The sequence below is a fragment of the Nannobrachium achirus genome (genome assembly GCF_963921795.1).
Source record: "Nannobrachium achirus genome assembly, chromosome: 14".
Classification (NCBI taxonomy): Eukaryota; Metazoa; Chordata; class Actinopteri; order Myctophiformes; family Myctophidae; genus Nannobrachium; species Nannobrachium achirus.
In genome coordinates, this window is record NC_137821.1 from 894,330 (window position 1) to 966,418 (window position 72,089).

General features: G+C 39.0%; 1 protein-coding gene across 5 annotated transcripts; it reads right to left on the reverse strand.

Moving 5' to 3' along the window:
• Positions 1-9,426: 9,426 nt before the first annotated feature.
• eno3 (enolase 3, (beta, muscle)) lies at positions 9,427-37,862 on the reverse strand. Of its 5 annotated transcripts, XM_080741251.1 has the most exons (15): positions 37,819-37,862; positions 30,891-30,980; positions 30,169-30,264; positions 25,392-25,450; positions 25,189-25,258; positions 23,480-23,613; positions 22,844-22,960; positions 21,958-22,063; positions 18,925-19,122; positions 18,352-18,428; positions 16,851-16,975; positions 15,941-16,049; positions 15,397-15,455; positions 12,380-12,474; positions 9,427-9,564 (listed from the first exon to the last, which is right to left on the reverse strand). In XM_080741251.1, the coding sequence occupies exons 2-14, from the start codon at positions 30,973-30,975 to the stop codon at positions 12,402-12,404; spliced, it is 1,308 nt and encodes a 435-aa protein (XP_080597377.1). In that variant the 5' UTR covers positions 30,976-30,980; positions 37,819-37,862; the 3' UTR covers positions 9,427-9,564; positions 12,380-12,401. The 5 variants fall into 5 exon arrangements, with proteins under 5 accessions (XP_080597377.1, XP_080597378.1, XP_080597379.1 ...); XM_080741252.1 differs by lacking the exon at positions 12,380-12,474; XM_080741253.1 differs by lacking the exons at positions 30,169-30,264; positions 30,891-30,980; positions 37,819-37,862 and adding an exon at positions 29,865-29,886.
• Positions 37,863-72,089: the final 34,227 nt, after the last annotated feature.

Genomic DNA, 72,089 nt, shown 5'->3' on the forward strand with positions numbered 1-72,089 from the left:
TGGTTTTTACACATTTCCAATACAGTCCTATAGGATTCTATCGGAATCCGATTGGATTTTGCAAAGTTCCAATAGGATCAATTAAAGACACATATCAGTTATTAATGTATTATCAATTAAAGACACATATCAGTTATTAATGTATTATCAATTTAAGACACATATGTCTCATATCAACCTGTAAGAGTATGTACAACGACTAAGCTCACCCTCCCTTGACATTCTGCCTCTTAGTCTTACCAGGGTTTTAGGTTAGCTGGCCATTTACCCACTTTCTACAAAGGTCTGGAGGAAGAGGAGAAGTTACTTCTTGATGAGCTGTGAGTCATTTTCATTTCATTCATATTTATGTAAACATTCAGTCATTTAACTACAGCAGGTGATTCATGTATGAATGTGGTTCCATCTCCTGTATGGTTACTGTTGCTGCCTGGCCGCCACAGAAAAACTCAAAGTCAAATGTTCTGAAGCCATTTTTTTACCCAATATTGAAGTCCTACACAGTTTAATTTAAGAATATAAGTATAACTGATTCCCACCCTTCAGTGCATTTTCTAATATCATCGCCAATATTCTCAATGTCAATAATATTCCTACACAGAATGTGTTCATTAACAGTAGCGTTGTTGTTTTTCTCTCAGGAAGGAAGAGACACTGTGATGGAGCAGCAGTTCTTCTAGCAGTGGTATTGATCCTCAACATTCATGCTGAATGGAGGATCCATTGAAGGAACTCCACCCATAAGACCTCAGAGATAGATTCTCTACCAATATGATTAGATTCATAAGACTACAGAGGCTGATTGATCCTCTACAATATGACTAGATTCATAAGACCTCAGAGGCTGATCCTCTACCAATATGATTAGATTCATAAGACCTCAGAGGCTGATACCTCTACCAATGTGATTAGATTCACAAGACCTCAGAGATAGATTCTCTACCAATATGATTAGATTCATAAGACCTCATAGGCTGATACCTCTACCAATATGACTAGTGGTCATTATCACCTCAAGACAACATCCACCTCAGACACCACATTATCACATGAAGAAGAATGTTTGAACTGAAGTTTACATTCTTGCTTTTTTATGGACGTTATAATAAGTATTTGGGGAGAGGCTCATTGTGGATATCATTCTATCCCTGTTACAATGCATCAGACCTCTGGGAGATGGATTGTTGAGGTGTAGCGCCACACCTACCATCATCTCCCACTACATTTATTACTGAATGACTTGCTGCACCCACGCCGAGTCGGCGGTGCCTGGGATTGAACCCATGACCTTGTGGTCCAAAGGCCAGAGCTCTAGCAACTGAGCTACCCAGCTATATAAGCTATATTCTATAGACTGAGCTACCCAGCTATATAAGCTATATTCTATAGACTGAGCTACCCAGCTATATAAGCTATATTCTATAGACTGAGCTACCAGCTATATAAGCTATATTCTATAGACTGTATATATGGTAATATGACAGGAAACGCACAACGCCTGTACTTTTCGTATCCTGTTGTGTTTTCTGACATCACGTGTGGAGACGGTAACTTAATGACAAGCAGAAGTAAACATGCCTCATACTGTACTTTTTATGTACATTATATCTTTGATGTTGATATTTCTGCTCAATAGACTGAGGAACAGTCATGTGACCAGTTGTATGTTTGATCATGTAAATATCACAGTGATGTCATACATTCATGTATTGATCATGTAAATATCACAGTGATGTCATACATTCATGTATTGATCATGTAAATATCACAGTGATGTCATACATTCATGTATTGATCATGTAAATATCACAGTGTCTCTGATGTCCATTGTCCATACATTCATGTATTGATCATGTAAATATCACAGTGATGTCATACATTCATGTATTGATCATGTAAATATCACAGTGTCTCTGATGTCCATACATTCATGTATTGATCATGTAAATATCACAGTGATGTCATACATTCATGTATTGATCATTTACATATTGACGGAGACCTTTGCCTATGGCTGCCGTTGTGAGCTGTACAAGCCTGTTGCAGCTCGGCCGAAATTGACATGAATGTGTTTTTGGATAATAAAAAAGACACACAGACCAGTTTTTTGAAGACTAAACAACATGAAAACGATGTAAAAAAGTGATTTACCACGGAATTCTCCTTTAAAATGATGATTTGAGGGTTCCTTTGTTTGATGTAAACATTTATTAATTAATTATGAAGCGTTTAAGACGGCACATCTCTGTTTCTAGAGCCTGGAGTAGAAGACAGGCTCAGCTTAAGTCAGGTTTAAATATAGGCTTAAGTCAGGTTTAAGTCAGGTGTCCTGTTAAAATGTGAGCTGACAGGACCAATGTTTTATTTGAAGTTGTTTTTATGAAATCTGCCGTGTACAGAATAAAGCTTATTCATTTGATCATTGTTCATTGTCTGTCACCTTGTCCATATATGGGCTGAGCTTCCTTCCCACATGACACTTTAATAAAGACAAATCAATATTTATTCTATGTTTATTCACAGATGTTTAAAACAGACCATTAAAACACTGAATTATTGTGCCGATTGGGCTGCCTTGCTAAATGTCTTCCTACAGGTGAGCAGGGTGGGGCCTCATTGGCTTGTTGGTCTGATGGCTCATTGGAGAGCAGCTGGAGGCTATAAAAGACCTCCATGACATTCTGAAGAGGCAGACCTGTCTCCACCAGCCCTGTTGTTATGTTTAGTTATGTTTAGTTAGGTTTAGGCTGGTATCTCCCTTAGGGATAGGGTGAGAAGTTCAGTCACCAGAGAGAGACTTGGAGTAGAACCGCTGCTCCTACACTTGGAAAGGAGTCAGCTTAGGTGGTTGGGGCATCTTAGTACGGATGCCCCCCGAGCGCCTTCCTAGGAAGGTCCTCGATGCACGTCCCACTGGGAGGAGACCCCGTGGCAGACCTAAGACCAGATGGAAGGATTATATCTCCAAACTGGCTTGGGAACGCCTCGGTATACTCCCTGAGGGAGTGGAGGAAGTTGCTCAGGATAAGGAAATCTGGAGGTCTCAGTTGGAACTGTTACCCCCGCTACGCGATTCCGGATAATCGCTTGAAGATGGATGGATGGATGGATGAATAGTTAGGTTTAGTTAGGGTTAGTTTTACTTTCCATCCAACACAACACCATGTTCCACTCATCCACGTTTACACCACAGATTACTGACTCCACACCTCATAGGATCCTATTGGCTTGATGTTCTGTTGATTATGTTCATTTACACCACAGATTACTGACTCCACACCTCATAGGGTCCTTTTGGCTTGATGTTCTGTTGATTATGTTCATTTACACCACAGATTACTGACTCCACACCTCATAGGGTCCTTATGGCTTGATGTTCTGTTGATTATGTTCATTTACACCACAGATTACTGACTCCACACCTCATAGTCATAGGATCCTTTTGGCTTGATGTTCTGTTGATTATGTTCATTTACACCACAGATTACTGACTCCACACCTCATAGGATCCTTTTGGCTTGATGTTCTGTTGTTGACAACCTTCTTTAGTTTGTTCTCTTAAGCTTTATTTAATACATTACTATTTGTTACACTTTTACCACGTCTCCTCTCCCCAATCCTCTGCCATGACCTGAGCCAGTCGTGAGATAGGGTGTACAATGGGAGGGTGTCTCTGTAGGGTGTACAATGGGAGGGTGTCTCTATAGGATGTACAATGGGAGGGTGTCTCTGTAGGGTGTACAATGGGAGGGTGTCTCTATAGGATGTACAATGGGAGGGTGTCTCTATAGGATGTACAATGGGAGGGTGTCTCTGTAGGGTGTACAATGGGAGGGTGTCTCTGTATGGTGTACAATGGGAGGGTGTCTCTATAGGATGTACAATGGGAGGGTGTCTCTGTATGGTGTACAATGGGAGGGTGTCTCTATAGGGTGTACAATGGGAGGGTGTCTCCAAACCTGTTGTTTTGGGAAGCACTGCTTTCAGATCATTCAACCAAGGGGGGACAATGCTAAATGCCCTGTCTGCCCCACCAAACATGATGGCATGCAAACATCTAAAAATTAGTAGGTAGGTAGGTAGGATGGATAGATAAACTGATAAGATATTAGAGAGAGAGAGATTGATATGTGTAAGACCTGTTGTTTGTATTGTGTGTTGCCAAAATGCTTAGTTTTCTATGCATTTTGGGTGTTTTATGGGGTGTTTGTCCCCCCATTTTGTTTCCGCATACGCCGCTTCGTGGCATGGGCTGGAGGTGACTCTACTATCATTCCTTCCTGCCCCACCGAGTGCTAAAGGCTACATCCAGCTCTGCTCTGTTGGCTAGTGAGGTGCACCCTAGTCAGACATATTGTTACAAATGTCGAAGGAGCATGGTGTGGTTTTAAAACCAAATTGACCGACGCTCTAGACAACGTGGCCCCCTTGCAAACCACCAGGGTTAAAGCCCGCCAAGAGCCATGGTATAACTCAGATATTACCGAATCAGCTAAACTCAGAGACAAAAAGTACGATGAAAAACGTAAGTGCTGCAAAAAGCTTAGAAAAAAATTCAACCATGACCTCAAAATCCAAATCAAACATCTTACTGCTCAGTGTAAGAAGCTCAGAAACCAGACAATCGCCCTAATTAGATCCGCCAAAAAAGACTACATCGACGTCAAAATTGACGAATACAAAAACAAACCACGAGACCTATGGAAGTTGCTTAACAACCAATTAGGCTTAAAACCTAAAACCATATGCCACAGCATAAACATCAAAACGGACGCCGCTCTCATTTCTGACAAATGTGAAGTGGCTACCCATCTTAACAAAACCTTTACCACCATGGCCCATTCACTGGTTGAAAGACTGGTCGCCCCATCTGGGCGGTATGGTGTAAAATTTGTTAAGAAATTCTACAATAAACTGGGCGTCAGAAAAGACAGTTTTAAACTTGCCACAGTGACAACTGATGAAGTGTTTAAAAAACTGAGCGCCCTACCTCAACACAAGGCCACTGGCCTTGATAAAATTCCAGCTAGATTTCTCAGAGATTCAGCCGCCACCATTGCACCGATCATTACCCACATAATTAACCTTTCCATCGAACAGGGTCATGTCCCCCAGGACTTCAAACTAGCAAAAGTAACCCCCCTGCATAAAAAAGGTAGCAAACTAGACCCTGGAAACTACCGTCCCGTTTCCATTCTTAGCTCCATATCCAAAGTCATGGAGAAAATAGTCTACGAACAGATAGCAAGATATCTCGATGAGAATAATCTGATTTACGAGTTCCAATCTGGATTCAGAAAATCTCATTCCACTGACACATGCCTTCTGTATTTGACTGACCAAATCAAACGCGAGGCGGATGACGGCAAATATAGTGGCATGGTCATGATGGACCTCCAGAAGGCATTTGACACCGTAAATCATTCTATTCTGATTGAGAAACTAAAAGCCATCGGTCTTGACAGCGCAGCAGTGAGTTGGATGCAATCTTACCTGGTGGGGAGGGAACAGGTGGTGGAGATTAACGGTACCCTGTCCCCCCCCCTCCCAGTAAGCTGTGGTGTTCCTCAAGGTAGCATACTGGGACCTCTGTTGTTCCTAATATACGTGAACGACATGGCATCTGCTTGTGACTGCAACCTGTTCCTGTTCGCGGATGACTCGGCTCTCCTAGTCTCGGGCAAGGACCACTTGCAGGTTGAAAAGACACTTAACTCTGAACTAAGTAAGATCTGCACATGGCTTAATGACAACAAATTATCAATTCACCTGGGAAAAACTGAGTCCATCCTCTTTGGATCAAATCATAACCTCAAAAAAGTCGATAACTTCACAATCAAAGTGGGTGACAAGGTCATAACACGAAAAAACGAAATCTCTTACTTAGGATGTATCCTTGAAGCTAATCTTTCCAGTGAAAAGATGACTTCTAAAGTAATAAATAAAATCAACCAACAAACTCGTTTCCTACAGAGGATCGCCCCAATGGTCAATTTCAACACACTGAAGACCATAGCTGGTGCAATAATCCAGCCCCTCTTTGACTACGGAGTCCACGTATGGTATCGTGACGCCCCACAAGCCCTGAAAACTAAACTCCAAACAGCCCAAAATAAACTAATTAGGGTCCTACTTCACCTTCCCTATCAGACTCACCTCACCGCTACTCACCAGTTAAGAGTGGGGTGGCTCAGAGTAGATGACAGAGTACAGCAACTTGCAATGGGCCTGGTGTACAAGATACACTACACCACTATGATACCCAAGTACCTGTCAAAATACTTTATAAACATTAAGGATGTCCATAATTACAACACCAGAGGCAGCGCCACAGATCACTTTCAACCCAGAGTCAAAACCAACAAAGGGTCAAACTCTTTTTTCTGCTATACCACCAAAATGTGGAAAGCCTTACCGAAGGTCATAAAGGAGTGTGGATCACTAGCATCCTTTAAAATTGCCCTGAAGAATCACTTACAGGCAGCAGCCATTCGCAACTGGTAAAAAACTAACCTAGCCCAACCCTACCCTCCCCTGCCCCTTCTTTGTATATACTGTTTATTTAGACTTACTGTTTTTTTTTGTTTTTCTTTACATATCTACTGCATATTGTCATTCAATGTTATATGAGATACTTCAATGGTTTCCAGTGGAAATAAGCTTAGTCTTTTCATGGATCTCCTTTTTGTAGACCTTGTACCAGTGAACTGTACCGTCATGAAACTGTACCTTTTCCTATGCAAACTTCTAATAAAGTCTTCAATCAATCAATCAATCAATTGTTCATACTTCATTGCACAACGGTATTGCACGCAGAGAATAGCTGACATACAAGCTCACATCACGTCACGGATGCAACCGTTGTGAGCTTGTAGGGCTGCTATAATTGAATATGTTTTTCCCCCCTAAAACATGATGATCAGGTATTATGATTATCCTAGGAGGAAGATCAAAAAAGTGTACAGAAAGAGTTAAAATGATGTTTTTGTGTGGCCACACCCACAAGTTCATTAAGTATGCCTGGTTGTCACCGTGGGTGGTAGTCTGGGATCACTTCACTTTTCGAGGTTTGATCCGGTCGGGAGAGGAAATCACTTAACGTCATGTTGTAGTACTCAAAGGACTACAATTTGCCGGAACTATCAAACCGGATTCAGTTTTAACGCAATATAATTCCCCTGCGATCAAGGACATACTTTTAGGCCCTACCTAATAAACTCCTTGATGCGGAGTAGTTTTGCTTTTGGAAAATTTGTTTGGGGTGTGCATCTTTTATTCCAACTGGTAGCGACCGGCAAGACTACACTAGGCTACTCCAGCATTTAAATAGGGATTGGGGAAACAAACGGAGGGAAAGCGACGTCGCTTCTCCGGCTTGTGGTTTCCGCCTAGACCGGATCAAACCGCCCGTTGTTAACGATCACCAAAGCCTGGTAGGCGAGGTTAGGTGGGTGGTGACCCAGCTGAAGTTAGCCACACCCACAGTGTTGGGTGAATGGCAAAAGGGGAGGGGATGATTCTATGATGTCATTAAATCTAGGTTTTTCAGTTGGGCATTTTGACTCTTTTTTTTGACGCTTTCAGGAAGAAACCCAAAATACACAGGGAGGTAAATCGGCACATTACAACCACGAGTGAAAACTATGGCACCGCCTCTTTAAAGAGGTACTGCCATGATTTTTTCCCCCCTATAAAACATGATTATCAGGTATTATGATTATACTAGGAGGAAGATTTTTTCCAAAAAAGTATACCGAAAGAGTTAAAATTGGGTTTTTATGTGGCCACACCCCCAGTTCAGTAGTATGTATGGATGTCATGGTGGGTGGTGACCCAGCTAAAGTTAGCCACACCCCACAGTGTTGGGTGAATGGTAATTAGGGGAGGAGTTGATACTGTGACATACTTAGTATCTGTGTTTTTTAACTGACACTTTTGACCACAAGGTGGCAGCCTCCAAGAGAAAACAAACAAATACCAAGAGAATACATCATTTCTCATAAAAACCACACCAGGGGGTCTAATGAAGTACTTTCAACCTCCTAGACACATGAAAAACTGAAAAAGTACAAAACTATGGCACCACCTCTTTAATAAATATTGTAAACAGTGTGCAGACTTAAATTTTCTTTAAAAGGATATCTGGCTAATACGACAAATATGCCTTAATACATTATAATTGTCCTCTATAACTACAATGTAAAATTAAAAACACCTTGATTATTTTATTTCTTCTAGAAATAGCGAATCTTTCACTCAATAGGGGAAATGCCTGTCGCAAGTTGATGATGTCATAAATGTCATGTGTCATTTTTATGGCATGCATGTGCAAAAAAAATAAAAAATAAAACACAAACACGTTAGAAATATTGATTTGATGCTCATATTAACCATAGGAAGTATTAAGTTTGTTTTTATTTTCACATGCATGCCATAAATTCCATAGGGATAGATCACACATGACATTTATGACATCATCAACTTGCGACAGGCATTTCCCCTTTTGAGTGGAGTGAAAGATTAGCTATTTCTAGAAGAAATAAAATAATTAAGGTGTTTTTAATTTTACATTGTATTTATAGAGGACAAATTGACAATTATAATGTATTAAGGCATATTTGTCATATTAGGCAGGGATCCCTTTAAAGGTGTATTCAGTGATAATGAAAGTGGCCGGGGGTCATCTTGTCACAGCGTGGAAATGTCTAGTTTTTTATAGATTTCTTACACCATTATAATGTTCTCGTTTTGATCATTAGACCCAATCACTGAATATCGGTAGGCCTACGTCTCCAGCTTCAGGATATGTATGATACTGATTTACTACCAGACTGTGGCATTTTATGAGCTCAGTAGTTTACAATCTAGGCATTTAGCAGACGTTCTTAATTCAGAGCGACTGTGGTTCTCAAAACTTTTATTTTGACCATCATAACTAAACATAACATAACTACGGCCATACTCTACCCTGATTGGTCGAGGACTGGCTGGCCACCTCTGAAAACGGAATCTAGCTATGCTCGCAACACGGGCCATGGTGGAAGTCCTTATATGGTCAGCACACATTGTAGTGAGGAGAATTAATGGAAAATATACCAATTATATTTTTATTTGAATGAAATACAATCACTGAATATACCTTTAAAGAAGGCAGAAACCTACTAGTACTGTAACAGAATGTCTACTGTAATCCTTTTACCGTCTATCAATACAGGAAGAAAAACACTCAGACCGCACTTTTTATTTTAATGTTTTTTATTTATTTCACACTGACACAGGTGTGTGTGTGGGTGTGTGTGTGTGTGTGTATGTGTATGTGTGTGTGTGTGTGTGTGTGGGTGTGGTCTATTATAAAACAACAGTGAAGAAATGGAATCATGTCATTTGGCGGTTGTGACTCCGCCCAGAGAGGGGGGGGGGGCGGGGTTGCTGTCAGTGGGTGGGTCGTCGTGGTGATGGTGGGGGGAGGAGGGGGGAGGAGGAGGGGGAGGAGTCTAGTTGATGTTGGGACGACGGAAGTCCTTTCCAGCGAACTTGGACTTTTCTCCTAACTCCTCCTCGATCCTGGAGGAGAGAAGAACAGAGGTTAGACTAGTTAAATTTTAAATTTTAAGTTTTGTTAAGATTGACGATCAAATGTCCTCAACAGATCATACATTTCTTATTTTTTAACTTTATTTTAGGAACACAGATGTTTACTAAAGAAAATGACAACCTTTTTTAAATAAAACAAAACTCAGTTGAGAGGCATGTTTCTGCTGGCATGTGACTTTTTTTTGTAGGATATTATATTTTGTTTCATGTACACCAAATGTACATTCTCAATTTAACGCTGGAAAAAAAGTAACTCAAGTTACTCAAGTTACTTTTTCTATGTGACTTGAAACTTTATAAGTTACATTTCTCCATGGGTATAACTTTAACTTGATCAAGTTACTGCCATGGTGAGTTACTTGTAACTGTACAAGTTACACTTTCAAAGTAACTTCCCCAACACTGCCACACTTAGACCAGTGGTTCTCAACCTTTTTCAGACCACGACAACTTTAAACAATCTATATAGTACTGACGAGCACTAAGAGTTGAGGCATTACATTTTGTACATCACGGTTCTATTGTGAAAATAGCAGATCTACATGCTCAATTTCTGCCTCATAATTTGACAATTTGGCCAATGTTTAAAAGTCACTTTAGAAATGTGCAGATACCCTCTATACTTAAACTTTATGTTGCTTTGTTTACTGTTGAGTGAGAAAACAATGGTGCACATTAAGCTAATCTTCTGGGGACCCCGAAAAATAATGTGTGGACCCCCCTGGGGGTCCCAACCCACAGGTTGAGAACCACTGTATTAGACGTCTAATATAGAGGAGAGGAGAGGAGAGGAGAGGAGAGGAGAGGAGAGGAGATGAGATGATGAATAGATGTGTGTGTAATATCAACCATTCTAAACATCCTTACACAACAGGAGAATATATTTCTTTATGTACATACAGTTATGTAGACCTACCTTATGTCTAACCTGCCTGCTGCTTTTTAATGCTATGGGTATGTATGTACTAGCCTACATATGATGTAGATAATGTAGATTTAATGCTATGCATACTGTATGTACATATGATGTAGATATGGCCAAAGCGCAAAACCACCTCTCTGCAAATGTCATGATTTTTGTATTTCACTTGAAATGAGGACAACAGGCTGTGCTGCACCTGGTCAGCCTGTCTGCAACATCCTTCTGACCCATCATTTAGCCAAAAATGTCATGTGACTAGAAATAGTCACAGATAGGAGGTTTTGCGTTTTGGCCCTCGCGTAGATCTAATGCTATGCGTGCTGTATGTTCCTGTTGAGAATGGCACATTTCACCCTGTTTTTCTCATCTCACTCACTTCACTTTGTCTGCTGACCCCCACTCAGCAACAAAAATAAACACAAATTAAAATAAAACAATTCACAGGAGGCAAGCAGTGATCACCCCATGACGTGCACTGCAATGTAGTTTCAAATGCACTGCATTGAGGGTGCTTGTATGACATGTGTGATCTGGGCAGCTTGCCCCACATGAAATGCTCCGATCTCAACAGGAAACAACAGTAGATAATGTAGATGTTAATGTTCTCTCCTGCTGTGTTAGGATCTTAAGATGCATCACAATGTGGACGAGGATGATTCTGCCTGGATATAAAGTTACCTTACATAAACCATTATGGATACATTATGGATACATTATGGATACAGTTATGTTACATAAACCATTATAGCCTACTAACGTTAATTGGTGATTTTAAAACTTTCATCGCATTGAATTGTGCGCTGACAATACTAGGCTACATGCAACAGGATTTATTTAAAAACACCTTTATAGTTTACGACTGTCGAGGTGAAGGAATTTACCTCGCATTCAATAATAACAAATGCATTATCTTGTTTATCTTGATTTAATGCTATACACTATGATTAAGTGATGAAATACAACATACACCATATATGGTAAATAAACGCTAAGGCTAATATTAGGTTGTTACTTTTTAAATGGAGACACAGTTTAAAAAAAAAAATGTTTTAGTTCTATGGTTCAATCATATCAATCCAGAACACAATTAGAATTAGCATTTAGCTTTAGCCGATGGTGTGGATTATGTTAAATAGCATTAGCATTTAGCTTTAGCCTACAGCAGGGACTACGTTAAATAGTGTTAGCATATAGCTTTAGAATATAGCGTGGAGTAATAGTTTAGGCTACATCTTTTAAGGTTAGCTTGCGGTCGGTGGCGGTCGGCTCGTTAGGTATCGTGTTTAAGCCGCTAATGAAAAATAAATAAAAATACAAATAATAATCAGTGTTAATTTAACTTCAAATCTACAAGCTCACAATTGAAGACGGCAGATCTACAAGCACACATCAGATCTACAGGCACACGGCGGACCTGCGAGCTCACAACACATTGCGACGCGACGCGTTATGAGCTTGAAGATCTGCTGTTCCGTTCTGTTCAGTGAGCGACACCGTCGTTGGACGAGGCTTCGTTGAGTTAAATTAACACTGAGGTTTTTTTTCGCGGTGCCCTGCCTTACCGTCGACTCAATGTGAAACCTTACTTTGGTACCTTATTACAAGAACACTCGGAGAATCGTCCGTTACCGCTGAGCGTTAAAAAAGCACTTCGGATCGTTGGCAAGTGAATCGCAAGTGAACCGTGAACGCATCATGATGCATAGCAGAATGGAATCGTTAACAAGAGAATTGTTAACTAGTGAATTGTTAACTAGTGAATTGTTAACTAGTGAATTGTTAACTAGTGAATTATTAACTAGTGAATGCATGGCAAAATGGAGAGCAGGTGAACCATTCGTTTGTTAGTTTGTTGGTTCACACCTGTCAGCTCTTTAGTGGATCTTTAGTGGATCTTGGGGTGACGGAAGTCCCTTCCGGCGAATCTTGCCCTAGTGAATCCCAACTCCTCCTCAATCCTGGAGAGGCCAAAGGTCAACATCAAGGTCAGGAAAGGTCAGGACTTTGACGGCTCACCGTTTTCTTTTTTGTGCTGGTTTAGTTTTTGTTTATTTTAGAAGTTCGTCGTACGACGGTGTCGTGCGCTGACGGTAGCATCACGGTGCAGCATGAGTTGTGTATTAGATCTACAAGCTCACACGACCGGTGTATTAGATCTACAAGCTCACAACGCATGGCAGGGGTCTTCAGTCAGGCCAAGGACCCCTCAGAGAAGGTCTTCCCCTGGTCCTCTAAGGACCCCTCAGAGAAGGTCTTCCCCTGGTCCTCTAAGGACCCCTCAGAGAAGGTCTTCCCCTGGTCCTCTAAGGACCCCTCAGAGAAGGTCTTCCCCTGGTCCTCTAAGGACCCCTCAGAGAAGGTCTTCCCCTGGTCCTCTAAGGTCTAGAGCTTCTCAAAGCTATCTGGCTGATTAGGTAGTTAGGTAGGTAGGTAGGTGGGTGGGTGGGGAGGTAGGAAGGTAGGTAGGTAGGTAGGTAGGTAGGTAGGTAGGTAGGTAGGTAGGTAGGAAGGTAGGTAGGTAGGTAGGTAGGTAGGTAGGTAGGTAGGTAGGTAGGTAGGTAGGTAGGTAGATACTATGGGTTGCTAACAAGTGATGCTAGCACTTTTAGCACTTAGGTTTGTTTGTGTAAGTTAACTGTTTGTTTACACATTTGTTTGGAAACTCTGAGGACCCCCTGGGGGTCCCGGACCCCCTGCTGAAGACCCCTGTGGTAAAGAACCAGTTAGTAAAACCTAGGAACTGTTTTACAAGATGAGGGACCGTTCATATTTATAATGAGAGGATGAACTGGAGGATGTTACCATGCTCTGATGTACTGGAAAACAAGCCTTCCTTGAACCCCTCTGGTGAATACATTATAGTAATAGTAATAATATAGTGATTATAGTTATTATAGTTATAATAATATATGATTATTATGAATACATGTGATTGAACCCCTCTGGTGAATACATGTGATTCCTCACATGTATTCATGTGATTCCCTCTATTGATGCACCTTCTCTTTATTGGTACTGTACTGCTCTTGTGTGCATATACATGTGATTATATACCTATACCTATAACTATACATGTGATTCCCCACATGTATTCATGTGTATATATATATACATATACATGTGATTCCCCACATGTATTCATGTGTATATATATATACATATACATGTGATTCCCCACATGTATTCATGTGTATATATATATACATATACATGTGATTCCCCACATGTATTCATGTGTATATATATATACATATACATGTGATTCCCCACATGTATTCATGTGTATATATATATACATATACATGTGATTCCCCACATGTATTCATGTGTATATATATATACATATACATGTGATTCCCCACATGTATTCATGTGTATATATATATTCATATACCTGTGATTCCCCACCAAACAATACAAACTAAATGTTGCCTTTAATGCAGGCAGCTTTGGTAAAGATCAGACTTCCTAAAGACACCAGAAGAGCATGGAAATCCATAAACTATTATTATTGTATATATATATATTGTTGTAATGGTGGTTCAGATTAGGTTAAAATGTCATGTTCACTTTCTTGGGAAATGTATTTCACCTTGTATAGGCTACTGTAAAGAAAATGTATTTCACCTTGTATAGGCTACTGTAAAGAAAATGTATTTCACCTTGTATAGGCTACTGTAAAGAAAATGTATTTCACCTTGTATAGGCTACTGTAAAGAAAATGTATTTCACCTTGTATAGGCTACTGTAAAGAAAATGTATTTCACCTTGTATAGGCTACTGTAAAGAAAATGTATTTCACCTTGTATAGGCTACTGTAAAGGCTGTGTGTTTATACATTTGATTCATTATGTTTTATAGCCTATGAGCCTCACCTGGACTCAAATTAAAACATTATATATATAATTGTAAAAAGTTGACCCTCCATTGTTTTCCTCCCACAAATATTGAACGGTCCCTAACCGGTTTACAAGATGCTCGCAGAGAAAGGTTTACAGGTGAACTGAAATTGAAAAAAATTGTTTCACTTTTTGTCAAGCAAAAAACAAAAAACGGCATGCATTATTATAGCAGCGAATAGCGTTAACTTTCAACCAATAGTATCATGACATGCTTGTTGAGCGTCAACAAACATGGCCTCTGCCGCGACGTTACAAATGACGTTAGTTCCTTTTTAAACAGTATGTTAAATAAAATATGTTTCTGAAAGCGTTTGAGGCTTTCTCTCAGCTCTGACTGAGTTTGATATCATTTATGTTTTATCTAGCGTGACCTCCAGGCAGATGGTGGTACTCTGCATGCCCCAAAAGACATCGCTGTGATTCGTTGAGACGCATTTTGAGACCGCCCCCTCATCGCTGTGATTGGTTGAGACACACGCACGATTCCCGTTGCACTTGGAAATACGTCGGAAATGAAACACTAGTTGGTAAATGTAGTGTTCCAAGTTAGTGGAGAAGCGTTTACTAGATAAATAGTTAACTAGTTAGTACATTTAGTGCTCAAAGTTAGCAGAGAAGTGTTCACCAGTTAACCAGCTAGTGAACTAGTTAGTAAATGTATAGTGCTCCATGTTAGCGGGTACGTTTTTACTAAATAAATAGTTAGCCAGCTAGTGAACTAGTTAGTAAATGTAGTGTTCCATATTAGTGGAGAAGTGTTTACTAGTTAGTTAACTAGCTAGTGAAGTTAGTAAATGTAGTGCTCCATGTTAGCAGAGAGGTTAGTACACATAGTGCTTCATGCTAGTCTAGAAGTGTTTACAAAGATAAACAGTTAACTAGTTTATAACGTAGTCTCCATGGTGCTAGAGGTGTTTACGAGCTGATGTTCATCTTTCATGGAGGATGATGATGAAGATGATGATGAAGACCACTCACCTCATCAGCTGGTTGTACTTGGCCAGACGCTCTGACCTGCAGGGGGCGCCGGTCTTGATCTGAGGGACGGAAGGACAGACACTCAGTAAACCAGGACGCTACGTTCACGCTAGCAGCAGCAACCAGCATCATTTAACCCTTCATGAATGGTGGTGTACAGAGATATAGGCTACAGGTGGTTGGGGAATGTTTGATGTGTACTGGTGGTGTAGTGCTGATGTTAGTCTGGCGTAGTCAGACAACTATTCCACAATCTCTGAATAGATATAGTAGCCTATTGGAAGCTGGCATTTCCGTTCACAAAACGATGTTTTAAAGTATCATTTCTGCTAAGCAGCAAAGCTAAATATGCTTAGATGATTTTTATTCGTGGTAGGATAAAAGTGCGCGACTGTAGAAACTAAAGGGAAGTGTGGAGGAGGCTTCACTTCCGCTTTATCGCTTCTCATGTCGGATACTCATCATCAGTCTGTGTGTGTGGCATCATGGTGATCACCTGTCCACTACACAGCACCACCACCAGCCACTAGGTGGCAGTAATTACCTGTCCAGTACACAGTCCCACCACCAGGTCGGAGATGAAGGTATCTTCGGTCTCTCCGGAGCGGTGGCTCACCATCACTCCCCAGCCGTTGCTCTGAGCCAGCTTACACCTGAGAGAGAGAGAGGGAGAGGGAGAGAGAGAGAGAGAGAGGGAGAGAGAGAGAGAGAGAGAAAGAGAGAGAGAGGGAGAGAGAGAGAGAGAGAGAGAGAGGGAGAGAGGGAGAGGGAGGGAGAGAGAGAGAGAAAGAAAGACATCACACAATGCACCTGGAAAAAAAATAGCTATAGAGGGAATGCGCGTCTTGACAGCCCAAACATCCACACAGAAAAGTCCTATCTGATTGCATTAATCGACGTTAAACTCACTTTGCCACTCGATTTGCCACTCACTTTATGCATAAGCCTACCATCCATTAGGGATGCATTGGAACTGAGAGAAATGAATGAAAATCTGTCTGCAAAACTGCAGAAAATGCCTGGTCTACCAGCATGATTATAGATCTACTCTCTGTATCTGATCTAGCAACAGATCTCCAAGTCTACTCACACCTCGATAGACTCTGTATCTGATCTAATAACAGATCTCCAAGTGTACTCACGCCTTGATAGACTCTGTATCTGATCTAATAACAGATCTCCAAGTCTACTCACGCCTTGATAGACTCTGTATCTGATCTAATAACAGATCTCCAAGTGTACTCTCGCCTTGATAGACTCTGTATCTGATCTAATAACAGATCTCCAAGTCTACTCACGCCTTGATAGACTCTGTATCTGATCTAATAACAGATCTCCAAGTCTACTCACGCCTTGATAGACTCTGTATCTGATCTAATAACAGATCTCCAAGTCTACTCATGCCTTGATAGACTCTGTATCTGATCTAATAACAGATCTCCAAGTCTACTCACGCCTTGATAGACTCGGTGACGGAGCCGATCTGGTTGACTTTCAACAGAAGACAGTTGCAGGCCTTCTTCTCAACAGCAGACTGGATGCGCTTGGGGTTGGTCACTGTCAGGTCATCACCAACGACCTATAGAACATAATCACACTGTTAGAACCCATTACTATGACATATAGATCTACTGTCACTGTCAGGTCATCACCAACGACCTATAGAACATAATCACACTGTTAGGACCCATCACTATGATATATAGATCTACTGTCACTGTCAGGTCATCACCAACGACCTATAGAACATAATCACACTGTTAGGACCCATTACTATGATATATAGATCTACTGTCACTGTCAGGTCATCACCAACGACCTATAGAACATAATCACACTGTTAGGACCCATCACTGTGACATATAGATCTAGTGTCACTGTCAGGTCATCACCAACGACCTATAGAACATAATCACACTGTTAGGACCCATCACTATGATATATAGATCTACTGTCACTGTCAGGTCATCACCAACGACCTATAGAACATAATCACACTGTTAGGACCCATCACTATGATATATAGATCTACTGTCACTGTCAGGTCATCACCAACGACCTATAGAACATAATCACACTGTTAGGACCCATTACTATGATATATAGATCTACTGTCACTGTCAGGTCATCACCAACGACCTATAGAACATAATCACACTGTTAGGACCCATCACTATGATATATAGATCTACTGTCACTGTCAGGTCATCACCAACGACCTATAGAACATAATCACACTGTTAGGACCCATTACTATGATATATAGATCTAGTGTCACAGTGAGTTCATCACCAACGACCTATAGAACATAATCACACTGTTAGGACCCATCACTGTGACATATAGATCTAATGTCCCTGTCAGGTCCTGCCACCTATAGAACTTAACTGTTATTTTGAACTATTTTTCTCCCCAATTCAGTCGTTACGCCTGTTGATTGAAACATGTCTGTGTTGTCGCTGCCGTCGTATCCTATCCTGACTGAGCTGCCATGAGGAGCCCCCACCAGGAGGACGTACTGTTGTATCCTATCCTGACTGAGCTGCCATGAGGAGCCCCCACCAGGAGGACGTACTGTTGTATCCTATCCTGACTGAGCTGCCATGAGGAGCCCCCACCAGGAGGACGTACTGTTGTATCCTATCCTGACTGAGCTGCCATGAGGAGCCCCCACCAGGAGGACGTACTGTCTTATCCTATCCTGACTGAGCTGCCATGAGGAGCCCCCACCAGGAGGACGTAGAGCCCAGTGTTGGGAAAGTTGACTTTCTACATGAACAAGTTCAAATTCAGGTTCACAACTTCTAAAATGAACTAGTTCATTTCATAGTTCATAGTTCATGGTTCCCCAATATGAACTAACTTAGTTTGTGTCTGTCTGTCTGTCTGTCTGTCTGTCTGTCTGTCTGTCTGTCTGTCTGTCTGTCTGTCTGTCTGTCTGTCTGTCTGTCTCACCTGGATATCTACAGAGTTGGTGAACTTGCTCCAGTTCTCCCAGTCATCCTGGTCGAATGGATCCTCAATGGACATGACTGGAGAGAGAGAGAGAGAGAGTTACTAGATCTATATACCATAAACATGTGTATTCACCAGGGTATCCCTTGATGAAGCTCTTGTACAGATCTATATAACAGATCTATATATGATAAACATGTGTATTCACCAGGGTAACCCTTGATGAAGCTCTTGTACAGATCTATATAACAGATCTATATATGATAAACATGTGTATTCACCAGGGTAACCCTTGATGAAGCTCTTGTACAGATCTATATAACAGATCTATATATGATAAACATGTGTATTCACCAGGGTAACCCTTGATGAAGCTCTTGTACAGATCTATATAACAGATCTATATATGATAAACATGTGTATTCACCAGGGTAACCCTTGATGAAGCTCTTGTACAGATCTATATAACAGATCTATATATGATAAACATGTGTATTCACCAGGGTAACCCTTGATGAAGCTCTTGTACAGATCTATATAACAGATCTATATATGATAAACATGTGTATTCACCAGGGTATCCCTTGATGAAGCTCTTGTACAGATCTCCAAGCTGTTCTCCAGTGATGTGCCTGTTGGGGTCGTCGGGTGACTTGAAGTCAAGGTCGTACTTTCCATTCTTGTAGAACTCGGAGGCGGCGACGTCCATACCGATGATGATCTTATCAGGGTAGCCGGCCTTCTCAATGGCTGACTTCAGCAGCTCAAGAGCTATGATGTTAATATAACATTAATATCATGTTAATATAACATTAATATCATGTTAATATAACATAAATATCATGTTAATACAGTAACATAATGTTTATATCCTAATGATGATCTTATCAGGGTAGCCGGCCTTCTCAATGGCTGACTTCAGCAGCTCCAGAGCTACCATATCACATTAATATCATGTTAATATAATGTTTATACAGTAACATAACGTCAATATGATGTCAATATAACTTTAATTTAATGTGGATGCAGTAACATAACATCAATATGATGTCAATATAACTTTAATTTAATGTGGATGCAGTAACATAACATCAATATAATGTCAATATAACTTTAATTTAATGTGTATACAGTAACATAACATCAATATGATGTCAATATAACTTTAATTTAATGTGGATGCAGTAACATAACATCAATATGATGTCAATATAACTTTAATTTAATGTGTATACAGTAACATAACATCAATATGATGTCAATATAACTTTAATTTAATGTGTATACAGTAACATAACATCAATATGATGTCAATATAACTTTAATTTAATGTGTATACAGTAACATAACATCAATATAATGTCAATATAACTTTAATTTAATGTGTATACAGTAACATAACATCAATATGATGTCAATATAACTTTAATTTAATGTGTATACAGTAACATAACATCAATATGATGTCAATATAACTTTAATTTAATGTGTATACAGTAACATAACATCAATATGATGTCAATATAACTTTAATTTAATGTGTATACAGTAACATAACATCAATATGATGTCAATATAACTTTAATTTAATGTGTATACAGTAACATAACATCAATATAATGTCAATATAACTTTAATTTAATGTGGATGCAGTAACATAACATCAATATAATGTCAATATAACTTTAATTTAATGTGTATACAGTAACATAACATCAATATGATGTCAATATAACTTTAATTTAATGTGTATACAGTAACATAACATCAATATGATGTCAATATAACTTTAATTTAATGTGTATACAGTAACATAACATCAATATGATGTCAATATAACTTTAATTTAATGTGTATACAGTAACATAACATCAATATGATGTCAATATAACTTTAATTTAATGTGTATACAGTAACATAACATCAATATAATGTCAATATAACTTTAATTTAATGTGGATGCAGTAACATAACATCAATATAATGTCAATATAACTTTAATTTAATGTGTATACAGTAACATAACATCAATATGATGTCAATATAACTTTAATTTAATGTGTATACAGTAACATAACATCAATATAATGTCAATATAACTTTAATTTAATGTGTATACAGTAACATAACATCAATATAATGTCAATATAACTTTAATTTAATGTGTATACAGTAACATAACATCAATATAATGTCAATATAACTTTAATTTAATGTGTATACAGTAACATAACATCAATATAATGTCAATATAACTTTAATTTAATGTGTATACAGTAACATAACATCAATATAATGTCAATATAACTTTAATTTAATGTGTATACAGTAACATAACATCAATATGATGTCAATATAACTTTAATTTAATGTGTATACAGTAACATAACATCAATATAATGTCAATATAACTTTAATTTAATGTGTATACAGTAACATAACATCAATATGATGTCAATATAACTTTAATTTAATGTGTATACAGTAACATAACATCAATATGATGTCAATATAACTTTAATTTAATGTGTATACAGTAACATAACATCAATATGATGTCAATATAACTTTAATTTAATGTGTATACAGTAACATAACATCAATATGATGTCAATATAACTTTAATTTAATGTGTATACAGTAACATAACATCAATATGATGTCAATATAACTTTAATTTAATGTGTATACAGTAACATAACATTTTTATCCTGATGATGATCTTATATAAAGCCGTCTCACCCTCGTTGTTCTCCAGGATGTTGGGGGCGAAGCCGCCCTCGTCTTTAATTTAATGTTTATACAGTAACATAATGTTTATATAATATTAATATAACTTTAATGTGTATACAGTAACATAATGTTTATATAATATTAATATAACTTTAATTTAATGTTTATACAGTAACATAACGTTTATATAATATTAATATAACTTTAATGTGTATACAGTAACATAATGTTTATATAATATTAATATAACTTTAATTTAATGTTTATACAGTAACATAACGTTTATATAATATTAATATAACTTTAATGTGTATACAGTAACATAATGTTTATATAATATTAATATAACTTTAATGTGTATACAGTAACATAATGTTTATATAATATTAATATAACTTTAATTTAATGTTTATACAGTAACATAACGTTTATATAATATTAATATAACTTTAATGTGTATACAGTAACATAACGTTTATATAATATTAATATAACTTTAATGTGTATACAGTAACATAATGTTTATATAATATTAATATAACTTTAATTTAATGTGTTTACAGTAACATAATGTTTATATAATATTAATATAACTTTAATTTAATGTTTATACAGTAACATAACGTTTATATAATATTAATATAACTTTAATGTGTATACAGTAACATAATGTTTATACAGTAACATAACGTTTATATAATATTAATATAACTTTAATGTGTATACAGTAACATAATGTTTATACAGTAACATAACGTTTATATAATATTAATATAACTTTAATGTGTATACAGTAACATAATGTTTATAGGGTTAGGTTAAGGTTAAGGTTAAGGTTAAGGTTAGGGTTAGCATAACGGTTAGGGGTCTCACCCTCGTTGTTCTCCAGGATGTTGGGGGCGAAGCCGCCCTCGTCTCCAACGTTGGTGGCGTCTTTACCGTACTTGGCCTTGATGACGTTCTTCAGGTTGTGGTACACCTGGTAATGGAATAGATTACATATCAATACATTATGATAACCTGGTAATGGAATAGATTACATGTCAATACAATACATCAATACTTTATAATGATAAAGGGTTTATAAACTTTATAAACTTTATAAAGTAAAAGTTATACCACGTAACTTTTTTTATAAAACTAATCTTAAAATTGTCCTAACTGTTAAATCGCTAACGTTTTAGAACACCCACTCCGTTATTTTCAGCTTCTAAAGCCTTCTCTTTATATGATCCTGGCCGGGGACCGGATTTCGCGGGAAAAATGACGTCATCTGCATCATCTGTATACGTTGTGTATACGTTGGCCAATCACATCGCGGATCATACACACATGATACCCTACCGGCCAATCACAGCGTATCTGCCGTGTCTTCAGGAAGTAGCCTCGCTCAGCTACAGTGTTTACCATGGTGAAGGATTCTTAACCTCTTAATCCCCAAATCCTGGTCAGAAAATTACGTTCTACCCCTCTATGGATTCGTATCGGTCGCGGTGGTTTGCGGCCCCGCTCCGGTGGTCCGCGGCGACTCCGGGCGAAAAACGGCCGAAAAAAAGCAATACCGCTACTGACCACTAGTCTAGCAACTTACACAGTATAGCTTTAAATATAATGAATTATTCTTTACCTCAGCTCCGATCCTCATGGCTTCATGGAAGTTGTTTATATTTATAATAATGTTTATAATAATATTTATAATAATGTTTATAAAGGGTTTATAAAGGGTTCATAAAGAGTTTATAAAGGTGTATATGTTTACCTCAGCTCCGATCCTCATGGCTTCATGGAAGTTGTTTGCACCGACAGGCAGGATCATGAACTCCTGCATGGCCAGCTTGTTTCCAGCATGGCTGCCACCGTTGATCACATTGAAGGCCTGGGGGGGGGGGGGGGGGAGGGGGGGGGGGGGGAGGAGAGGAGAGGGGAGAGGTTTAGATTCTAGGCTTTTGGTTTCATGTCGTATCCAACATGACAGCCATGTAAAGCCTTACAATCAATACATCACATGGAAGAAATAGAAATTCTAAGAAAACAGGGACAAAGACGATGACCTTAAAGGAGTAGCTCACCCCCAGAATTAGTTTTTTCTTTTTTTCCATTGATTACTCACACCATGGAGTTCAATATTATTTTTTTTAGTTTTTTGTGGCAATTCCTAACAAAAGAAATGTATTATAATACATTAACCCTGTTGTTTCCGGATGGGGACCCAAAAGGGTTTGGTCAATGGAGGTAAATTTACTATAATCACATTTTTGTTTATATATATTATTGAACTCAAGTCTCCATGGTGTTAGTAATCAATAGAAAAATAAAATCTGGGGGTGAGCTACTCCTTCACTAGGTTGACCTTGACCCACAGGGACAGGCAGGATGACCTTTGACCTGTACTCACAGGGACAGGCAGGATGACCTCCTTGTGACCTGCCAGGTCAGCGATGTGACGGTACAGAGGAACGCCCTTCTCTGCTGCTCCGGCCTTGCACACAGCCAGGGACACGCCCAGGATGGCATTGGCTCCAAACTTAGCTGCACACACACACACACACACACACACACACACACACACACACACACACACACACACACACACACACACACACACAGGGAGACACAGGGAGACACAGGGAGACACGGGGAGACACAGGGTTAACACTTACTGTATGCTGCCATGGTTTTAATACCATGACCACTAAACTAACAGGTGTTCCCGTCCACGACCGCCCAAAGTCTTTACTTTTACGCAGAGAAGAAAATAATCCAACCGCGATGCTCTGTGTGTAAGTTATGGTCCATAGAAAACATGATCTGTGTGTAAGTTATGGTCCATAGAAAACATGATCTGTGTGTAAGTTATGGTCCATAGAAAACATGATGCTCTGTGTGTAAGTTATGGTCCATAGAAAACATGATCTGTGTGTAAGTTATGGTCCATAGAAAACATGATGCTCTGTGTGTAAGTTATGGTCCATAGAAAACATGATGCTCTGTGTGTAAGTTATGGTCCATAGAAAACATGATCCTCTGTGTGTAAGTTATGGTCCATAGAAAACATGATGCTCTGTGTGTAAGTTATGGTCCATAGAAAACATGATGCTCTGTGTGTAAGTTATGGTCCATAGAAAACATGATGCTCCGTGTGTAAGTTATGGTCCATAGAAAACATGATGCTCTGTGTGTAAGCTATGGTCCATAGAAAACATGATGCTCCGTGTGTAAGCTATGGTCCATAGAAAACATGATGCTCTGTGTGTAAGCTATGGTCCATAGAAAACATGATGCTCTGTGTGTAAGTTATGGTCCATAGAAAACATGATGCTCTGTGTGTAAGTTATGGTCCATAGAAAACATGATGCTCTGTGTGTAAGCTATGGTCCATAGAAAACATGATGCTCTGTGTGTAAGTTATGGTCCATAGAAAACATGATGCTCTGTGTGTAAGTTATGGTCCATAGAAAACATGATGCTCTGTGTGTAAGCTATGGTCCATAGAAAACATGATGCTCTGTGTGTAAGCTATGGTCCATAGAAAACATGATGCTCTGTGTGTAAGCTATGGTCCATAGAAAACATGATGCTCTGTGTGTAAGTTATGGTCCATAGAAAACAGGACGTTTTGACCCAACATGCGATTACTTAGTTCTCTGAACTTTTCTGACCATTCTTTAGATTTACCCATGTTTCTAACTGCTCTAATCACAGTCAACAAGTCAACAAACTTCTAGTCAGGCCAGATTGCACAACTGATGCAACTATTTAAGCCCTTGATTAATCGATTGCAGTTCATTACAGATGTGTTCAGGTTAATTAAGTGTTGAATAAGTGAAAGTGGCATTTAGCATTGAATTTTGGGGGGTAACAAGTGTTACTTTTGTTGAGGGTCATTTTATCTATGGGATACAGACTCAGGTACATTGTTCTTGTATGATTTATTTATTTCATTCTGTTGTCAGTCTGTGAATTTAGCCAATACACCAGATTTGCAGACGGAGGGGGGTTGAATATATACAACCGTATATCCATGTTTCTGAAGCCAGGATGAATACAGTACAGACAGACAGACAGACAGACAGACAGACAGACAGACAGACAGACAGGTCTTACATTTGTTCTCAGTTCCGTCCAGTTCCAGCATCCAGTGGTCAATCTTCTCCTGGTCGACAACACTGAAGCCCTGCAGAGAGACAGTATGATCAGGTGTGTGTGTGTGTGTGTGTGTGTGTGTGTGTGTGTGTGTGTGTGTGTGTGTGTGTGTGTGTGTGTGTGTGTGTGTGTGTGTGTGTGTGTGTGTGTGTGCGTGTGCATACCTTCTCAATCAGTTTGGGGGCGATGTCCTTGTTCACGTGATCCACAGCCTTCAGGGTACCTGAAGAAAACATCAAAGAGTTAAAATCTGACGCACAATAACCAGTGGTGAAAGTGAGCCGGAACGGCCGGAACCCCCGTTCCGTTAAAACATTTGGGGACGGAACGGCGTTCCGTTAAGAAAAGGAGAAGCCAGCTGTCAAAATCCCATGTTAAATAACCTCCCACAAACGCACGTCCAGGAAGAAAACAATAGCCTATACCAAAGTCAGATTAACATACAGTAGGCTACAAAAGTGTTACTAGTTAGGCTATATTTTCTGATAAAGTGCTTCTAAATTATTCCCGTGGGTTTGTGTAGGTCAGTGTGATCCATTCTGTTCGCGTTTCAGTGTTTGTTTGACACGGAGCGAATAGAGGTGGGACGTTCGCGAACGAGTCGAGTCTTTTGAACGGCTCTTTGAAATGAACGATATGATTCGGTTCACAGTAGGGAGCCGTTCCTTTCTAATGAACAGTGGCCGTCTTTTGAACGGCTCTTTGAAAGGAACGGATCCCAGAGATCCGGCTCACTTCAAAGAGCCATAAATCCCATCTCTAGGAGGACTCGTTGCGTCTTTGATTGATTGAAGACTTTATTAGAAGTTTGCATAGGAAAAGGTACAGTTTCATGACGGTACAGTTCACTGGTACAAGGTCTACTAAAAGGAGATCCATGAAAAGACTAAGCTTATTTCCACTGGAAACCATTGAAGTATCTCATATAACATTGAATGACAGACAAATAGAACACAGTACTATGCAGTAGATATGTAAAGAAAAACAAAATAGAAGACAGTAAGTCAAAACAAACAGTATATACAAAGAAGGGGCAGGGGAGGGTAGGGTTGGGCTAGATTCTTTTTTACCAGTTGCGAACGGCTGCTGCCTGTAAGTGGTTTTTCAGGGCAATTTTAAAGGATGCTAGTGATCCACACTCCTTTGTGGCCTTCGGTAAGGCTTTCCACATTTTGGTGGTATAGCAGAAAAAAGAGTTTGACCCTTTGTTGGTTTTGACTCTGGGTTGAAAGTGATCTGTGGCGCTGCCTCTGGTGTTGTAATTATGGACATCCTTAATGTTTATAAAGTATTTTGACAGGTACTTGGGTATCATAGTGGTGTAGTGTATCTTGTACACCAGGCCCATTGCAAGTTGCTGTACTCTGTCAACTACTCTGAGCCACCCCACTCTTAACTGGTGAGTAGCGGTGAGGTGAGTCTGATAGGGAAGTCTAAGCAGGACCCTAATTAGTTTATTTTGGGCTGTTTGTAGTTTAGTTTTCAGGGCTTGTGGGGCGTCACAATACCATACGTGGACTCCGTAGTCAAAGAGGGGCTGGATTATTGCACCAGCTATGGTCTTCAGTGTGTTGGAATTGACCATCGGGGCGATCCTCTGTAGGAAACGAGTTCGTTGGTTGATTTTATTTATTACTTTAGAAGTCATCTTTTCACTGGAAAGATTAGCTTCAAGGATACATCCTAAGTAAGAGATTTCGTTTTTTCGTGTTATGACCTTGTCACCCACTTTGATTGTGAAGTTATCAACTTTTTTGAGGTTATGATTTGATCCAAAGAGGATGGACTCTGTTTTACCCAGGTGAATTGATAATTTGTTGTCGTTAAGCCATGTGCAGATCTTACTTAGTTCAGAGTTAAGTGTCTTCTCAACCTGCAAGTGGTCCTTGCCCGAGACTAGGAGAGCCGAGTCATCCGCGAACAGGAACAGGTTGCAGTCACAAGCAGATGCCATGTCGTTCACGTATATTAGGAACAACAGAGGTCCCAGTATGCTACCTTGAGGAACACCACAGTTTACCGGGAGGGGGGGGGACAGGGTACCGTTAATCTCCACCACCTGTTCCCTCCCCACCAGGTAAGACTGCATCCACCTCACTGCTGCGCTGTCAAGACCGATGGCTTTTAGTTTCTCAATCAGAATAGAATGATTTACGGTGTCAAATGCCTTCTGGAGGTCCATCATGACCATGCCGCTATATTTGCCGTCATCCGCTTCGCGTTTGATTTGGTCAGTCAAATAGAGAAGGCATGTGTCAGTGGAATGAGATTTTCTGAATCCAGATTGGAACTCGTAAATCAGATTATTCTCATCGAGATATCTTGCTATCTGTTCGTAGACTATTTTCTCCATGACTTTGGATATGGAGCTAAGAATGGAAACGGGACGGTAGTTTCCAGGGTCTAGTTTGCTACCTTTTTTATGCAGGGGGGTTACTTTTGCTAGTTTGAAGTCCTGTGGGACATGACCCTGTTCGATGGAAAGGTTAATTATGTGGGTAATTATTGGAGCAATGGTGGCGGCTGAATCTCTGAGAAATCTAGCTGGAATTTTATCAAGGCCAGTGGCCTTGTGTTGAGGTCTGTGCCTGCATGGATGCTATTCTGCATGTGTAGTGGAGTAGAATTAAAAGTATTGGAAATACTCCAGTAAAGTAGGCTAGGCTATACTTAAAACCTGTACTTAAATACACTACTTTAGTAAATGTACTTAGTTTACTTTAGATAACTGGTTATAATAATATTCATAATAATATGTGTAATAATATAATAAATATAATAATAATATATAGATGCTTACCCTTCTGTATGGAACAATGAACAATATGAACAATATGAAGAGGCTTATTATAGATATTTCATTTAGGATTTCAATCATGTTTCATGTTACAGTAAGTGTAATGCCGTTGCCTAATTCAGGTGTAGGACCTGTAGTGTTTTTATTGTGTGTAGGCCTATAACTGTTCCAAAATGCAGTTTTCTATGCATTTCAGGGGTTTTGGGGGGTTAGAGCTATGGGTTAGAGCCTCCCAATTTTTTTCGGCCGCGCAGCTTCGCCGCGCGGCCAATTTATGACAGTTCCGGCAAGAATTTCAAACCACTTTCACCCCTGACAATAACTGTTCTAGCAATACTACTACTAATACTAATACTACTGCTACTGCTACTTCTACTGCTACTGCTACTGCTACTGCTACCTCCTAACCCACTCAGATCAAGCACCACAGGGATGCTGACAGAACCCTCGCTGAAAACCCCAGGACAAAAAACCACTGGTCCAGGACTCTTCACCCTCCTGGCCCCCAAACTGTGGAATAAACTCTCTGGACTGCAAACTCACCTCTTCAGACTCCAAGTAAGCCCATAGCACTTAATGACCATAAAGGTCATTTAGATTCTTTTTTTTTATAATGTTTTTAATGAACAGGTGCTTGGTCTACCTATGTATTTCTTAGATTATTTCTTTCCATTTGATGCGTTGATGTTGAAGTATTGATGTTACCTTGCTTATTGTAAGTCGCCGTGGATTAAAAGCGTCTGCTAAATGCCTAAATGGTAAATTGCAATACTACTGCTACTGCCATGGCTGAATGAGTAGAGAGAGTAGAGGCTGCATCATATTATCTCACTTGCCTGTGATGATGCACTAAATACTTTCATTAGTTTGTAATGAGGAGGTATTTTACATTGTTTGTCCAGTGTTGGTATTGATTTAGAATCGTGACAAATGATGTTTTAGTGGGTTAGGGTATGCCCTAACCCATATCCTGCAGTGGACAGTAGAGGGAGCCAGAACACTGGGAAAGAATGGAGCTTTCTTGGGCCTATCCTTTTAGTTGACCTTTCCTATGCAAACTGACATTAAAGATTAGATCAATCAGTCTACTATATATACTAGTATATACAGTAGATAGATAGCTTTGCCCAGGTAGCGTCCCTTATTGTCTCTTATATGTTACATATAGTATATATATATATATATATATATATATATATATATATATATATATATATATATATATATATATATATATATATATATATACTATATGTAACATATATATATATATATATATATATATATATATATATATATATATATATATATATATATATATAGTAGTGCTGTAGATACCTTTGCCCAGGTAGCATCCCTTGTCTCCTATATGTTACATACAGTATGTATATATATATATATATATAGTATGTATAGTATGAAATTGAAAATGAAATGCATTTTGCTACAACTCTATTAGGCAGAGACTTTTTAATAAGGTTGATCCAAATTATGAATTTGTGTGGTGTGATGACTCAGAGAAGCTGAGACGACTGTTTCAATATGATATTTTTTCTTTTGCTTCATTTCTGGAGAAAGCTTGGTCAATGAGAAGGAGGGCCATATACATGTAGAATAGTACTGTTTTATTTAAGATAATTTTGTTTCTGATGTATTCTCATGTTTATGAATTTGTTAATGTATACTATAAGGGCGTAATGTAAACGCCGGAAGGACTACCGATGTAAAGTCACTTTGATGTCTAATGTGTCATATAATCCCATATGGGATGGGCCAAATTATGGCATGACACGGAAATAAATATTTCATTCATTCATTCATATAGTAGTGCTGTAGATACCTTTGCCCAGGTAGCGTCCCTTGTCTCCTATATGTTACATACAGTGTATAGATATGTATATATATATATATATATATATATATATATATATATATATATAGTAGTGCTGTACCTTTGCCCAGGTAGCGTCCCTTGTCTCCTATATGTTACATACAGTATGTATATATATATATATATATATATATATATATATATATATATATATATAGTAGTGCTGTAGATACCTTTGCCCAGGTAGCATCCCTTGTCTCCTATATGTTACATACAGTATGTATATATATATATATATATAGTAGTGCTGTACCTTTGCCCAGGTAGCGTCCCTTGTCTCCGTCTCTGAGCTCCAGAGCCTCATGGATGCCGGTGGAGGCACCGCTGGGGACAGCTGCCCTGAAACGACCTGAACACAGCAGAGAAACCACCTTAACGTTCAGTAACCATGGTAACTAAGACATTTGCAACAGGACATTGAGTTGCTGTCTTAGAACCCCCAGAGTTAGTGTGGAAGAGTCCTTGAGCAAGACTCTGAACCCATAACTGATGAACAGGTTGGTGCCAAGCATGGTTTCCTCTGCCATCGGTGTGTGAATGTGTGAATGTAATGAAAGTATGTGTGTGTGTGTGTGTGTGTGTGTGTGTGAATACCACAATTTGACCTTAGCTTGAATCAGCAGACATACAATAATATGGAGACTATCTGCTGTCATGTCATTGGTTTGAGGGGCATTAAGGCCAAACTGAGGGGCATTAAGGCCAAACTGAGGGGCACCGACGGCCATGGCCTTCATGAAATTCCTGCTCTCACAAACCTCTAACCCAGAATCTATGTTCTGCCCTTGTGGCAATGCTGGCTTGTGGTGAATGTCATTCATTCATTTTTTTGCCACATACAATAATATTAGCACAAACACATGAAGAGCTCGCTCTGAATGGCCATAACAAGTAGTTCTAGTTGGACTCCTAGTGTGTCATACATACATACGGTAGTGTGGTAAAGCAGTGAATAAAGCCGGGTATTATTCTTACCCTTGTGGGTCCACAGGTCAACCTCTACGGTGGGGTTTCCCCTGGAGTCAAGAATCTCCCTGGCATGGATCTTAGTGATCGACATCTTTACTGTGGGGGGGGGGGGGGGGGAGGGAGAGAGACAGAGGGAGAGAGAGAGAGAGAGGGAGGGGGAAGAAAGTGTTATTCAATTTAAATTTAATGCTTTATTGGCATGTTGCTTTATTGGCATGTTAAAATGTATTGCATTGCCAAAGCATACATATAACAAAACAAATCAGTTATGCAATGACCTTGGAAGTGTGTGTGTGTGTGTGTGTGTGTGTGTGTGTGTGTGTGTGTGTGTGTGTGTGTGTGTGTGTGTGTGTGTGTGTGTGTGTGTGTGTGTGTGTGTGTGTGTGTGTGTGTGTGTGTGTGGGTGTGCATCTGTGCATGATATGCGTGCTGTGTGTGCCACCTGCATTAGCTATCCTGTGTAGCGCCATATGTGTGTGTGTGTGTGTGTGTGTGTGTGTGTGTGTGTGTGTGTGTGTGTGTGTGTGTGTGTGTGTGTGTGTGTGTGTGCCTATGTGTGTGTCTCCCCTCCCACCCTATACAGTTCCCTAAGCCCCCCTTCCCCTCCACACACACAGCCAATCACAGAGCAGCTTCCCTAACAGCTGAACCCTAGAGTGTATGTGCATGCTTGTGTAAGTGAATGCCAAAGTCAGTGTCAAAGTTTGAGCTTAATGTCGTATGCAGTCAGATAGGACTTTTCTGTGTGGATGTATGGGCTGTCAAGACCAGAAAGTAGTTTTCTGTGTGGATGTATGGGCTGTCAAGACCAGAAAGTAGTTTTCTGTGTGGATGTTTGGGCTGTCAAGACCAGAAAGTAGTTTTCTGTGTGGATGTATGGGCCGTCAAGACCAGAAAGTAGTTTTCTGTGTGGATGTTTGGGCTGTCAAGACCAGAAAGTAGTTTTCTGTGTGGATGTTTGGGCTGTCAAGACCAGAAAGTAGTTTTCTGTGTGGATGTATGGGCTGTCAAGACCAGAAAGTAGTTTGTTGCCACTCAGTAGGCGTTCCTGCATAACTTCCTGCTATGATGATGATTGTGGTTTTATTAAAAGTTGTTCTGTAACTGTTCTAAAATGTATTGAAATACATTATAACTCCAGATTCTAGTTCTAGTTCACACTTACTGTACTTTGTCCAAATGTAACAAAGCTGCTACACATCAAATGGAAATGAACACGATTCAATCCAATTGAATCGAATCGAATCGAATTGAATGGAGAGTCAGATTTGTGCAAGTGTTCACGGTCATGACTGTGTGTGTGTGTGTGTGTGTGTGTGTGTGTGTGTGTGTGTGTGCATGTTGACCAGCAGCCCTTTGACATTTTCTCAAAGGACATGACTGGTGTCACATGTACACACACACACACACACACACGCACACACACACACACACACACACACACACACACACACACACACACACACACACACACACACACATGGAATGTGAGTGACATTTGCTCACAGATACAGTATCACCATCTAAGTGGCCAACTGTCCTTCTGAGCATTGTGTGTGTGTGTGTGTGTGTGTGTGTGTGTGTGTGTGTGTGTGTGTGTGTGTGTGTGTGTGTGTGTGTGTGTGTGTGTGTGTGTGTGTGTGTGTGTGTGTGTGTGTGCAGCTGTTGTCTGCCTTCACTGTCTGCCTGAGAATCATACCCCCCCCCCCCACACACACACACACACACACACACACACACACTGCTCACGTAGTCAAACATTACGCCTGCATGCTCTATCTGTGTACGTGATTTTTGTGCTCGTTCGTGTGCGTGCTTGCATGTGTGTGTGTGTGTGTGTGTGTGTGTGTGTGCGTGCGTGTGTGTGTGTGTGTGTGCTCGCTGTACTAAAAAGTCAAGGGTCGTAGACAGTGCTGGACATTAAAGTACATTTAATTGACTATTTGTATTTTGTGGGATACTCGTGATTTTCAATCCACTTCATTTCAAAGATGACTTTTGACTACATATCTAGGAAAAAAATAAAAGTACTTGTAGAGTTTCACCGGTATATTTTTTTATATAATAAAATATTCAAGTATATTTTTAAAGCATGCATTTTATGACTACTCAAGTATTTCTTAACTAAGAGCAAGCTAAGCAAGTAACTCAAGTTCAAAGGTGACTTGATCAACTTTACCATGGAGTTGTAGTAATATTTGTCCAATTATTTTCATTGGAGTTACTTCTAACCCTTCCCAAGCCTACTTGGGAAGTGCATCAGTTCAATATGAACATACTGTAATATTTCATAACCATACGTCTATGAATGATATAAATCTATCATGTATACACAGTATCAGTGTGTGTGTACACAAGAAGCGTTTAAATAAAGTTTATCACGTCTCCGTCGCGCCGGCGGTGATGCAACCCCATGTGACCGGAAAGCTGCGGTTTTACGGTGAAATCGGTGACCTATTGAATTGTGTGTCTCCCGAGCAGCCTGCGTTTTAAAGGGCCTTTGTTTGCACTTCCAAACTCTGCTGGGGTCGATTCTATCGTCTGCTCTGGTTTTTGCGTTCCACCACAGACAGATCCTAAGATGCCTGACTCAGTATTTAGATATTTAGATATTCATTTCATCAGACGCATTCCCCTTATTGTATACTGTCTCCGACCACCGAACTTTGCAGCCTTCCCAACTCTAATTCTGGATAATGCTTTTTCAGAAATTGCGAGTGACGTCATTTTGTAGTTGAACCGAACGAAGATTTCAGTGGTCGGATGTAGTATGGACAGGCCTTTAAGGCTGCTAAAAGTCCATGCAAAGTCTCTACTTTTATCCACTGCTTTGTGTAAAAGAAAGACAACCTATTGTGTTTCATTTTAAAGAATGATTTCTTTCGCGGCGCGAGGCGTTGTGTGCTTGTAGATCTGCTATTTTCACTAGTTTTGTGCCACAGTCTTGTATGATGAACAGGTGAAGCAGGGCTTTGATTTCCAACGGGTCTAACATAAAGTTTAAAGGAGTAGTTCACCCCCAAAATGACTTTTTTCTATTTTATTGTAATCACATTTTTGTCTTTGGAATGCGACAAAAAAACTAAAACTATTATTGAACTCAAGTGTCCATGGCATGAGTATTGAGTAATCAATAGAAAAAAAGTCATTTTGGGGGTAAACTACTAGTTGAATGTGCTCACAGCCTATAGAAGAATGTCTGCTCTAATAAATATTAAATAATGTAAATATTACATGAGTTCAGCTCTAGGTTGGTCTACGGTTCCTAACAGCAGGAGTTACGACATCGCAGCCGACCTCTGGTTCTCCAGACGGACTTTGTTCGGTTTGTCTGCCGAGCAAACAGCAAACAGCGTCTGAATGAGTTGAGCAACGGCAGCCGCTAACAGCATCCTCTTTGTTACGCTATCTGTGAGGAAGGCTTCTAATAATAGGTTTATATGCACCTTATCTAAACCGGTTTAATAATAGGCCCACGCACCTTATCTAAACCGGTTTAATAATAGGCCTAGGCACCTTATCTGTGTGCATGTGAGACTCATTCATTCAGCAGCAGTGCGGGGAGCGGACAGAGCGTATCTACGAACCCGGACAGCACGCCTCTATGGCGTGGGTTTGCTGTTTATTATGCATGTAGGTTAATGATCATTTATGATCCTACACTGTCATACAACAGCTCTGTGCTAGCATGAAGCTAGCAGCTCCAAAATGACTTTCTTTCTATTGGTTACTCACGTCATGGAGACTTGAGTTCAATAATATATTTGTTTGTATTTGTTGCATTCCTAAAGACAAAACTAAATTGATTATGGTTAATTTACCACCACTGATTCCAGATGGGAACCCGAATGCATTTCGGTCCTCATCCTGAATCAATGGGGATAACTTTATTGTAATCAAATTATTGTCTTAGGAATGCGACAAATACAAAAGTATTCAACAGAAAGAAAGTCATTTTGGGGGTGAACTGCTCCTTTAATGATGGCATATGACCCTGTTAGCGCCCCCTGTCTGCTGTGGTCTGTTATGCACCCATAAACGAGACGGACATGAATAAACTACCATTTCATTCAGTCCACACCAAATGCAGCTCCTTGCAACTAGTACAGTTTGGGAATAACTTGCATAATGTCACCCAAATAGCAGTGTGGGGATGTTAATTATAACATATTATAACATGTTTATAACATAATTATAACATATTATAACATGTTTATAACATAATTATAACATATTATAACATGTTTATAACATAATTATAACATATTATAACATGTTTATATTAAATAGCAGTGTGGGGATGTTAATTATAACATATTATAACATGTTTATAACATAATTATAACATATTATAACATGTTTATAACATAATTATAACATATTATAACATGTTTATATTAAATAGCAGTGTGGGGATGTTAATTATAACATATTATAACATGTTTATAACATAATTATAACATATTATAACATGTTTATAACATAATTATAACATATTATAACATGTTTATATTAAATAGCAGTGTGGGGATGTTAATTATAACATATTATAACATGTTTATAACATAATTATAACATATTATAACATGTTTATAACATAATTATAACATATTATAACATGTTTATAACATAATTATAACATATTATAACATGCAGGAGTTACCTTGCAGCCTCTGGAGAGATGGATCTAAAGCACAGCTCAAGTCCTGTTTATTCCTGTCTCGCCTTTTCTCTTGAGTTTTTAGTTTTAAATCTCTGTGTTTTCATAATTGTTGTCATGTAGTTTCCTCACTGTTTTCTCTGATTATTCACTGCCTTTTTAAGATCATCATTATTTGAATGTAGTTTTTGTTGTTAAATTATTTTTTCTGTTTTCCGTAAAGCGCTGGTGTTTTATTCCTGTTTTCAACTGCTGCTGTTCTTTGACTGCAGCTGCGACGCAAATCAACTTTTATCATCTATTGTCTTATTAATAATTCATAGCCCTGCTGTCACGCCTGTGTAGCATGATTCTACTGCAGCTTTAACGTTTAGATTAAAGACCACGATCTCCTATAGATTTATCACTTTGATATCACAACTGTCTACCGTAATCTTAATGTCTACTGTATACCACAGATTAACATCACAATTATGGGGCTTTTAAGCCGTGACATCATTTTGTAGGCAGAGGAGAACTCTGCCCCCAGAGCATTTTCTGTCCCTCGCTATTTCAACAGATCCGAGACAAAAAATAACGACTAAAGTATAATTCTAACACTTTCCTTTCAACAACAAAGAGAAGAAAAATTTGTAAATAGTAAAAATAGTAAAAAGATTCGCTTTTTTGGGGGGCAAAAGTTCTCCTCTGCCTACAAAATGATGTCACACTTAACAGCCCCATAGCTTTGCTAACAGGCCTGTATCATCCTCTATCTGTTGATATGCATGTGTACAGTAGGTAAATGATCATTCATAGCTCATAGCCCTGCTAGCATGTCCGTAAAGCATCATGTTATGCATGGTGGTTGATTATGAATGATACATTAACAGCATGATTTTATTGTCTATTAGGTTGATGATAATTAAACCTACAAGCACAACTAAACAGCATCATTCTGTGCAGCCTAACATTAAGCTCTGATGACATGCATGTCTGCTGTGGCTTTACTGCTGTGTTGAAGCACAAAGGTTAACTTTATTAATGTTAGTCCTACACACAACACACATGTATGTTTAGCATGATTTTACTGCATGTTGGCTCTAACAATAGTCCTTCTAACACGCCTGTATAATAGCTTTTCTTCATTACTATTGGTTAATATGGAACATATCTGTGTAGCATCTTTTTACTGTCTGTTAAGTTTAGTAGTTCAACCCTAAAATGACCTTTTTTCCATCAATTAATTACTTTACTATTTTTTTCACGTTTCAATATTATTACTTCTCCTTCATTACATCTCAGAGGCACGTGTTGGTACTTTTACTCCACACAACAATAATGAAAACTTTAGTTACGAGAAAAGAGATTGTCAGAGTTTTTCATTTGACAGTGTTAGAGTATTTATTAATCAGATTGTAGAAGGAACTGAACGTTATGTATTAACCTTCCAATGCATGGCTAGGAGTGCAACACCAACAGCACACATTTAAACTCCTAATATTTAAACAATATCATTCTAAGCAGTTTGCATATATAATATGTTGATAGTAGGCTAATTCTAAGCAGTATGTTTATAATATGTTGATAGTAAAATAATTCTATATTGCTTATAGAATATAAAGTTATTGTTTGTATTTCCGGAGGTTGGAACAAGCTGTTCCATTCTAGATATTTAATAAATGTTTAACCCTTTAAAACCAGGGCAGGCATTCAGATAATATTCATAATTAAAACCTTATTTGTTTGTAAACGAACAACCCTATTTGATCACACTAAAGCATCAGAAGTATAGCAGATCTACAAGCTCTAAATGAACTATGAACTCACTGTTAGCGTTCAGACTCATTGAATAGAACACATTTAAAGTGCATTAAACTCATAAGCCTCTCACAGACAGCTCTACACGTTGAGACATTTCAATAGAACATATTTAAAGACAAGTCCATTAAACTCACTACTAGCCTACAGTACATACTGAGTGTTTAGACTCATTGAATAGAACACATTTAAAGTCCATTACACTCTCTAGCCTGCTCTCTTGCCAGAGCGGTAGGCTATGTAGGATCAGCCCACACACCGGTTCGATTCCCTTATTAGGAGAAAACGTGTAAAGTTTCAACGGAATAACGTTTTTGTCAAAGTTCAACGAAGCCTGGTTTGGAAGCTGTTGGCACAATAACTATAAAATAAAAGCCTGAATGAAAGAGTCTGAGGTGAGGTGAACAGGTTCTGTTCAGTCTAAGGTGAGGTGAGAATAGGTTCTGTTCTAAGGTGAGGTGAGGAGGTTCTTACCCGTGCGGTGGGTCTGTCCGTGTGGCCGTGCGTCTGTGCGACTGTCCGACTTGGAAAGTGCCCAGCTGGGAGCGGAGCAGCTTTTTATAGACGCTCCCCGAGGGAGGATGTGTCCACATTTAGACCAGGGAGCGTCAGCGTGGTGTCCACTCACTGGGGAACGTAGAGAGAAGAGACACCGTGTACTTTTCACTGAGACGGACTGGAAAGTAGATTAGAAAGTACATTTACTGGAGTACTAAGCTGTACTTTTATAAGGTATTTTCTTTTTACTTGCATTGAATAATTCATATTTCTTCTTAGTTTTTATAATAATTTATCGTTCTGCTCCTTTACCTATCACATCTCAGATGAAAATATTTCCCTTGCCATTATTTTAAAACTTCTTTGACAGATATTAGATTATTATAGGTCTATATATATTTTTTTTTTAAATTGCCCATTTGGCTTTTTGGAAAATAACCGATCTACAAGCTCACCAATGCATCACCATATGATGCATCGCGACGCATTGTGAGCTTGTAGATCGGAGGTTAATGTATGTTTTGTCATAATCTACAAAGTAACTTGTAACTAAAGTTTAAAAATGTAGTGGAGTAAAACGTACAACATGTGCCTTTGAGAAGTAATGGAGTAGAAGTAAGAGTATTGAAAATGTGTGTGTGTGTGTGTGTGTGTGTGTGTGTGTGTGTGTGTGTGTGTGTGTGTGTGTGTGTGTGTGTGTGTGTGTGTGTGCACTTGTCAGACGGTCCCTAAGCGTCAGAAGGTCATAGTTCACTGAAAGGAGATATACGAGAAAGGCCAACACACACGTGCACGTCCCCACGCACACACACACACACACACACATACAAACACACACACACACACACACACATACACATACAAACACACGAAGGCGTGCACACGTGCACACGCTTAGCCTTTACGGTGCACTGGTCACAAATACTTGCCCTTTCTCACTGTTCTGGACACACACACACACACACACACACACACACATACACACACACACACACACACACACACACACACACACACACACACACACACACAAAGTTTTAGGACGCAGATTTTTTTGCCGTCATGTTGATAGATAGATAGGCTACCTTTATTATCCCAAGGAGGAAAATCAGTTGCCCAGAGGCAGCACAGCAGTATAAGGTTATTTACAAAGTTACAGAGAAGTAAGAAAAAGAAAAAACAAGAACAGAGTACAGTAAAGAGCAAGGTACATCAAGAGAGGGAACAAATAATATATAAATATATATACATAAAGTGTCCTTAAGCACAACTATCAAAATAGTACAGTCAGTGTCCAAATCAAAAGTGACCATAGCAGTCAATGCTAGTTAGTGCAACAAGTATCTCACTGTCATGTCAAACACACGCAAAAATACCCAAAACTACTAACACAACCTAATAGTGCAGTGTCAAAAAAGTCAGTGCGAAAAAAGAAAAAGAAAATCGAAAGGAATGTTGCCTGATCTACAAGCGTTACGCTCGCTTTTTTCCCCCTACTCTGCTGACTGCCATAAGATATGTTTATAGAACACTAGACTGACAGGTCTTTATTGATAGGACACTAGACTGACAGGTCTTTATTGATAGGACACTAGACTGACAGGTCTTTATTGATAGGACACTAGACTGACAGGTCTTTATTGATAGGACACTAGACTGACAGGTCTTTATTGATAGAACACTAGAATGACAGGTCTTTATTGATAGGACACTAGACTGACAGGTCTTTATTGATAGGACACTAGACTGACAGGTCTTTATTGATAGAACACTAGACTGACAGGTCTTTATTGATAGAACAGTAGACTGACAGGTCTTTATTGATAGAACACTAGACTGACAGGTCTTTATCGATAGGACACTAGACTGACAGGTCTTTATTGATAGAACACTAGACTGACAGGTCTTTATCGATAGGACACTAGACTGACAGGTCTTTATTGATAGAACACTAGACTGACAGGTCTTTATTGATAGAACACTAGACTGACAGGTCTTTATTGATAGGACACTAGACTGACAGGTCTTTATTGATAGAACACTAGACTGACAGGTCTTTATTGATAGAACACTAGACTGACAGGTCTTTATTGATAGGACACTAGACTGACAGCTCTTTATTGATAGGACACTAGACTGACAGGTCTTTATCGATAGGACAGTAGACTGACAGGTCTTTATCGATAGAACACTAGACTGACAGCTCTTTATTGATAGGACAGTAGACTGACAGCTCTTTATCGATAGGACAGTAGACTGACAGGTCTTTATTGATAGGACAGTAGACTGACAGGTCTTTATCGATAGAACACTAGACTGACAGGTCTTTATTGATAGGACAGTAGACTGACAGGTCTTTATCAATAGAACACTAGACTGACAGGTCTTTATTGATAGGACAGTAGACTGACAGGTCTTTATTGATAGGACACTAGACTGACAGGTCTTTATTGATAGAACACTAGACTGACAGGTCTTTATTGATAGGACACTAGACTGACAGGTCTTTATCGATAGGACAGTAGACTGACAGGTCTTTATCGATAGGACAGTAGACTGACAGGTCTTTATCGATAGGACACTAGACTGACAGCTCTTTATTGATAGGACAGTAGACTGACAGCTCTTTATTGATAGGACACTAGACTGACAGGTCTTTATCGATAGGACACTAGACTGACAGGTCTTTATCGATAGGACAGTAGACTGACAGCTCTTTATTGATAGGACAGTAGACTGACAGGTCTTTATCGATAGGACAGTAGACTGACAGCTCTTTATTGATAGGACAGTAGACTGACAGCTCTTTATTGATAGGACAGTAGACTGACAGCTCTTTATTGATAGGACAGTAGACTGACAGGTCTTTATCGATAGGACAGTAGACTGACAGCTCTTTATTGATAGGACAGTAGACTGACAGCTCTTTATTGATAGAACACTAGACTGACAGGTCTTTATTGATAGGACAGTAGACTGACAGCTCTTTATTGATAGGACAGTAGACTGACAGCTCTTTATTGATAGGACAGTAGACTGACAGCTCTTTATTGATAGGACAGTAGACTGACAGGTCTTTATTGATAGGACAGTAGACTGACATGTCTTTATTGATAGGACAGTAGACTGACAGGTCTTTATTGATAGGACAGTAGACTGACAGCTCTTTATTGATAGGACAGTAGACTGACAGGTCTTTATTGATAGGAAAGTAGACTGACAGCTCTTTATTGATAGGACAGTAGACTGACAGTCAGAATTCAGGAGGTTTTTGGGGGTAGTTTGAACAGAGTAGAGATATTCTCCTGTGTTCCGGTGAATTTAGCTATTTTTATCATTTTATCAGGCTTGCTTTACTCACATTGGAAAATGATGGGTTCAATTTCAGTAATTAAAACCGGAAAAAATTGTGTACAGATTTTGATTTGATGACTGAAGCAATGTAAGACCAACCTGTACTAATATTCACCACTTACTGTAAGTGTACTAATATTCACCACTTACTGTAAGTGTACTAATATTCACCACTTACTGTAAGTGTACTAATATTCACCACTTACTGTAAGTGTACTAATATTCACCACTTACTGTAAGTGTACTAATATTCACCACTTACTGTAAGTGTACTAATATTCACCACTTACTGTAAGTGTACTAATATTCACCACTTACTGTAAGTGAATATGTCACGTGTTTCCTAAACCCACCAGGATTGAGTTAAGACCCGCCTCGCGGAAACGCCTCTCTCAATAATCTTAAGTATGAAAGTGCGTATGAACGTTAGACTTAGTGCAAAGCATTACTGTACCTACTGTACCTACCTACTGTACCTACTGTACCTACTGTACCTACTGTACCTACTGTACCTACCACCTACCGATCCATTACAATAATACACGCAGAATACGGCCAAAGCCATATCCAAACTATAACAATTTAACTGATAATCATTAAGAGTTTTTATTTTGAGTATAGTAGTGACAAATGAATAGCTTTCTCAGTATGTTTTTCTCTTTAGCAAAGTTACAAAGTTTTCCCTTTTTTAAGCACAGTACAAAGTAAGTTTCAAGTGTTTTAGCCCTAACCCTAACCCTTTTTTTTTTACAGTTTATTTTAAGCATTGTAGTGACAAATTAATAGCTGTGCATTGTGCAAATGCAGGCTTTTCTCAGTACAAGTTTTAAGATTGTCTTCATGCCTTTACTGACTTTATCCACCCTCCATGTGTCCTAACCCTAACCCTAACCCTCCATGTGTCCCACAACCCTGAAGCAGGGGTTTTGGGGGTCCCCCAGGGGGGTCTGGGGGTCCCCAGAACAACCCTGAAGCGGAGGGTCAGGGGGTCCCCCAGAACATCCCTGAAGCGGGGGGTCAGGGGGTCCCCCAGGGGGTTCTGGGGGTCCCCCACAACCCTGAAGCGGGGGGTCAGGGGGTCCCCCAGGGGGTTCTGGGGGTCCCCCACAACCCTGAAGCGGGGGGTCTGGGGGTCCCCCAGACCATTGTGAACATATTGTAGATGTCATTTCCTGTGTTGTGGTGATTTCTTTTGCTATTTTATATGATGATGAATTGAATAGCAAGGACCTCCAATGTAAACAAGACCGTAAAGCAGGGGTTTGGTGGGTGACGGGGCACCCTGGGGTGCCGTGACGGCAGTCCAGGGGTGCCACAAGATCATTTGATAATATTTGGAATTTATTTGGACACTTGAATAAATATTTAGTATCATTTTAATCTTGAAGTACAAAGTTATTTTCAGTCAGTTCTAACCAAAATGGCTGTTATCTCAACGTTTTCCTCGCAACATAATCACTAAAATATCGTCACTGTCGGGCAGAAACCTCGTATCTCCAAGTTTCAAATGTGTACGTCTTTTGGTAAAGCAAAGCCCTGCTTCATCATACAAGACTGTCGCACAAAACTAGTGAAAACAGCAGATCTACAAGCACACAACGCCTCGCAATGCCAGGCGTTGTGTGCTTGTAGATCGGCTGTTTTCACTAGTTTAGTACATTGTATAGATGATAAATACAAAACGAACGGTTTTGGACATACAAGGTTTCCACCCGACAACGACAATATGCTATAAATATACGGTGCTGGGAGTGAAAATTATAATGTAGGGGTGCCTCGGATTAAAAAAAAAATATTTATGGGGTGACCTGAGACAAAACAGTTTGGGAACCCCTGGTCTAAAGGACTTATTTGGTGTTCCTTTTAGGCAGGGTGTTTGACTGTACTCGTACTGTAGCCTACTAAACATGTTTCTAATGAAACATTCAGTCAATCAAAGTGAGCTTGTAGATCAGCTGTTTCCCCATAACTCATATCTCTGATGTTAAACCTAACCTACACACACACACACACACACACACACACACACACACACACACACACACACACACACACACACACACACACACACACACACACACACACTCTACAGGGTGTACAGCACAGCCCCTAAAGCCCTTTAACTGGAGTTTAAATATAAACATCACATGACTGACAGAGATAGACAGGCAGACAGACAGACAGACAGACAGACAGACAGACAGACAGACAGACAGACAGACAGACAGACAGACAGACAGACAGACAGACAGACAGACATTAATAGTGACATTCTGACAGTGCTAATCCAACATCATACATAATAGCTAGCAGTGTAGTCTTAATCAATACAGTGTCCATTGGTCTGTACTAAAACATGTGTGCTCAAGCAAACCCTAGGAATGTCAGAGTCTTGGAACAACTATTCTGCCCTACAAAGGCAGAGTGCAGTCACTACGTACAAGAATTTCACAAAAAAATGGGTTTAAAAGGGTTACAGCTTATCAGCCAAATGAGATAAAGGCATAAAAATGATATTACACTGATCTGTTCTTGAGCTAATTGTTCATCCCCCAATATCATGAAGGCTAATGTGTCCGAAAACGTAGTTACTGCACTCTTCCTTTGTAGGGCAGTATAATCCAGTTCAGTTACAGTTAAGTTACCTAGGAGTATTGCAGCATGCGCTGCGTTGCCTCCACAGCAGCATTGCTCTCTTCATGCATAGAACAGGAGTGAGTAACTTTGATGATGGACAGGACATCTATAGTTCCACACTCACTCCAGACGAACACAATCCATATTGTCACTAGTAAAAAGTGCTTGGGACAAAACCTCCTAACTCCACACTTTCTGCCAAACCAGCCAACTCCACCCGATTGGCCCTCTCTTTTTTATCATAAATATATACTTGAGCTAATTTTCCCGAACATTAACATTTTTGGAGGAGAGATATCATTTTTGGTAATGAATGCCCTGCTTCCTTACTCCATTTCACACAAAAGTAGCACAAATAGCCAAACTACAAGCTCAAAACGTGTCGCAGTGCGGCGCGTTTTGTTCCATGCATGGCATAAAAGGAAGCATGAGGTCAGTCCGTTGTCTCCTCAGGTTGGCAGAGCAGAGCCCAGGGTTACATTAGATAATTGACACCAGGTGAAAAATGGGGTTACAAAAATTGTGGGATAAAAAAACCTAAATAACATTTTAACAACACAGTTCTAGCATGGTGGTTCTCTGACGAGGTTTTAGTCAGCCTGTATACCAGCGCTATTCAACCTCTGGTCCGTGGGCCGCATGCGGACCAGGGGCGTCAATTGGGTATGGCAGGGGTATGCAGCTGCCATACCCTGGGTCCAGGGGGGTCCAGGGGTATGCAGCTGCCAGACCCTGGGGCCAGGGGGGAAAATTAAAAGTTACTTTTAAATATAAATCAATGAATGTCTCTTTGTCTATCTGCGCAGTAAAATAACTACAAATGCAAAATTTTACAAAATGGTTACTTTAACAAGGTATTATAATTATATTCTCCACACTTGTATTCTCCCCATCTTGACAGAATGGTATATTCCCAGGTTCCACAGGTCAGCTGCACAGGTGCAAAGCATTATTGTAAATTGTGGCACGTTTTCTAACATGCCAAGTTTAGCTGCACTTGAACAACCGTTCCAGGCTGTAGTCTAGTAGCCAGCCCATAGAGCCCCATTGTGAACCCGGACATTTTGAGTACCCTAAAGTTTTATGTTATAAATGTTGAGTATGGGTCCCCAGCATGTAGAAACTGCCGGATGCTAACTTGTATATGTTGAGCAATTTTCATAATTAGCATAATTAGCTTTAATTAGCATAATCACCTATAATAATGGATAATATGTCAAAACATGATTGGCTGATTTGAACAATATTGGAGTGGTTTTGGGGGTTATTGAGAATGCTGAATCCATTTCTGGCATTTTCTAAACCGGAAATGGCCATATATCAACTTAAATTGGGATGATTTTGATAGTTTTTTGTTGATTTTCAAATGATGAAATGACTATGTTTGATAGGCTATTGTGGCAGTCATTGTTCTAATAATTAGTGTGGATTGTCTATATTTTGCTTTTGAAATGCAGATAATGTATAAGCATACACTCTTAAAAATGTTGGGTCAAATGTTCAACCCTTTTGCTGGGTTGACACTGTTGGGTCAAAGGTTGGGTCAGTTTGACCAAACATTGGATTAAAAATACTTAAAATTAGTAAACCATCTGTTGGGCTATGGATGGCCCGCCCACATCATCAGATAAAATGCATTGAGTTCATAACCCAAGTGTTGGTATAGGCTTTTGAATTCGAGTTTACCCAACACATGGTTCACTGCATTGCACCAACTTGGGTTAAAATAGACCCGCCCTCTCTGTCTATCAACACATTGGTTTGTGAATTGCACCACTATTGGGTTAAACTAAGTGGGTGGGCAGTTACCCAGCATGCAACTGTGCTCCCATACAGATATCTTTTACAAACCTTTCCATTATTTTATGGTTTTAGATAGAGAAAACAACATTGTATTGTAGATGATCGCAGTGGATGTAGCCCAGTCATAATCCCTAATTAAAAAATATATAAAAAAACATAGTTGCTTACAGAAACAGAAACCATGACTAAGATGGTCCAGACTGACACATACAAACAGGTTAGCTGTTCTTTTAATGTGAAGCACCACATAATCTGTTGTGTTCAAAGTTGTGATATATTGCCACGACTAAATGCATAATTTACTCCGCATGCATTCTTCCTTGAGTAGATTAAGCATGAAAAATGTCATTGAAGAAAATGTTTAAAAAAAAAAATGAATAGATTTAATGTGAATGAGCGTACAATCCCAACAACAAGGTCACTTTTAAGCCATTTTTGGGTGTTAGATTCCAACCCATCAGCAGTATCACATTAACCCAACAGCAAAGTCACTTTTAACCCATTACTTGGTTGTACAATCCCAACCCAACATGCTGGGTCACAGCCTTAACCCAACCCTGTTGGTCTGCAATAACCCATGTTGGGCTGGTCCAAAACAGTGTTACGTGTTGGGTTACATAAATAACCAACTTGGGTTGTTTTTGACCCAACAATTTTAAGAGTGTATAAATAACCACATTTATAATTTAATTCATAATCAAAATCTACAAAAAAGTATCAAAATCATCCCAATTTAAGTTGGTATATGGCCATTTCCGGTTTAAAACGGCCATTTTGAATTTAGAAAATGTCAGAAATAGATTCAGCATCCTCAATAACCCCCAAAACCACTCCAATATTGTTCAAATCGTCCCATTAGTTTTTGACATATTTTCCATTATTATAGGTGATTATGCTAATTAAAGCTAATTATGCAAATTGCTCAACATATTCAAGTTAGCATCCGGCAGTTTCTACATGCTGGGGACCCATACTCAACATTTCTAACATAAAACTTTAGGGTACTCAAAATGTCCGGGTTCACATTTTGGCTACTAGACTACTGCCATATCCAGCCCAAGAAACCGTAGAAACCTGTGCAAAAAACTGACAAAATTCTTTTTTTATTCAGGCTGCGAGGCGTTGTGAGCATGTAGATCTGCTATTTTCACAATAGAACCGTGTTACACAACATGTAATGCCTCTTATCCATGAGGACTCCCATCTTTCCATCTTTGCCAGACCCTACTTTTGCTGAACTGACACCACTGTGGGGCCCCTGTGGCCTGTTATGATCATACCAATACTAATATATTCTGTTCATACTTTCAGAGTGGACGAATCATTTCTGATTTCAGTTTCTCTCCAAAACAACTAGGAAACATGTTTTGTTGTATACAATACTTCTTCTTTGCTATTGTGTTTGTGCCAAAAGAACAAACCTCTTCTTTTCTTCATCATTCCATGACAATCTTTGTGTTGAGGTTTGGCCTTCTAGATGGAAATGTGTCTGTTTTCTCTGTGTTTCCTTCATTTTTAGACTCCTCATGAAGTGTGTTACAAAATCATTGTCTAGACGTCCAAAATAAGACTGTAATTTTTAGCTTGTGGCCCTTGGGCTTTTTCTATTTTGCTAGACTGTATGATAAGATGGTAGTTTATAGTGTATCATAAGATGGTAGTTTATAGTGTATCATAAGATGGTAGTTTATACTGTATCATAAGATGGTAGTTTATAGTGTATCATAAGATGGTAGTTTATAGTGTATGATAGGATGGTAGTTTATAGTGTATCATAAGATGGTAGTTTATACTGTATGATAGGATGGTAGTTTATAGTGTATCATAAGATGGTAGTTTATAGTGTATGATAGGATGGTAGTTTATAGTGTATCATAAGATGGTAGTTTATAGTGTATCATAAGATGGTAGTTTATACTGTATGATAGGATGGTAGTTTATAGTGTATCATAAGATGGTAGTTTATAGTGTATCATAAGATGGTAGTTTATAGTGTATCATAAGATGGTAGTTTATAGTGTATCATAAGATGGTAGTTTATACTGTATGATAGGATGGTAGTTTATAGTGTATCATAAGATGGTAGTTTATAGTGTATCATAAGATGGTAGTTTATACTGTATGATAGGATGGTAGTTTATAGTGTATGATAGGATGGTAGTTTATACTGTATGATAGGATGGTAGTTTATAGTGTATCATAAGATGGTAGTTTATAGTGTATCATAAGATGGTAGTTTATAGTGTATCATAAGATGGTAGTTTATAGTGTATCATAAGATGGTAGTTTATAGTGTATGATAGGATGGTAGTTTATAGTGTATCATAAGATGGTAGTTTATACTGTATGATAGGATGGTAGTTTATAGTGTATCATAAGATGGTAGTTTATAGTGTATGATAGGATGGTAGTTTATAGTGTATCATAAGATGGTAGTTTATACTGTATGATAGGATGGTAGTTTATAGTGTATCATAAGATGGTAGTTTATAGTGTATCATAAGATGGTAGTTTATAGTGTATCATAAGATGGTAGTTTATAGTGTATCATAAGATGGTAGTTTATAGTGTATGATAGGATGGTAGTTTATAGTGTATCATAAGATGGTAGTTTATACTGTATGATAGGATGGTAGTTTATAGTGTATCATAAGATGGTAGTTTATAGTGTATGATAGGATGGTAGTTTATAGTGTATCATAAGATGGTAGTTTATAGTGTATCATAAGATGGTAGTTTATACTGTATGATAGGATGGTAGTTTATAGTGTATCATAAGATGGTAGTTTATAGTGTATCATAAGATGGTAGTTTATAGTGTATCATAAGATGGTAGTTTATAGTGTATCATAAGATGGTAGTTTATACTGTATGATAGGATGGTAGTTTATAGTGTATCATAAGATGGTAGTTTATAGTGTATCATAAGATGGTAGTTTATACTGTATGATAGGATGGTAGTTTATAGTGTATCATAAGATGGTAGTTTATAGTGTATCATAAGATGGTAGTTTATAGTGTATCATAAGATGGTAGTTTATAGTGTATCATAAGATGGTAGTTTATACTGTATGATAGGATGGTAGTTTATACTGTATCATAAGATGGTAGTTTATACTGTATCATAAGATGGTAGTTTATACTGTATGATAGGATGGTAGTTTATACTGTATGATAGGATGGTAGTTTATACTGTATCATAAGATGGTAGTTTATACTGTATGATAGGATGGTAGATTATAGTGTATCATAAGATGGTAGTTTATACTGTATGATAGGATGGTAGTTTATAGTGTATCATAAGATGGTAGTTTATACTGTATCATAAGATGGTAGTTTATACTGTATGATAGGATGGTAGTTTATACTGTATGATAGGATGGTAGTTTATACTGTATCATAAGATGGTAGTTTATACTGTATGATAGGATGGTAGATTATAGTGTATCATAAGATGGTAGTTTATACTGTATGATAGGATGGTAGTTTATAGTGTATCATAAGATGGTAGTTTATACTGTATCATAAGATGGTAGTTTATAGTGTATCATAAGATGGTAGTTTATACTGTATCATAAGATGGTAGTTTATAGTGTATCATAAGATGGTAGTTTATACTGTATCATAAGATGGTAGTTTATAGTGTATCATAAGATGGTAGTTTATACTGTATGATAAGATGGTAGTTTATACTGTATGATAGGATGGTAGTTTATACTGTATCATAAGATGGTAGTTTATACTGTATGATAGGATGGTAGATTATAGTGTATCATAAGATGGTAGTTTATACTGTATGATAGGATGGTAGTTTATAGTGTATCATAAGATGGTAGTTTATACTGTATCATAAGATGGTAGTTTATAGTGTATCATAAGATGGTAGTTTATACTGTATCATAAGATGGTAGTTTATAGTGTATCATAAGATGGTAGTTTATACTGTATCATAAGATGGTAGTTTATAGTGTATCATAAGATGGTAGTTTATAGTGTATCATAAGATGGTAGTTTATACTGTATGATAGGATGGTAGTTTATACTGTATGATAGGATGGTAGTTTATACTGTATCATAAGATGGTAGTTTATACTGTATGATAGGATGGTAGATTATAGTGTATCATAAGATGGTAGTTTATACTGTATGATAGGATGGTAGTTTATAGTGTATCATAAGATGGTAGTTTATACTGTATCATAAGATGGTAGTTTATACTGTATGATAGGATGGTAGTTTATACTGTATGATAGGATGGTAGTTTATACTGTATCATAAGATGGTAGTTTATACTGTATGATAGGATGGTAGATTATAGTGTATCATAAGATGGTAGTTTATACTGTATGATAGGATGGTAGTTTATAGTGTATCATAAGATGGTAGTTTATACTGTATCATAAGATGGTAGTTTATAGTGTATCATAAGATGGTAGTTTATACTGTATCATAAGATGGTAGTTTATAGTGTATCATAAGATGGTAGTTTATAGTGTATCATAAGATGGTAGTTTATAGTGTATCATAAGATGGTAGTTTATAGTGTATCATAAGATGGTAGTTTATAGTGTATCATAAGATGGTAGTTTATAGTGTATCATAAGATGGTAGTTTATAGTGTATGATAAGATGGTAGTTTATACTGTATCATAAGATGGTAGTTTATAGTGTATCATAAGATGGTAGTTTATAGTGTATCATAAGATGGTAGTTTATAGTGTATCATAAGATGGTAGTTTATAGTGTATCATAAGATGGTAGTTTATAGTGTATCATAAGATGGTAGTTTATAGTGTATGATAAGATGGTAGTTTATACTGTATCATAAGATGGTAGTTTATACTGTATCATAAGATGGTAGTTTATAGTGTATCATAAGATGGTAGTTTATAGTGTATGATAAGATGGTAGTTTATAGTGTATCATAAGATGGTAGTTTATAGTGTATGATAAGATGGTAGTTTATAGTGTATCATAAGATGGTAGTTTATAGTGTATCATAAGATGGTAGTTTATAGTGTATGATAAGATGGTAGTTTATACTGTATCATAAGATGGTAGTTTATAGTGTATCATAAGATGGTAGTTTATAGTGTATCATAAGATGGTAGTTTATAGTGTATCATAAGATGGTAGTTCATAGTGTATCATAAGATGGTAGTTTATAGTGTATCATAAGATGGTAGTTTATAGTGTATGATAAGATGGTAGTTTATACTGTATCATAAGATGGTAGTTTATACTGTATCATAAGATGGTAGTTTATAGTGTATCATAAGATGGTAGTTTATAGTGTATGATAAGATGGTAGTTTATAGTGTATCATAAGATGGTAGTTTATAGTGTATCATAAGATGGTAGTTTATAGTGTATCATAAGATGGTAGTTTATAGTGTATCATAAGATGGTAGTTTATAGTGTATCATAAGATGGTAGTTTATAGTGTATCATAAGATGGTAGTTTATAGTGTATCATAAGATGGTAGTTTATAGTGTATCATAAGATGGTAGTTTATAGTGTATCATAAGATGGTAGTTTATAGTGTATCATAAGATGGTAGTTTATACTGTATCATAAGATGGTAGTTTATACTGTATCATAAGATGGTAGTTTATAGTGTATCATAAGATGGTAGTTTATAGTGTATCATAAGATGGTAGTTTATAGTGTATCATAAGATGGTAGTTTATAGTGTATCATAAGATGGTAGTTTATAGTGTATCATAAGATGGTAGTTTATAGTGTATCATAAGATGGTAGTTTATAGTGTATCATAAGATGGTAGTTTATACTGTATCATAAGATGGTAGTTTATAGTGTATCATAAGATGGTAGTTTATAGTGTATCATAAGATGGTAGTTTATAGTGTATCATAAGATGGTAGTTTATAGTGTATCATAAGATGGTAGTTTATAGTGTATCATAAGATGGTAGTTTATACTGTATCATAAGATGGTAGTTTATAGTGTATCATAAGATGGTAGTTTATAGTGTATCATAAGATGGTAGTTTATACTGTATGATAGGATGGTAGTTTATAGTGTATCATAAGATGGTAGTTTATAGTGTATCATAAGATGGTAGTTTATAGTGTATCATAAGATGGTAGTTTATAGTGTATCATAAGATGGTAGTTTATAGTGTATCATAAGATGGTAGTTTATAGTGTATCATAAGATGGTAGTTTATACTGTATCATAAGATGGTAGTTTATAGTGTATCATAAGATGGTAGTTTATAGTGTATCATAAGATGGTAGTTTATAGTGTATCATAAGATGGTAGTTTATAGTGTATCATAAGATGGTAGTTTATAGTGTATCATAAGATGGTAGTTTATAGTGTATCATAAGATGGTAGTTTATACTGTATCATAAGATGGTAGTTTATAGTGTATCATAAGATGGTAGTTTATAGTGTATCATAAGATGGTAGTTTATACTGTATGATAGGATGGTAGTTTATAGTGTATCATAAGATGGTAGTTTATAGTGTATCATAAGATGGTAGTTTATAGTGTATCATAAGATGGTAGTTTATAGTGTATCATAAGATGGTAGTTTATAGTGTATCATAAGATGGTAGTTTATAGTGTATCATAAGATGGTAGTTTATACTGTATCATAAGATGGTAGTTTATAGTGTATCATAAGATGGTAGTTTATAGTGTATCATAAGATGGTAGTTTATACTGTATGATAGGATGGTAGTTTATAGTGTATCATAAGATGGTGGGTTGTGCAACCTGCCTACCAGGGACGTGCTGGCCATTGGCAAAAGCGGGACAACTCCCGAACGGCCGGTTCATTGCCGGCCGGTCCAGGCCGGCCATTAGAGAAAAAAAAGAAAAAAAAAATGTCTTTCGTTCCATTTTGGGGGCTGGGCGGCCAACAAAGTAAATCGTCACTGTCGGGCAGAAACCTCATATCTCCAAGTTTCAAATTTGTAATTTTTTTTGCAAAGCAAAGCCCTGCTTCATCATACAAGGCCGTCGCACAAAAGTAGTGAAAACAGCAGATCTACAAGCACCCAACGCCTCGCGGTGCGAGGCGTTGCCTACCAGTGACCTCATCAATATGCATTTCTTGGTGATTTGAAACAGAATTTCAACCCTTTTTATGTATTGTTCTCGGTCTGAGAACCTTTATGCCAGCTAAAGTCAACCTGTTAACATTTAAACTGAGAGGTTATCTGGTTGTACGATAGATAGATAGATACCTTTATTATCCCAAGGGGGAAATTCAGTTGTCCAGTTGTAGCATAGCAGTATACAGTATTTACAAAGTTACAGAGAAGTAAGAAAAAAGATAGATAAGAGTAAAAGAAAAAAAAGAGCAGTACAGTACCAATAAAGAAAAGGTGCATCAATAGAGGGGGCGAATAATATATAAGTATATATACATAAAGAGACCGTAACAGTCAATGCTAGTGCAACAAGTATCTCACTGACATTGTTAAACAAAGCAGAATACTCAGAAACTACCAACACAACCTAATACTGCAAAGTCAAGAATCAGTGCGAAGAAATTTACAAAAAAAGCAGCTCAGAGAAGAAGAAAAACTAGGGAGCGTGTCACCGCAAGACGCACATGAGCACTCTCCCTGGAAGGTCCTTAGGGGTCAAAGTTAATACAGCAATAGTAAGGCTTAATAGGTTAACATGCTGCACCGAGGGTCACGACCCCGGGTCTCTGTAGGTCTGTGGCATCAAGTGTACTCTGTAACCTTTTCACTGTGTGAGCTGATCTATGAGAGGAGGAGGATCCTCTCTTCACTGCCATGTGACTGGAGGCAGACATGCTTCTGTAGTAAGGCTGGAAGATATTAGGAAAACCTTGGATATTCCATAACGTTGTTGAATATCTCCATATCCATATTACTCACCATATTGGTAAAAACAATTGCATTATATAGTTGTTAATGTTTTTCTGCTTTAGGTCCACTGCCTGCCTAACACAGATAATGAATATCATATCCATGCATGCACACTGCACAGTACACATAGAATAAAGACATTAAATGCCTTATTTCCATTTTCCAACCATTTTAGTTTTATTGAAATAACCACACCTGGTTACAGATGGACTGCTTTGTGCATGTGCTACGTGCATGCATAGTGTGTGTGTTATTTCATTTGACAGATACACCAATACCTCATTTCAAGCTGTCTTCGTTGATATGCAAACCTCACATGTTGATACCTCCATATTGATATGCTTTCATTACATTGCCCAGCCTTCTTCTGTATCCAGTCAGAGCTGAACCTCTGAGCCTCCGGGACCACCTGATAGGACAACTCTGCCCCTTCCTCACTGACACTCAATGTGTTGTATAAAAACCCTGCAGTTTAAACCACACAGGCTGTCTGTGGTTACTGAGCTCTTAATGCATTTAATACTTTTACTGGGCTGTGGTCTTAATGCATGAGTCTCCTGGTTTAATACTTTTACTGGACTGTGGTCTTAATGAGTCCTGGTTTAATACTTTTACTGGACTGTGGTCTTAACACCTTGGTCCCCTGGTTTCATTCCTTGGGTGAAATCTCACTACTACTACATGTCATCAGTTGGACTAAGGAGTGCCTCATCCCACGGAGGTTAGGGGTTGGGTGTCGAAAAAATGACATGTAGTAACAGCGAAACGCTCCCGATTCCTTGTTAAATGGTGCATTTGTATAGCGCTTTTATCCAAGGCGCTTTACATAGATTGTGCATTACATTCACCCATTCACACACTGATAGCAGAGGAAACCATGCAAGCCACCAACCTGCTCACCGGGAGCAACTAGGGGTTCAGAGTCTCAAGGACTCTTCGATATTAACTCAGGGGGAGCCCGGATTCGAACTGGGAACCCTTCGGGAACCAATAGCATTTTCTCTACCCCTGAGCTATGCAGTGGAGTTCAGAAAAAGGTAAGGTATGGCAACATGACTGGTGTCTTGCAGTCATGTTGCCATACCTTAGCAACAGGTATGATACATTTATTTTAAGAAGTACATTCTATTTCCCCCCCCAAAAAATGTCTATGGTTATTGGGCTGGATATGGCAGTCTGGAACGGTTGTTCAAGTGCAGCTAAACTTGGCATCATGTTAGTAAACGTGCCACAATTAACAATAATGCATTGCACCTGTGCAGCTGACCTGCAGAACCTGGGAATATACTAATAGAATGCTACTATTCTGTCAAGATGGGGAGAATAAAAGTGTGGATAATATAATTATAATACCTTGTTATATTTAGCATTTGTAGTTGTTTTACTGTAATTTAACAACATACTAACCAGCGCAGATAGACAAAGAGACATTCATGGATTTATATTTAAAAGTAACTTGTATTCTCCCCCATGGACCCATGTATGGCAGCTGCATACCCCTGGACCCCCCTGGACCCAGGGTATGGCAGCTGCATACCCCTGGACCCCCCTGGACCCAGGGTATGGCAGCTGCATACCCCTGCCATACCCAATTGGGTAGGTTGCTCCATGCCTCTCTGTGTTGCAAGAGGGGAATTGAAACATGGACAGCTAAGATATCACCTCTGCTGCTTTGTATAGTTTGAGTTTAGTCTTATCACTGTTTGTTTATTGAGCCATTTTATACTAATATTAGTTTCTTTCCCTCCACATATTCAGAGTCCTGTGTGCAGTTTGAGAGTCAGAGAGTGGAGTGGTGCAGACCACCTCCTATAGCTCTCACTCTGTAGTATAGGCTACAGGCTGCAGCCCTATTCGGAATCCTGAGCCCTACAGTCTCGTTGCCCCTCTAAAAGGTTGTTTTACTAAATATGTGCTTGGTCCTACGTTCTTTCTTACATTACTATTTCTATGCATTCAATGTATTGATGTTGATGTGTTGATGTTTAAATCACTGTGGAGTGTCTGCTAAATGCCTATTGTTCTAATCCATAACACTGAGCCCTGGTGGGAAAACCAATCTCACCATTTCAACACCACATTTTACTATAACTATAGAGTTAGGTTTAGACTAGGCTTACAGACTATTATAACTATAGTGTTAGGGTTAGACTAGGCTTACAGACTATTATAACTAGTGTTAGGGTTAGACTAGGCTTACAGACTACTATAACTATAGAGTTAGGTTTAGACTAGGCTTACAGACTATTATAACTAGTGTTAAGGTTAGACTAGGCTTACAGACTACTATAACTATAGAGTTAGGGTTAGACTAGGCTTACAGACTACTATAACTATAGAGTTAGGTTTAGACTAGGCTTACAGATATACTATAACTATAGGGTTAGGGTTAGACTAGGCTTACAGACTACTATAACTATAGGGTTAGGGTTAGACTAGGCTTACAGATATACTATAACTATAGGGTTAGGGTTAGACTAGGCTTACAGACTACTATAACTATAGGGTTAGGGTTAGACTAGGCTTACAGACTACTATAACTATAGAGTTAGGGTTAGACTAGGCTTACAGACTATTATAACTATAGTGTTAGGGTTAGACTAGGTTTACAGACTATTATAACTATAGTGTTAGGGTTAGACTAGGCTTACAGACTACTATAAATAACTATAGAGTCAGGGTTAGACTAGGCTTACAGACTACTATAACCAGTAAGACTCCCTAATCGGGAGATAAGCGACCGTAGGTCACTTATCTCCACAAATAGGGCAAACATTTTTTATTCCAAAAACTTCCTGATCCATGTTGATGACATGAGTGTAGACATACTGTGTAGTGATTTTCGTGATTTGAGGGCCAAAACTGTAGGAGCAGTGGCCAAAAATGTGTTTTAAAAATCGGCCTGTAGGTGGCGCTAGAAGAGGGCCATGTGAGAAATGAGGGGTGGGGTGTCCGCGTTGCCTTGGCGGACGAATAGGTACCGGCCCCGGCTCTCCCGGACGCTCCTAGCCCGAGTTACGGCATTTTATGTGAGCTGCAGTGGCAGGGGGTCCTCCACTGGGGGCGCCACCACTTTTGCATCCGTTCTGGAGCACCAGGAGTGGGTGGTCCCCGGGAATTCCCCGTGAGCAGCTCCGTTGGGGTGGTCATTTGGTAATTTTTGCACATGTGCTCATTTTTTACACTTGGGGGTCCCCCAGGGAGCTGGGGGTCCCTGGAGCTCCGGGGGTCCTTGGAGGTTATAGTTTGGCAGGTAAGGAGTGTGTGTGCAAAATCTGGCATGGATCGGGACAACGGTTGCGGAGATATGAGCAGGGCAAAAGTGTGACGTGTGTGACGGAGTGACTGACTGACTGACTGACTGACTGACTGACTGACTGACTGACTGACTGACGCACGGACACCTCGAGCAGCTTTCTGTAGTAAGTGCGACCTACGGTCGCAACTATAGGCTTAGGGTTAGACTAGGCTTACAAGTCAAGTCAAGTCAAGTCACATTTATTTGTATAGCACATTTCATACGACAAGCGCAAGCTCAATGTGCTTCAATGAAAATAACAATAAAAAACAAAAATGTAATAATAAAAAATAAAGCCCAAAATTAAAAAACAATAAAAACATACATATTGACACAAAGTGAACATACATATGATAAAAAGAAAAACAGTTTAAACAATACATTCTAACCCTAGGTAAAAGCTTTTGAGAATAGGTAGGTCTTCAGCTTGCTTTTAAAAGAAGACACAGTTGTAACAGACCTTAGATCAGCTGGTATTGAATTCCACAGAGCAGGACCATAGTGACTGAAAGCACCATAACCTGATTTAGAATTGATCCTGTATTCAGTGAGGAGACCTTTGTCAGAAGATCTAAGGGTTCTGGTAGGTACATATGGTTCAAGCATGTCAGAAACATAGGAGGGAGCTAAACCATTAAGAGATTTAAAAACAATAAGAAGCACTTTAAAATCAATTCTTTGCTTTACTGGGAGCCAGTGAAGAGAAGATAAAACAGGAGTAATATGTTCAAATCTCTTGGTTCTAGTTAAAACTCTAGCAGCAGCATTTTGAACAAGTTGGAGTTTATGTAGGACCTGTTTTGTTAGTCCAGTGAAGAGGACATTACAGTAGTCTAATCTACTGGTAATAAAAGCGTGAACCAGTTTTTCAGCGTCTGGTTGCGATAGGAAGCATCTAACTTTAGATATGTTCCTTAGGTGATAAAAGGCAGTTTTTGAGACGGAAGAGATGTGCTTCTGAAAGTTGCACAAAATAAAATAGATACACCATAAAAATGCTAATATACAGCATACGATTTGTGAAAGTGACAAACGGGCTTCACAGTTCTGTCAGGTGTGTTCATATGCTAATGGTGATGCGATTTCAGATCAATTGCTCCAGCCACTGAGGAGAAACGGCTGTTTCAGACAGACACTCAGACATTCGGTAAATTATATGTTAGATGGCACAATATGCCCAGCAGGTCCAAAGTATAGATCTAGTTCTGCATGTTCATTGAATTATAGATATAAGTATATAAATACAGTATTCAGGCAGCATAACAAAGAATACTTTTGTACAGTATTGACATTTACAAATTGTACATCTCTTATCTCTCATGATGTTGTATTTAAGAGAAAGATACATCACAAGCAGACACTGAATCATTGTTGATGACTGACCGAGAGATAGTTTATTATGGACTTGTGAGGAAACAGTAGATCTACAAGCTCTCAACGCGTTGCTTCGCGCCGCATTGTGAGTTGTAGATCAGCTATTCTCACTAGGCTACTTCTTAAACATGATTGTGTTTTCTAATTTATGGAATTTCTTCGCTCTTTCCAGCCCAAGAAACCATAGAAACCTGTGTAAAAAAAACTGACAAAACTAGTTTTTTTCACACATTGTGAAAATAGCAGATCTACATGCTCACAACGCCTCGCGCTGCGAGGTGTTGAACCGCAATAGAACTGTGTTATCCAAAATGTAATGCCTCTTTTCCATGAGGACTCTCCTCTTTGCCATACCCTAGCTTTTACTGAACTGACGCCACTGGGAGCTGTCATTATGTATTCATAAAGATGTAACTATTTAACTATTGTTCAGTGTGTTACTGTAACAGTGAGTTGTCATTATGTATTCATAAAGATGTAATTATTGTTCAGTGTGTTACTGTAGCAGTGAGTTGTCATTATGTATTCATAAAGATGTAATTATTGTTCAGTGTGTTACTGTAACAGTGAGTTGTCATTATGTATTCATTAAAGATGTAATTATTGTTCAGTGTGTAACAGTGAGTTGTCATTATGTATTCATTAAAGATGTAATTATTGTTCAGTGTGTAGCAGTGAGTTGTCATTATGTATTCATAAAGATGTAATTATTGTTCAGTGTGTAGCAGTGAGTTGTCATTATGTATTCATTAAAGATGTAATTATTGTTCAGTGTGTTTAATACTGTAGCAGTGAGTTGTCATTATGTATTCATAAAGATGTAACTATTGTTCAGTGTGTAGCAGTGAGTTGTCATTATGTATTCATAAAGATGTAACTATTGTTCAGTGTGTAGCAGTGAGTTGTCATTATGTATTCATAAAGATGTAACTATTGTTCAGTGTGTTTAATACTGTAGCAGTGAGTTGTCATTATGTATTCATAAAGATGTAACTATTGTTCAGTGTGTAGCAGTGAGTTGTCATTATGTATTCATAAAGATGTAATTATTGTTCAGTGTGTTTAATACTGTAGCAGTGAGTTGTCATTATGTATTCATAAAGATGTAACTATTGTCCAGTTGGTTTAATACTGTAGCAGTGAGTTGACATTATGTATTCATAAAGATGTAACTATTGTTCAGTGTGTAGCAGTGAGTTGTCATTATGTATTCATAAAGATGTAATTATTGTTCAGTGTGTTTAATACTGTAGCAGTGAGTTGTCATTATGTATTCATTAAAGATGTAATTATTGTTCAGTGTGTTTAATACTGTAGCAGTGAGTTGTCATTATGTATTCATTAAAGATGTAATTATTGTTCAGTGTGTTTAATACTGTAGCAGTGAGTTGTCATTATGTATTCATAAAGATGTAATTATTGTTCAGTGTGTTACTGTAGCAGTGAGTTGTTATTATGTATTCATTGAGTTTATAATGTCGTCATACTTAGAATCTCCTCATCTACTCAGGACTGCAGCAACAACAAATAGTCAAGTCTCTTGTGTAATTCTTGTTCAATTTTTCAGGGGATTATGAAAACTATATATTTCTGGAAACTTCAGAGTTTCCAAAAATCAGAGTTCCTTCTTCCTTGTAGGGGAATTTTTGACAGCTGATGAAAGTGTGTGTCTCATTCACATTCACTTACTATACACTATACTAAATCTGCTCTAAGTAGGGTGACCAGATCCAAACAGTTCATTTGAGGGACAGAAGTACCACTTGTGTGGGACATTGGGACAATGTGGGACGGGCGGGCAGGGAGTTAATAGCAAATTATTACTTAAGTTGCTAATAAATGCTTATGCTTTGATGTCATATTCAACCATAGCCCTAATACTGCCTATTAATTTGTTATTTACCCCCCTATAGGGGATATTTCTCTTGTTATTTTAATAACAGTCTTAAAAACATATCTTGCAGGGAAAAGAGACAATGAGAGATTTACATTACAATGGAATGCCCTATAACATGTTAATCTAGTAGTCCAGTGTGGTCCAGTCTAGCTTGCTGTGAGCTCACGTTAAGAGCTTCAGCAACAATCAGCGCACCTATATCAACACCTGCCAGTCACAATGTGGGACAGAGTCTCAATTTGGGGGACGCCTGAAAAGTCATGGAAATGTGGGACTGTCCCTCGCAAAGGGGGACTTCTGGTCACCCTAGCTCTAAGTAGCATGTGAGGGGTCAAACTAGGGTTTTTTTAATGATTCTAATTCCATTGCAAGCATTTGTTTTGCATGAAAAACATTCCTTGGGCTAAATACTCTGAAAAGTGATGACTCATCATCGATTTTTAGCCCAAGGAATGTTTTTCATGTAAAACAAATTGCATTGGATTCATAATAAAAATAAAAATAAACTAGTTTCACCCCTCACATGCTACTTAAAGCAGATTATTTTGGGGTATTCTTTTCTTTTATAGTAGGCCTATAGTGTATATTAAGTGAATGAGACAAACTTTCAGCAGCTGCCAGAAATTCCCCCAGGGATTTTGCAAAAGAAATCATGGATTTTCTGATTTTTTTTATACTCTGAAGTTTCCAAAAATATATAGTTTTCAAAATCCCATGAAAATGTGAACGAACCTTTCATGTTTGGACATCATTTTTAAACTGGACTAAAAGCAGCAGAAGGTTTTAGGCAATTTAGAGGATGTTGTGCACATGAAATAAATGCCTCTTGTGATTTGGAACATGAGCCAGGGAGAACTTGGATTTAGTTTATGATAAGCTCAACATAATTATATCCCTAAGGTGTTTTCTCATGCCAATAAAGCTCCTTTGAATAGAATTGAATTGTAATGTTGCTGTGTTTTCTGCTGCCAAACAATCTGGCTGCAGTTCCAGATTATATCCCTAGGTGGTGGTATAGTACAGCAGCAGACTCTCACTCACCGTCACGTGGGCAGAAAGAAGCCAACGCACACACACATGCGGTAGCCTACATGTTGTTTACACACAAACAGTCTGCTGTGTGGCGATTCTTCAGTGTCAAGGAGAAAGATCTGCTTATCCATTTGAACACATGTTCTAGAGCCTCTAAGTTTACTAGAGGGGTTAAACTTATCATATATGACTGTAAGGTAAAACCAGCAAGGATTTAAAAAGCAGAAACGGGCAGACAAGAAAAGGCAAGAAGAACTGCAACTCTGCAAGGCTGCCAGTGAATCCACCAGACTGCAGCCAACAGCAATAATAGAGCAGAGCCAAAGACATCACTAACAACGTTATGGAGTTGATTGAGTTTATTAGCAGTTTGCAATAGAAAAAAGAACACTTTCACTGGTACACGTTCAACTAAAAGGAGATCCTAGTAAGCTTCACGACTCATTTACACTGGAACTGTCAGCCCTGTGAGTATGATAGCCTGTGCTGTGCTGTGCTTGTGCTGTGCTGTGCTGTGCAGAGCCATTCTCCCCATAGATCTGATCACTAAGATGTGGAGCAGATAGAGCTCCTCTCCTCCTCTCCACAAAGCTGCAGCAAAGGACTTTCATTCTTTCCTTGTTAAAAGCCTTTTTCTGTATCGTATTCAAAACAAACAATAATCCATTCCCGGGAGAGATGTGTAGTAGGCTATGTATGGTACATCATACATGTGTCTTTAGTTCTGACGACTGGAAAAAGTTAATGATCTGTTGAAACTAACTTTTTAAGCATGTGCGGTGTTGCTTGTGCGGTGCAGCTTTGCCCTGTGCTGTGCTCAGCTCTGCTCACAGTGGATTGACACAGGGTGTTTCTCAATCGCAGGCTTGGTAACTGGGTCCTTGGGTCCTTGGTAGTTCAGACTTGCAAGGTAGCCTTGGGAGTAAGAACTTCCAGGGACGGGAGGACGCACGTCGCTGATTCTGGGTTTGGAACAGTACTTCCTGCAGCGTACTCGGTGACGTCACCACCTCAGCTTGTCCTCTGTGTGGATATGCCCAGAGCAGATCTCCAAACTAACAACTCGTCTTAATGCAAAGCATTGTTAGTTTGTTGATCACGTTTCTTTGTAGTATAAAATAGGCATAGGCACATGCACTTTACAATATAAAAATATTATACAAACACCACTGTTTATAATGTACAATATAGGTATTTAGCAGGTGCTCTTAATCCAGAGCTATTCAAATAAAGTGAGGACATAAAACCACAACGTAGCCTATATTCTCTATAATTATATAAATGTTAAAACGTTTTTGTTAATATGCTTATAATGTAGGGTTAGGCCTATCAGCCAGGAAAATAAATACACGACTTGGCATTTATTATGATAGGCGGCTGCCCGATTGTGTAATTTATGAGAGCCTTAGTACAGACCCTAATGCATTGCCATCAGAACAATAGAGCAATGCGTCTTTTTTTTTTTCATGATTTGCGCACCAAACTTTGGAAAGTATATGGCATGCCATTATGTTACATATAGGCCTACTGTAAACACATCGAAACAGTAGCCTGCAGTGCAGGTTATTATCACTGGCCACTTCCACAGCCAACATTCTAAGGGGAGCATATTCTTTTATGAACTCATCTTTGTTTTACATTGGATAGCCTTTCGTGTGGCATTATTTATAATGTGTCATTATTTATGACACATTATCAATATGCCATATGAATGTCTATCCAATGTAAAACGAAAATGAGACAGTACTGTCAGGCTTACTTTACATTACTTAAGAGTTCAGACCATTTATAAAATATTCCATTTAACATTTTGACAAAACAGCAAATTTTTACATTACAGTGCCACTACCATTTCGTGCCCACCTATGCTGTATGCTATTATTATTCCATTATCGCATCCTGCATCCGTTGTCATACCTCTGTTGGAGCCAGGAGGAGGTGAGAAGAGAAGCTTGCTGCCTGCATCTTTGAAGGTCTGGGAGCTCGTTTGGAATAATGTTGATCATTGTAGGTTTAGGGTGGCTATTAGTAATAATGTATTTCCCCCACTGTGTATAAAGTAGTAGGCTATATAATAGAATATAGAACTAAACAAAATAAACATTCAATATTTAGCAGAGACTAATGGTATTATTTGAAAATATCACTGTCTACAATTTAATTCTGCACATCAAAGCAAGTTAAAACCTACGTTCACACATAAAGTGGCCTATAAGACAAAATCGCACACAAACCACAGGCATAGGAGATGATCTCAAATTTTATTCTCAAAATATAAACAGAATGAAATTGATGGATAGAAAGAAAGAGGAGAGGAATGAAATTCATGAATGATGTACTGTACTCTATATGACATGAAGTAAACAATTGCTGATAACCTCTTTAATGTGTAGGCCTATTTATTAACACTGCATAATGTTATTCTATTTACCTGATTATGGATGGAGCCAAATGTCACACACCTTGCAGACGTAAGCTGAGTTCATGAATCCATTATCAAAACATCTTTGGACTGCTTCAGTCTACTGTACTTGTATGTCACACATGTCACAATGGACCATTCGTATACTGTAGCCTACTTAGCATGCATGACACACAATGGACCATTCGTCTACTGTACTTAGCATGACACACAATTAATGGACCATTCATATGCATATTCCATTCCTACATAGCTATATCACATTGACACACATTGTTGACAGCTTTTGTTAAGAGGTGTGAAAACTATTAATGCAACTTTAGTCCTATAAACAGTGGCCCTACACACTCACACACCCCAAACAATAAATATGAATAAACACATGCATATTTCTCTGGACGAATTCCTCTTGCTTGGAATTGCTTGGAACAGTGTAGTCCTGATGGCCGGTCATCTGCAGTCAGGTTAGCGGCGGCTGGCGGCGACTCAAGCGTCCACACGTTCGGTGCACCGGTTTGAAGTTAATTTACAACATTCAAGCCTAAAATAAATCATAAAAGGACACTGTGGCAAAACGAAAAAAATATTCGGACTGTACTGCGGTCCGTCCATGGGTCCATCTGTGTCAGCCATACTGGTTTGTTTTTTCCTGGCTCTCTTGTGGGCGGTCCTATCCGGGTCGTGTTGCATTCTGGGCCATTTGCTGTGGAAAGTCTACAGAAGTCAGCTCCGATGCATCCTCTGTAAAGTGGGAGGATCAAGTTCACATCCGGGAATTTGGTCTCTACTTGGTCAAATGCAGACTTGAGATTGGAAGGGTACTTGGGCAGAGACTGATGACGTATCACAAGTTCAGGAGGACCCAAGTCTAGACAAGAATCCACATTGAGATTCAGCCACAGAGTTTAACTTGGTCATAGTGGTGTGTTATACATCTGTGTAGACGTGTTTACATGCTGTGAGTGCTCAGTTGGCTGTGCTCAGTGTGCTGTGCGGTGCGGCTTTGCCTTTCTGTGCTCAGTGTTTTGACACAGAGTTTAACTTGGTCATAGTGGTGTGTTATACATCTGTGTAGACGTGTTTACATGCTGTGAGTGCTCAGTTGGCTGTGCTCAGTGTGCTGTGCGGTGCGGCTTTGCCTTTCTGTGCTCAGTGTTTTGACACTTGCTGAATCCCACTGCTCTCTGTCCCACTGTCCCACTTGTTCCAATGTGGCTGGGAGGGCCTGCCGGTTGCAGAGGCTGCCCATTGGCCCATTCCACTTGGATGGGAGGGCTCTGTCCCACTGAACTTCTTCACCCTGAAGCGTCCGATTGGCCCAGAAGCATTCCAACTGACCCACTTTCGCCCTGCGGCGTCTGATTGGCTCGTGTTCCACTGAGCCCAGCACAGCAGGGCTGCAGTGGCAGGCAGAGCCATGTCAGACAGACAGAGTGTGCAGTGCACAGTTTGAATGGGAACTATACAGGAGGATTATAATTGTGGTGAATTGCAGAGTGCATTAAGGAATATAACTTTTACATCTTTTATCTGCTGAGGGTTAGATAAAGACTGGAGAAAACTGACGTTTTGGTGCTTTTTTCATGGAGTTCTCTCATCTTCTGTATTTTGTGCAGTACTCAGAGGATTAACACATTGGTAAGTGCTTCTAAATCAACAAAGTTAACATTTTTCATTAGCCAAGGCTTAGTTAGGAAATCGAAATGAGTTTGGAGTGCATGTGTTGCTTATTTTTCTTTGTTTTAATTTAATTATGGCCCAAGTGACAGGGCACACAAAGAGAGGAGAATTCATAAAATCATATAATATTGGCAAGTGCCCTAAACACATCAAAGTTTACTGTATTTATCAGCCAGGTCTTATGTGAAGCCCTGACAATTATAAATAACGCATTTGGTGCAGATTCCATTTAGCTATCATAAAGTTTGTCTGTTAGCCTCCGTTAGCATGTTTCGCTAGCGTCTATGTATATGTACCTTAAATGGAGTCATACAGGCTTCTGGATAGCCATTTACATCCCAAAAATGCCTCGGTTAGAGAGTCATTGATGTTGTAAATAAATGGGACAGTAGGTGACACGTTTAATGTCCATTTGGAGTGGGGATAAGTGAGGTTGTATGATGTATCAGAAACTAGCCTCTAGGTTCAGCTTGCTGCTCAGAGTCAGATGCAAAAGGGCATAACATGATTTAATTTCCATCTATCTCTGCCCATGCAAGATGTGTATTGTTTTGAAAATAGCAGATCTACAAGCTCACAACATTGTGAAAATGGCAGATGGACAAGCTCACACTGTTTTGAGCTTGTAGATCAGCTATTTTCAAATGGCTGTTATTGTTGTGTTCATTATTTGTATGTGAGGGACCGTACCTATGTTCCCCAGGTTCTATGTCTCCCCCCCCCCCCCACCCACACACCCACCCACACACCCACACCCACACACACACACACACACCCACACACACACACACACACACACACACACACACACACACACACACACACAAACAAATAGGTCAGGGGGGAACTAGGGACATCTGGGCACCATATTTGTGTTATGACTGGGCATCTGGACGAGTGGGCACCTGGACATCTGGGCACTAGGTAGGTTAATGTGGGCATTTGGACGAGTGGGCACCTGGAAAAGTGGGCACTTAGGGGTGGAGACATCTGGGCACTATGAGCACCTGGACGAGTAGGCACTTAAATTAGGATTGCCCACATGTTCTTAGTGCCCAGATGTCCCTGCATTTGAGTTGTGAAAATTGGGAATTGGTATTGGGAACATAAGTCCTTTTTTGGTTGGGCAGGGAACATACCTTTTTTGGTGGTGGGTGGGTGGGGAACATAGAACCTTTTTTGGGGGGGAAGTGGGGAACATAGAACCTGGAACATAGGGAACAACCCCGAATAGATTGGCTATTTCATATTCACAATCACATAACTAGACAAGGTGTGGCAAGGTATTATCAAAGCACTGGTAGTTAGTACTCACTTGCCGTATATGGGGTGCAACTCCGCACAGTGCTGAAAACGACCTACTGTCACAGATGTCCTGTTGTAATATTTACATTTACATATTTACGGTTCTCTGCCTGTAGGAAAACTACCCGAGGAAGCCTGGTGACCTGAAGAACCCTACGTATCTGGATGTCCCCGCACGTCTCCGCATCGCCCATCACCATCATCATCATCATCATAGAGTCTAGGATTATTGGACAATAATATTTTAGGACGACAATTTTATTTATTTTTTTGGGGGCCATTATAACCCCTAAGTCTAAAGCCTTAGTTATAGGCTGCCCATGTATACATCAGACATAACGCTAACCCTGACCCCTACATCTAACCTTTGAATGCCTTATCGTAATCCTAACCCAGGGCTGAATCTATTACTAATTGTAAGCCTAAGGACAATTGCTCAATGTCTATACCAGTGTTTCTCAAACCTTTACATTTCAAGGTTTCCCCTCAACTCGGACAGTGTTAGTTACAGAATCACACACAGTAATACAAGTATGCACACAATTTTTGCACAGACACATATACAGTACACATGCAGTGTGTTCTCATTAACCCTAATGGAAAAATTACAGGTCCTTTTCTTTAAGTGTTATTGAAGAAATTACTTTCATCAGTGTTTTGATTTGTTTATTTATCGATATAAATAATTGAATTCAATCAATATACCATATTGTGCCATGCCACCTGCACCCACAAGGCCAGGTCACTGTCTGGTGGAAATGAGGACGCTCTGCCTTATCAACTGTGGCCCCAAAACAACAGTTTAACTGCCTTTGTGGAAATCTACTAGGACGACCCCCACGTGTTTTTGATGGATGTGGCAACCTCGTCATATTAACAGGAACCTAACTGTCATATACTGTATTATTTATATACGAATGTCTGACCAGCTACTGACCACCATCTTGTGAGAGATCTCCAACCATGAAACGGATTGGATGTTTTCTGTACTGTTAACTTTTGTCTGTCTCTCTCAAAATATAGTAAATTACACTCTGATTTCTCTCATGTCTTTTTTCTTTGAATTAAGGGAATAAAAGTCTTTGAATTTTTCTTTTAACATCTTTTATTATAAAGTGCATGTGTAAAAAAAGAAAAAGGGTAGCACAGGTCATGTTCTACTTGCCCAAAGGTCATGCCCACTTGCCCGAAAAGTAAATTGTCCATTATAAAATGATAGGAACTATATACCGCTCAAATGAACACTTAATTATTTTCTTTCTGGGGCTGTGAGATAAAAAATGTCATACTGTACCTCAATATTTCCAAATCCAAATACCTACATAGCTATTATTGAATGTCTATGGTCTCCACTTGTTATTTTACATTTTTAAGCGTAGCAACAGTACAAACAGCATAGGTAAAATGTGCTCTTATTTTGCATTCCACAGACCAGAAGACACGATGGCCACGTTCAGGTGTTTAGACTGAGGTCTAGTGTTGTGTTTATAGACTGTTACGTCCCCTCTCAAAATCATAGACTGTAGCTCAAAATGCAGGTGGACAAGCCTTGGTGTCAATGTCTGTCAGCGCTCTGTACAAGCTCTAAGTCAAGGCACCTGCCACCCAGGGTCGCTTGGCTGTGGCCATACTCTTTTATTGTCTTTGGGTTGCCACACTGGGAGTCTCTTGTGCCACTGCAGAGCATAATTTAATATAAGAAATATCTTTACAACTTAAAATAAGACATGTGCACTGTTTTGCAATTATTTACAGTGTCAGTGGTGTAAAGTAACAAAGGACTCAAGTACAATTTTGATAATATTTGTACTTTACTTGAGTATTTCCAGTTTCCAATACTTTTACTTCTACTTCACTACATCTGGGATCCAAATATTGTACTTTTACTCCCCTACAATTATTTGAAAATGTTAGTTACTAGTTACTTTGCAAATATAAATTATGATATTATAAAACATACATAAACCACTTTAGCCCTATTTTATACCAAAGCTATTTGAAAATAGCAGATCTACAAGTTGTGAGCTTGTAGATCTGCTATTTTCAAACATTTTGTACTTATACTTTTGGTACTTGATCCCAATACTTTACTTTTACTCAAGTACATTTGGAATTACAGATTAACAGAGTAGTTCTCTGCAGTATAGACACGGTCCACGGACCCACAGGAACACATGGCTAATTAGAATAAAAAGCACATGGCTCATTTGCATATGCCATGCCCTCAACAGCACGTTCTCTGGAGGTCATGTGGAGTTCAACTCTGGATTTCGTCAATTTTTTGGTTCCGCTGTTCCCGGACACCAAAAAGGACGGGGTTTGTTCCGAGGGAATTGGGGGGTCCCAGGAAGCAGGCCTGCGAAAAATCAGGACCGGGGGCGCCGTTTAAGGGTGCGTTTTGTGCGTGTGTTAAACAGAGAAGATTGGGTGGGTTCTTAGCCCTGTGAGTATTGCTTAGCCTCTCTGCTGGGTTGTGCTTGCTCAGTTGGCTGTGCTGTGCTGAGCTCATTGCTTTGCTGTTTCTACATGTCATCTTTTCCACACCCAACCAACCCTTACCTCAACCTCCGTGGGGTGAGTCGCTAACCCTCCGGTCGAAATGATGGTCGTTCGAAAGAGCGACCCTAACAGCACAGCGACCTAGTAGCTCCCTCTGTATAAATGTAGGCGCTGTGTAGCGTCGAGAGCGTTCACTCATTGGGAAGATGCATTTACGACGTCGCTTGCCAATTCAGCTTCTCATTCTCGCAGCGACGTCGCAAATGCATCTTCCCAGCAATGAGCAAACGCTCCCGACGCGCGTATCAAAACGGCACCCCGCTATCGGCAGTGGAAGCTTGTGATTGACTGAACCGGAGGGAGGGAGCGCTCCGTTGTGTTCGCTACATAACAACTACATTACAGAGGTAGGGAGCCCTTACGTTGATGCTCCTACATATTAGCATGCAAGCACCAGTTAAAGTTACTTTCCATCCCTCATATACTGTGTGCACAGTGCACATCCCATAACCCACACACTGCACATCATTTCGGAGCTCATATCTTTGAACGGGTAAGGGCTAGTTGTTACAGAGGGAGAGAAGAGGCGTCATGTCGCTGTGCTGTCTGGGGAGATTTTACCCTCAGTTGGCTGGGCTGTTGTGCTTAGGGTTAGGGTTGTGTGGTGCGGCTTTGCCCTGCTCTGCTGTGTTCAGTGTCTGCTGTGCTGTGCTGTGCCTCCTGTGCTCTGCTCTGCTCACAGTGGAGGATGACACAGGAGTGGATTTTCACTCCCATCCCAATCCTGAGTAAAAAAAAAAAATCCCATCCTGTCCCACTCCTGTACAATGACTCCTGGTCCCATCCCACTCCTGGTCAAAATCACTCCCGTTAACATCCCGCTCGCCCCAAAAAATATGTTTTTCCATTTTGATCCATATTATAGGCTATTTGATGTCATGTTTATTATTATATAATGTATAATTGTATAATGTTCGCAGTTGGAAGACCTCACTTTCCTGTGCTTTTTCCCTCCCAAACTGCTAATAAAGTAGCACTGTTTATTTCTGCGGTTTGATGAACTGGTCTGGGATGATTCCCGCTCCTTCCCACTCCCGGTGATTTTCATTCCTGTCCCGATCACGACATTAATACAGATCTGACTCCTGTCCTGCGGGAATCCCAAGGGGACCCACAGGAATTCCTGTCAAATGTCATCCTCTATAGACATGTATACATGACATGATGTGCTTTACCTGCTCTGTTCTGCAGTTGGCTGTGCTTGTGCGGTGCAGCTTTGCCCTGTGCTGTGCTGTGCTGTGCTGTGCTGTGCTGTGCTGTGCAGGAATACCAGTCACTTCGCCAAAAATCCAACTCTTCCAAATCAACTTGCTAGGACACCTCGCCAATGAGCAGGGTTGTCAACATTGGACTGTCAGTCCAGGAGAATCCAGGAGGTTTATGTTTTAGGGGGTCCGCGGAACTCCCCAACAGGGGTCTGGTGGTCCTCCCCCCAAAACCTCTTAAAGGACAACTTTGTTTTTTTTACAACAAGGGTTCATATTTTAGATTGTAATTAGAGAAAAGAAAAAGTGAGTGTTAAAATGTTTTCATTTGCTTTGTTCAATTGATTTATTGTGTTTACCGTGCTAAAATGTGGGGCATGCGTACGCATTGGGGCATGCGTACAAGTGGCTAAATATGTCTTTTTAGACACAATAAGCCAGCAGTTTCTTTATTGCTATTTACAGTAACACTGACTAGCCCCCATAAGTCACATCCAACCATGAAAGGTTGCGTTGTATCTTGGGAATGGACTTAAGGTCTTTGCACACTGCTGCTTTTTCGGGCCGAATATCGGAGTGAATTTCGGAGCGTGTGAATAAAAAAATCAACCTCATGTTATGTCAATCATGCTTGCACACTGCCGCCGGTTTTGTATTTATTTTCGGACCAGGGTTGATTTTTTCAGTTGCACTGAGTCCATTGCTCTCTCTCTCTCTTTCCTCTCTCTCTCCCTGGCTTTTGGATTTTGGATTTCCAAAAGGCAACGAAAACATGCAGTGCAGTGTGCAACCACCTTAATTCTGTGTAAAATGACATATTTAGCCACTTGTACACATGCCCCCAAACACTGAAATAAGAATCTCTAAAACAATAGAAAGAAGTAAATGAAATCATTTTGACACTCATCTTTTATATTCTTTAATTACAATCTAGAATATGAACCCTTGTTGTAAAAAACTAAAATTGTCCTTTAACATTTCCTGTGTTCTGTTGAATTTTCTGCATGTTTGATACTTTTATCAGGCTTGCTTTACTAGCATGGGTACAATTTCAGCCTTAAAATGCCAAATGTAGGTGTACAGATTTGATGACTGAAGCAAAGTAAGACAACAATGACTTCTCATCTGGGGGTCCTCCCCCAGAAAATATTTAACATAGTAGATGTAATTGCCAATCATGCTGGCGAATCCAGGAGCATTGACAAGCCTGCTCAATGAGCGTGGACCATTTGGCGAGTTGGATATTTGGCGAAGTGACCAGTTACCCTCTGGAGTTGATATGATATGATATGATATGATATAGTACTTTATTGTCAGTTCACACTGAAATTTGTCTTGCAACTGAAATTTGTCTTGCAACACAGCAGCCATGTATGCGACACATAACATATATACAAACATTTGACAAAGGTAACAAAAACAAGACAGGTTTACATACATAAGGATAATATAGTCAAGAGCAGTGTCCACCGCCAAGCCTACCTATGGTCAAACTCCTGATTAAGCCTTAAAGTAGACTGATGGACAAAGGACCTTTTTAGTCTGACCTTATTGTATTCTGGAACACCGTATCTCCTTCCTGAAGGCAGCAGCCTGTATTCTCTATGTAGTGCAGTGGCTTAGCGCACGTTTTTAAGCGTACCGATACGGAGCGGATAAAAGCGCCAATTTTTTTATGGGCCTTCTTTATGACCTACTGAAGGATTTTAGATGGGTATACAAACATACATATTCAAAATACCCCTATAGTGCACAAAAGTTATCTTGATCAAAAACTGCAAAAAACGCCTATACTAAAAGAGGGT

What these genes read in the sequence shown, in the direction of transcription:
- eno3 (XM_080741251.1), bottom strand. Translation starts at nt 30,975, where the DNA reads ATGTCGATCACTAAGATCCATGCCAGGGAGATTCTTGACTCCAGGGGA. An exon ending in CCAACTCTGTAGATATCCAG is followed by an intron (nt 16,976 to 18,351) that starts GTGAGACAGACA and finishes TATGTTCTATAG; the next exon opens with GTCGTTGGTGATGACCTGAC. An exon ending in AAGTACAACCAGCTGATGAG is followed by an intron (nt 12,475 to 15,396) that starts GTGAGTGGTCTT and finishes TGGCCTCTCCAG; the next exon opens with GATTGAGGAGGAGTTGGGAT.